Source organism: Dermacentor variabilis, chromosome 7 (genome assembly GCF_050947875.1).
Source record: "Dermacentor variabilis isolate Ectoservices chromosome 7, ASM5094787v1, whole genome shotgun sequence".
Taxonomy (NCBI): domain Eukaryota; kingdom Metazoa; phylum Arthropoda; class Arachnida; order Ixodida; family Ixodidae; genus Dermacentor; species Dermacentor variabilis.
In genome coordinates this window covers 117,845,457-117,917,545 of record NC_134574.1, presented here as the reverse complement: position 1 = coordinate 117,917,545, position 72,089 = coordinate 117,845,457, and the positions used below count along the sequence as shown (strand labels likewise).

General features: G+C 45.2%; 2 protein-coding genes and 1 long non-coding RNA gene across 3 annotated transcripts in view; 2 read left to right on the top strand and 1 right to left on the bottom strand.

Annotated features, from left to right (window-relative positions):
- Positions 1-8,435, bottom strand: part of LOC142587832 (uncharacterized) — a 13,590-nt gene extending 5,155 nt beyond the window's left edge. Inside the window, exons 1-2 of the mRNA XM_075699124.1 lie at positions 7,809-8,435; positions 1,827-2,075 (exon numbers count right to left, since the gene is read on the bottom strand). Coding sequence (XP_075555239.1) covers positions 1,827-2,075; positions 7,809-8,111 — 552 coding nt within the window. The 5' untranslated portion in view covers positions 8,112-8,435. The remainder of the gene's footprint in view (positions 1-1,826; positions 2,076-7,808) is intronic.
- Positions 8,436-17,912: 9,477 nt separating this feature from the next.
- LOC142587062 (uncharacterized) lies at positions 17,913-41,264 on the top strand. Its single transcript, XR_012829345.1, has 4 exons — positions 17,913-17,974; positions 31,922-31,983; positions 34,354-34,526; positions 41,087-41,264. It is a non-coding gene; the product is annotated as an uncharacterized LOC142587062 (long non-coding RNA).
- A 7,586-nt stretch (positions 41,265-48,850) lies between these two features.
- LOC142588815 (lipase member I-like) lies at positions 48,851-68,100 on the top strand. Its single transcript, XM_075700632.1, has 4 exons — positions 48,851-49,137; positions 58,081-58,333; positions 66,263-66,448; positions 67,985-68,100. The coding sequence occupies exons 1-4, from the start codon at positions 48,904-48,906 to the stop codon at positions 68,098-68,100; spliced, it is 789 nt and encodes a 262-aa protein (XP_075556747.1). The 5' UTR covers positions 48,851-48,903.
- Positions 68,101-72,089: the final 3,989 nt, after the last annotated feature.

Sequence of the window (72,089 nt, the reverse complement as noted above, 5' to 3'; positions counted from 1 at the left end):
ACAATGATGCATGTGTAATATTTTGGCAAATGCATAATTTATTTCTGTTACTGAAGTACGGCTCTCAGCTACGAGAGTTAAAAATTCATTTTAATCAATAGACCGTCCCAATCAATAAGATAGCAAGGGCAAATTTTCAACATATGAAAAATGCACAGCAGTTTAACCGTTACAGACTATGTTACAGATGTATAATTTATGCAGTTAGACCACCTGTAGAAATGGACAAAATGAACCTTTTCAAAGGTGGCTAGTGCTCGGTAACATGAAGCAACTAAATATAGCCTTGTCTTCAAGAACGGGGTTCAATGCACCTACTGAATTGTATATCAATTTCAGTAAAAGCACTTGAAGACTAAGTGTGAAAAGTTAACCGTCGAAATAAAAATGAAGCAACCAGCAACTTCTGTAAAATGCTAAGGAAATATCAAAGCGAGAAGAGTTTAGAAGGCCGTTGAAATGACTGACTGTCTGGGTTAAGAGAGCCGCTCTAACAGAGAACTGCGCTCATTTATATTATTGCACATGCGCACGCATCACAGGAGAAAATTGTGCGCAATACCTGTATATATAAGTACACACTAGCGCTCATTTATACCAGATTTGTATACTGATTTCATAAGCAGAAATACAGCAGAAGAGGTTATAGCCAGAAAATTAGCCCATAGGGGCCTAAACGCAGGTTAATGCAGCAAGGAATTCAATCAAACAAGGTAGGTTATTGCCAGGCAGGAATAGAATGAAGTTGGCTGTTGTACGGCAAGGATACCTGGATACAATTGAAAAGAAACCTTCACAGATCTTCAGACACATATCATTTAAGCTAAATTCTAATGGTGCAACCGCAATTCGAAAAAGCCTTAGGGACAGGCCAATTCTAGGTATTGCCAAGGTGTGCAGAACTATGCATTACGGGATCATATCATCAAGGTCCATTCCAATAAAGGTGCTGTACATTTGTGCATGCAGCCATCCCCTATTGTCACCCTCACTAATAACCTCCTTTTTCCCCTTTTCTCTCCCCCTGTACATGGCGACCGGCTAGAGCAAACTCTCATTTCTCTTAATAAAATCCCACGGCTAGTACGCAAGTATTCCTGCGATGCGTATTGAAATAACTGGTGGATTGAATTTTCGCTTTCATTTCATATGAAATGGAATAGTTTAGCCAGCATGAGTCCAACTATCCTACATTGTTTTAAGAATATAATTCACGTAGGTCACAAGAGTATTGTCAAATGTTAGGTGTTTATTACTCTTAATTTTGGACAACACATTTCGAAAAAGATGCACGTGATTGGCACAAGTGCTCCGTGCTTCACAGTAGGTTCTATGCATGAAATAACCTGCAATTTTCGTTAAGATACAGACGACGTAAATAGCAAAACTAGCTAAATAACAAGGCACATTCTAATAAACAATACTACTTTGTCTTTGGATATGACATTAGAGTCATGGCAACCTAAAGAGCTGCAAACAATACACCTCCTTCTGTGCCCGTCTTTCTGTTTAAGATTTCTTGCTGGCAAATGTTTTGTAGTTTTGCCGACTTGTCTATCTCATTTGTGCCCCATATCTGCTCACAATTTCTGACCAGTGCACTGAAATAATATCACAATAACAAAAAATAACACTGCTACGCTTCTCTTCAGAACGACAATACCCTACTCAGAAAGAGACTCCTTGTTGATTACGAGAATTAATTTATTAATGTAAGCAAATATGAAACATGGGACACTTCCATTATGTATTGTATTTGCATTTGAGGCCACAGGTCATAACCTAAGAAATGAGGAAACTGGACGCTGTGAGCCACATAAGCATACCTGTTGCGACACTTCGTTTACAGTCCCTGGACAGACTGGGCGATGTCTCGGGACAATGCTGTGATTATGCTGCAAACTCCCACGACTACAGTGGAGCTTCAGATGGTCGGTGACACTCCTGTGTGCCATGGCCAGCCCACACGCAGGACAGGAGACAGAATGGTAACCGCACTGTGAGCGGAAGTGCCTGATAATCTGGCACATGGGTCCAGCAGCCTTGCAACCATTCGATGCATTCCAGCAATGAATCTGCGAGCAGCATAAAGAGCCTTTGTGTTATTTGCAACCAATCATGACAATGACATTAGTGGCGCGATTCGAGATCATTGTTCGAAGCGCGCCACTGCGTGCGATTGGCTTAAGCCGAGCCGACTCAGCGCGGTTGACGAAGTCGGCGCGGCCTAGGCCCATCGCGTGAGGCGAAACTGAACACAAACGGAAAGCGTGTTTCGAACAATGATCTCCGATCGCGCCCCTGGCTGCCGTACTGGGCAGTAGCAGCTAAATGGTAAGCAAGAAAATATGGTTACTGTCCTTTGAACTAAACCATGACATTTTTCCCCAAGAGCCATCAACCATTTTGAGTTATACTAATGTCTCTAACATGAGAGCACTTAGAAATAAGTGCAGTACTTGTGGTAGTGAACTACTTGTGGCGGTCAACGCATCATTGACTACTGCAATATCTGCAAAATATCTCGAGATATTTTCTTGGACAAATTCACCAACGATTATGATGCTGCATGTCGGCGTACGCACAGCCAAAGCCTTATTCACATCGAAATGTGAATGCCAAGCATTTCTGCCCTCTAGATGTGTCTTCTTGCTTACGCTCTTCCGATAAACTTGCGTAATTTGTTTTTCCCTTGTGAGCAGCAATGGGCAGTAGCACACGGAGAGCTTTCAGCGGCGTTGACAATAAATGTTGTAGGTTTTGCCAAAGCAAATGGCAACACGGCTGCTCAGCGCCAGTTAGGCAGTTCTAGAAACAGCATGCAGCAATGGCGGGCAGAAACAGGAAAAGTGTAAGACACAGATAAAACTTTATTAACGGTCCTATACCAAATGTATGTTTTTCAGCTGTGCCTCTTAAAAAATTGCCTATAGCCGATAGCACAATTATAACCACTGAGCTAAATTACTCAAAGAGGCGGCCGTTATTTCTATAGAAATCAAAGCGGTTACATGGATAATTAACATAATCGGCCTGATTACCCTTTATTTACTACACAGCAAGCATTTAAATTACCTTATCTAACTTTAACTAATTGCCTTTTTAATTAATTACGTTAGACACATACTTTAATGTACGAACTGTAGCCGGTGACTTCGCAAGGCATATTCCCTTGGAACCAACCCTCAGGACTCTACCATTTTTTAGATATATTTAAATATGTCCAACTAAATATACTGGTATTCCGCTTACTTTTGTGGTTCAATGCTGAAACACCGTTGTCATAAAAAAAGTGAGCAGTGCATTTTTACTGCAACTTTGATCGCGCATATCGTGAAACAAGTGCCCTCCTTAGAATTCGTTCCAACGCGATATGCCTTCCACACTGACTAGCTACAATTCGTAGATTGAAAAAAGTGCCGTAAAAAATAAGAACTTAATTAGCGTAAATATGATAATTCAATTAAGCATTTTTATTTCTCGTAGATTTATTCGCCGCTTCATCAAGTTTTTAAGTTAAAGCGTTAGGATTACGCTATTTGCCACCGTTAACATTGAATAACGTTGGTGCAGCTGAAAGAACACCCTATACACGAACTCTGCTGAGATCAGCCCGCTTTTAATGGAACGCTAATGAAAAAAACAAGAGACTATTTGCATCAATACAACAATCTGTAAGCAGCATTTAGAAACTGGACACATTACCATAAAATCGTTAATGTTGGCAGGTATAGCACCCATGCGCGCGTGACACCCGAGGGTATAGTGCCTCGAAAGGTGATCGTAATACACGCTCCCTTGAACGCTAACGTAAAGGCAAAACTACATGTACGCTTGCCGGCACTGGCAAGTTCGCGCCGGCGCACCTACACAAGCGCAGATGGTGCAGGGACAGGTCGTACGCGGCTCAAGGCAGCGGGAGCACAGATCTGTTCCAGATATAGAGTTCTGGCTGCGTTGCGTATGATGTAGATGGAATGGGAAACTCGACCATATAGCAAAACCATGGGAGATAACACTACTGGACGGACACTGCGATCGAACGTTGTACATAGCGCGCAAAATTTAAATATGTTAGGCGAAACTTCCTGCACTGATAACGTTCAACATCTCGAAGCACAACTTAAGTTATTGCACTATCTTCGGGATCGGCCCACGTATGGGGAGTGCTTAACGCCTGCTTCCCCTCCACGGCGGGTCGGCCCGGCATCGCACAGTCTTCAGGATTGGCCCACGTAGGGGGAGTGTTAACGCCTGCTTCACCTCCGCAGCGAGTCGGCACGGCGTCTCAGTATCTTCGGGATCGGCCCACGTATAGGAGTGCTTAACGCCTGCTTCACAACCACCGTGGGTAGGGCCGGCATTGCACTATCTGCAGGATCGGCCCTAGCATGGAGAGTGCTTAACGCCCTTCTCATCTCCGCCGCGGGTCGGCCCGGCATTTCACTATCTCCAGGATCGGCCCACGAATGGGGAGTTTTTTAACGCGATAGCGTTAAGGAGCTCGTGTCGCAGAAAAGCCGGCGTCGTCGGCGTCGGGTGTCGGCGTCCGCGGCGTTGGCCGTGAGCGATAAATCATGGCAGGCACTTCATAAATAAAAAGCAACTTCCAAGATGGGTTGGGTGGGAATCGAACCAGGGTCTCCGGAGTGTGAGACGGAGACGCTACCACTCAGCCACGAGTTCGATGCTTGAAATCGGTACAAACGCGCTTTTAGTGAACGCGGTGTTGCCTTAAAAACGTGCCGTAGAATGTTATACTGCGGTGTATATCGGTAATTATGAGCACGTAACTTACAGAAGTCGCATTTACACGAATAGCGAAGTACGTTTCCGCTACATTTCTTCTGCGCTTACCACACACGCAGAGCCATCTTGCGGCAAACACAGAAGACCCCTCCTCTCAATGTACGGCGCTGCCCCGACAGGTGGCGCGCCATGCGCGCATTGGGGCTGTGCTGTGCGCGGACCGGTGCCAGGCGCGTTGCGGCCCCGACTCCCTCTCCCCTGGCGACGCTTCGCCGTGCTCCCACGCGGGTTGCAGAATCAAGCGCCGTTCCTTTCTTTAGATTACTATCTGTCTATCTCTCTGCCCGTGCCGATCACGACGTTTGGCTGGCGTAGATTGTTTCCCCCTCCGAGACACCGAGTTCTTTGGTTCGTTCCGTTTGCTCAGGCGCACGTTTCGTTGCTGCGCAGAACGCTGCGTTGCTCGACGCTTTCCGTGTGATAGGTGGACGCAAAGGCCGATGCGGGGCGCCTCGTAAGTGATCCCTGCGCCGTAGCGCTTTGTCTTACACCCCTTGGCGGGTCGATGGGAACGCTGTCGCGTTCCACTCTTGAAGGCGAAGCTTAAGCGTCCTCCAATTTTAACGCGACAGCGTTAAGGAGCTCGTGTCGCAGAAAAGCCGGTGTCGTCGGCGTCGGCGTCCGCGGCGTTGGCCGTGAGCGATAAATCACGGCAGGCACTTCATAAATAAAAGCAACTTCCAAGATGGACTGGGTGGGAATCGAACCAGGGTCTCCGGAGTGTGAGACGGAGACGCTACCACTCAGCCACGAGTTCGATGCTTCCAAGCGGTACAAACGCGCCTCTAGTGAATGCGGTGTTGCCTTCGAAACGAGCCGTGGAAAGTTATACTGCGGTGTATATCGGTAATTATGAACATGTAACTTACAGAAGTCGCAATTACACGAGTAGCGAAGTGCGTTTCCGCTGCATTTCTTCTGGGCTTTCCGCACACGCAGAGCCATCTTGCGGCAAACATAGAAGACCCCCTCCTCTCCATGTACGGCACCCGCCGTGGTTGCTCAGTGGCTATGGTGTTGGGCTGCTGAGCACGAGGTCGCGGGATCGAATCCCGGCCACGGCGGCCGCATTTCGATGGGGGCGAAATGCGAAAACACCCGTGTGCTTAGATTTAGGTGCACGTTAAAGAACCCCAGGTGGTCAAAATTTCCGGAGTCCTCCACTACGGCGTGCCTCATAATCAGAAAGTGGTTTTGGCACGTAAAACCCCAAATATTATTATTATCTCCATGTACGGCGCTGCCCGACAGATGGCGCGCCACGCGCGCATTGGAGCTGTACGAGGACCGGTGCGAGGCGGGTCGCGGCATGGACTGTCTCTCCCCTGACAACGCTTCACCTTGCTCCCTCTGCAGAATCATGCGGCCTTCCTTTCTTTAGATCACTATCTGTCTATCTTTCGGCCCGTGCCGATCACGACGTTTGGCTGGCGTGCATCATTTCCCCCTCCGAGATACCGAGTTCTTTGGTTCGTTCCGCTTGCTCAGGCGCACGTTTCGTTGCTGCGCCGAACGCTGCGTTGCTCGACCATATGGCTCGACGCTCACCGCGTCCGATGCGGGGCGCCTCGTAAGTGATGGCTGCCCTGTAGCCCATTGTCTTACACCCCTTGGCGGGTCGACAGGAACGCTGTCGCGTTCCACTCTTGAAGGCGAAGCTTAAGCGTCCTCCAATTTTTTTGCTTACCACGCCAACGATCCCAAAATTTCCTTGGACGGTAGAGGTATAAAGCTTCGCTGCAAAAACCACAACAAACAACCGGTGAACTCCACAGAGACATGCATGTCCTCTGTGACAGCCGTAACCGTTGATCATAGATGCCCTGTGCTGCACCGTTATGGCTCCGATCGCAAGCAATTATAATAACATGTAGCGACAGATGACGCTGCAGTTCACCAGAGTGCTCTAGCAGCCCACACCGTCATCGCAAAAAGTGCCATGTTTTGCCGCCGGACAATATACTGCCCTATTCCAGTACACCATAACTTGCGTTTGCAGCTACGGCGTGGTGCAATCAACGGTCATTGATGCCGATTTATCCATGGCGAAAACGAGCGCTTTCTTTACGTGTTGCACTGATCTAACGACTCTAAAGAAATCGGTTATCAATATTTTAACATTTTCAGGAGATGAAAGTCAAAACTTATATCGTGAAACGCAGCAAACGCATGACGCCTCGGCAAGCGAGAGTACTTTGGCCTTCAAACGCACGCGGCAGCTCGCGCCTGCGCGGCTTTATTGCCGCGTCTCGCGAGGAATTCCGATTTGAACCTACAAGACTCGTGCCTGCGTGCTCCCACATGGCTATTTTGGCTTGGCAGACATCGTTTCGTATTCTTGTGAAGCAGCCAGAGTACCGATGTTTCTCTGGAGAAGATATACCTGTACGTGCTCGCGCTGCGTTTCGACGCTTACCTGTCTCGCACGATCTACGGGCGCGCCGACAAGCGCGCGTATGGGTTGGTCATGTTGACCAAATTACACGTACGCTTACCTCAGCATGCAGCGTAATAGCGCTGGCGTATCGACGCCAGCAAACCCAATAGAGAACACTAAGCAACTTCGAACTGTTAACTGTAGGTCCAAAGTATGTGTAAGGTGCAAAAATGATTGTGCAAAAGCCATGGGCCCTGTTGCAAATGTAAGCGAATAGCCCCAACCAACCACCGAGCGAAAGAAAAAAAAAACGATGAACAAGCGAACGAACGAACGAATTGTTCTTTTTTTTTTTTTTTGCCGAGTGCACTTCAACGCCTACGCGCAACAGCTCCGACTAGGTTGCGGAAAAGCACAGTCACGCTTTCCCTCAGCGCCTTTGTATACCACACCCGACTAACAAGCCGACAAGGTGCTGCCCGCCGCCAACCACGAAAACGGGCGAAAGAGGCGAAGGCAGCTATTAGCTTAAAAACAAGAGCGGCAAGCGTTCGTACCAAATCGCCATTCCTGTCTCTTTTTGCATTGGAAAGCTGTGAAATTAAATCGTGAAACCACTCACCTTCCTTTGCTTCATACTGTCAAAAGAAAGCGTGATCCAGGTCGTCTCACTCGGCGAAAACTTGTTTCGATCCAGTGCACACATCGGTCCCATGCTGCGCAATCCGTCATAGCAACGCCAGCAGGCCAAGTGCACGCAGGGCAGCAAATAGAGACCGGGGCAGGCGATGGAACAGAACGAGCACGTTGCGCTGTTCGGTAGCAGCTCCACAAACCATGTTTTCCTCCAGTCCAACGCAGCACCAAAGCCCACAAGCGTGTACGCAGTCCCTGGCGCCGACGTCGCGTCCGAAGGAGTTGCCATTGCCGTATGCCCTCTTAGCTCCTACGGGTCGATTTCAAATGGCAGCCGAGTTTTCGACAAGGACGGAGTTTTACGCAACCACGTTACGCGTCCGTCCTATCGGGGTTCTCGTTGTAAGGAATGCAGGCGCACGTTCGCGTATGCGCGGTGAAAACTAGACGTCGAGAAGTTTGCAAACTGGCACAAGCTGACAAACAGCGCAATACCTGCGGTAACGCGCAACAAACGATAGTAGTAAACGGTCAACGGACCAACGACACAGTTTCAGGAACAAAGGGCGGCGGAAGCGTTCGTCTTCCCTGGGGTTGGTCGGTGTAGCCAATGGTGTAGCAGCTGCAACATGATTGGACGACGAAATGCCATTGTTGTCCAACTAGTAAGCAGCGGAGCTTATCTACAACGGAGAGTTTCGGTTTTGTTTTCATTGGCATTAAGCGCAGAAGTTGCTTGCGCTCACGGAGGAAGGAAGCTCTGGAGAGGCCCTGACGTCTCTCTCTGCGAAGCTTAAGTGAAGCCTGAAGTTGGCGTTGCTCATGGCGTTGCTCCGCTTATCGGGCCAGCTCTCCTCTCATGTTTACATTTTTCGCGAAACCACGCCGCGCTTCGCGCAACCGGGCAGGTCGGGGCGCGCTCCGCAGCAATACTAAACAATCGCGATGTCTCATTGCATTGCCGTTGCCGAAGTCATGGTAAAAGTAGTTCATAATGAACTTCGCAAATTGGGCCATAAGGTCAAATCGGCTGCTTCTACCGGCTTTTATGAAAATAAACATGCCTTATAAGGCCAGCGAACTGTTGTTATCAGCCGCAGGTACCGGCCGCTGCCCAGTTCTTGGGTGTTTTTAAACAAAGGTCACCTTTTGCTGCCTTCTACGTGCTTTTCTTTGCTTAGGCATCCTGGGGCACTCGGACGGACTTGCGAGCTAGACGTGTGGCGATACTAAAAGAAAAATTTACCCATTATCACTGCACTGCAAGAATGCACTGGAGACACGTACGAGACACCGACCCGTTTGCGATCTATTTGGACTTTATGAGCACAAACACATTCTCGCTTGAGGAATCGTCATGCTTTATTGAACAAAATTCGGGTGGCCGCGCATCACTACGACAGCTTCACGGAACCAAAGTTTAGCCGGCGCACGGCACAGAACAGCACGCGCGTAGAACCGGCCTACGTGCGACCACGGAACGGCCCTTTGATGTGTTCGCAGGCGTACGTTCTGTGGAACCTTGTCGACTCTTTCGGCGCATCCGCTAACCTTCACTTCCCTGCGCTTCTCGCGCGCACAGATAAGATACGCCTGCGCTAGGGAGGGTTCGTTCCTTAAGTCAAAGCAGCCGCTTCTTTCCCATCTTCCAGGATGAAGCGTCGGCTGGCAGGCGCACGGTGCCGAGGGCAGAAAAATGCACATATTCTGCGTAACGCTCTATCAGCACATGTACTGAGGTACACCTGTGCAGGTGTCCATGAACCTCGAACGCGCTCTGCTTAAAAGACTTCGTGCTGTCGCGTGTACTGCGAGGAACAAGCCACAATTAAGCAACATGTGTTTTAATATGCACAAAAGCAAGTTGTTACTGAACACGAACTATGCATTCATAACGTACGTTCTACGCGCCGCAAGTGCACCATATGCGCTGTGAAAAGGAGGAATTACTGGCCTGCAAGGCGTTCATTGTACAGATTCTGAAACGCATCGGTTTCGGCCTGCGATGGCACGTTGGCATGATTCCGCCAAAGAGGGCAAAATTTCCCGCGGATATTCCTTCGTCCGTTGCAATTGCCGTGGCGCGGTACATTACGGACAGCGTTGCATGCGCGTTCATTTCGCGAACTTTAGTTCCTCCTGTCCCACATGGCCACAGCAACACCCAGGAGAGCACGGTACAGATAACACAGGGCAACAAAACACGGAGGCCAAAGCAAACCTGCTCGCACAGCGCCTTTGCCACGGTACAAAACCTAGGGAGCAACACGTGTGAGCGCACAGAAGCATAACAAAGCCGCCATTGTGGCCCGAAAGGCGTGGCCGCTACAGCAAAGAAATAAAAAACAGCATAAAAAGAGAGAACCCACTACGTCATTTCCTCCACACTTTTCCCCTAGCGCGCGGAGGAGGTAGTGCCCTTCCTCAGCTCGCGCTGCTTCCGGAGATCGGCCTCAAGTTGAAAAAAAAAAAAAACTGATGCGCCATTTCTTCGTTTCTAAATAAGAGCCAAAGAACGATCGCAAATAGAGGACATTAAGTACGAAGCTCCGCGCAGAACAAGTACTATAACTTTAATTATTACGACAGGACCGTAAAAACACAAGTGCAAGAACACACGCACAAGTAGCGGAGGAGAAGGATCTAGTTAAAGACGCGGATATTTACGATCAGAAAAACAGCGGTTGTCTTGTCCACCTGTTTCTGTACTTCTGTGACGTCCAACTTTATTCTGCTTTCAATAGAAAAATGGCTTGTCAGGTGTTTGGTAAGCACATCAATGAAATTATATTGTGCAAAAGAGTAATAAAGCATGACCCCCGAACGGAAGTGTTATCGTTTTGCTGGATTTCCCTGGGGACCAATGTAAGCTCGGTCAGTAATACTAGATGATTGTCTTGTCACTCTTTGAGCTCCGATTGGAAAAGATTTTGCGATCGCAAGGAAACTCGAAGAAAACAGGATATTTCCGTCCATGCATAAATGTAGATTATATTTGATTCGCAATATTTTTATCTATTTACACGGAATCACTTTTGTCAAATTAAATATCATTTGCAATAGTTATTTCCACCCCCTTAAACAAATAAGTATTTATTATTTGCCAGTAGGTCCACCTGCGCAGAGCGGGATTAGAAATTAAACATTCCTTTGATGCAGGGTTGCTGGTTTATTGAACTACGAGCACTTTCGTAAATTTGTCTTCAAGCGAATAGCTTTCCTTGCATCTTTCGCTCGTTTTCCTGGTTGGTGGCCGGGCTTTGACCACCTAGCTCTCCAAAGGCGCCGGTGGAAAAAGTGCGTTCTTCCGTACGTAAAACCCATGCATTTGCGCGCGACGCTTGTCGCCGAAATGAGCTATTTGAGATACATACATTATCGTATTAGAGCCTTGGGGCCTCAGAAGGTCTACATGATGGACTAGGGAAACACGGCGGTTCCCTCTGTCCACGGACTTCTGCCAGAGGAGGACGCTAGTCTCCATTTACGCCGGCCCTCCAAACAGCCAGAGAGAACACACATAGGACGAACTGGCCTATATGTATATAGCCTCCTATACTATCGCTACAGGTGCATTACTTAACGACTCTTTTTCTTTATGGAATTACGCAAGGAATAAAAAAACGTGATGCAAATACTGTTACCGTAATAGATGCACGCCTTCAAGCGCACTTTCCATTAGTGAAGCAATCCGAGTTCTGGAAAAGTTTGGATGTTCGCATACATTGAAAATCATCGTCGACAGCTTCTGCATAATTTTATATGAATTCATCAATGTTTCCAAACACAGTGATAACTACGCCAAACTCGGCCGTTTTACAGTAACAAGCACTGGAAAACGCTGTGTGCCAGTGTTCTGAGTTTCCTGTAAAAGAAATATATGCTCACGAAGATCAAGTAGTGTTAAAGCTATGGGATTTGCGAAGGGAGATATCTAGATAAATTGTAAATTGTGTGCATGAATTATAAGGTTATATAGCCGTTTTCCGTAAGTTTGGAAGTGTACAAAACGCTTACAAAGTATACCCGGTGTCAAGAGGACCAATGGCAGAAATTTTACATATAGAGAACATAGGGGCCATCGTATGGGTGACGTCCATCGAAAGGTTTAGGGAAGCCAATTAATTTTACAATTCAAAAATATTTATTTATATTTGTTTCGTTCTGTGTTTTTGTTCATAATTTTCATGCGTTAAAAGGGGTGTATCGTTTTTCTTTTTCTTTGCCGGCTCGGTGAACTATCCAGGTCAAACTGTTTACATTTCATTGAGGTATAAGAAATATGTGTTGAGCTACGTAAGCACCAAGTACAATTTGTGTAGGTTATTACAGACTTTGCATAAAATTTCTTATTGAAGTGATTTAGGGTCTACTTATCTGCAAAGCTTGGCGAAGTCCTAAAAGAGCTCTAAAAGATACCGGATGAGCATTTGTAGAAAATTGGAAGCTTTGACTTCTGATGTGTGGTGAACATAAATATGTCTTGCTTAATCAGGTACCCTGTAAATAGTTACTGAACTACTCCGACGTTCAGAACCTTTATTCGCTATAGCGGGTCGCTTGCTAAATAATAAAAAACGCATCTACCGAGAACATCTATTATTATCGCTTAAATATTTATAACCGCACTACCCACGTGCCTTACTTTGATATGGTTATATAAGGGGAAGAAGTAATTATCCGATCACATATGTGCCGCGTGCTTAGATGACGCATTTTTTGCGCTACGCCTCCCCCCCCCCCCATGAAGCAATGAGGTCTAAATAAAACCTCGCACGGATCGTTCAGAGAGGCGTACGTAGCTCGGCAGCTCGTTTGCCGATCCGAGTGGGAGTGGTCACATTGGGGACAGCTCACTACGCCACAGCACCTATAATTAATCGAACTCAATACGGGGCTCATAGAGAAACTATAAGGCTTACAAGTGTGTAAATTGATGCAGACACTTGCGGTTCCTCTGCTATGGCACCCTCGCACGGGACACGTGGAGGCCACAAATGGCGCGACACGCCTGGGGCAGCAAGACTTCAGAAGAACTCCAATCCTCACTCACCTCCTTTGACCACGGCGGGACGTGTAAGATTTAAAAGGGGACGCAAGCGTAGGAGACTAAGGCATGCGCAGGAAGCCCAACCGTCAACGAGTGCGGCGGGGTCGAGCGAAGCAGGGCAAGCTTCGGGCGCAACCAGACGAAACATCTCCGATTGCTGGGGAGGTAGCCAACGAGACCAGCTCATCAGCCTGCACCAGGAGCATCCAGGGTACACCAAGTAACCCGAGTGGAAGCGCACAGTCAGATCAGATTAGGCATGAGGGCGCGCATACCGCACGCACTGACAGTTGGCCATACAGTGAGGTTCAAATCCGGCTTTCATCAACAACGAGTTCAGTCATACGTGCGATGCGTGTAACCAGTTGTAGTTGCAGAAATATTTGAGGCCAGCAACTGCAACCACGGCGCGGGTTCTACAGGGGCCACTTACAGGAGAGGGTGCAGCCAAATGTGACCTTCGCTGCGGCTACTTGAACACGTACACACACATGAATGAGTGCCACAAGAGCAACGGGTGCCGATACCGTCCGTACCGTACCCATTTCACCAAGCTCGGCCCAGTCGAGGTGAGGATAGTGTCCCTAGAGTTGCTGTACATGAAGATACGACGGTTGCGGCATGCAGGGCTACTTGTAGGGCCTCATGGGGCAAGTGAGTGATGTAAACAAGGTTCATGTAACGTACAGCGTTAAACTATTCCATTTTGATTTCATTCCAATCGCCTGACGTCATATTCACGTAACGGCGGAAGCAAGCATCGGGTGGTTGCCAGAAGCGTTTTTCAAACGCCCCACCAAACGCTCACCTCGTTTATAGATCATGTTCTTGTTTGACTTCAACGGGAACAGCATTACCTACCTTTACAGGTTATTCTTACCTAATAAGCTTACAAGAGGCTAGGAGCGCGGAGAAGTGGACAGCGTTTAGGTGAAGTCGAGCTAGAGTCGTTAAAGTACATAAGAAGGTGAAGAGATCAGACGCGAAGCACAAAGTTCGTAAGTTAATTTTAGCGTTTGCATTAAATTACGTATCCAAGCACGCCGCAGTGTTGTAGGTGTTTTACGAATGGCGCAAAATTTAGCCTTCTGAAACGAGAGCACTGTAACTGCGACCAAGGTTACATTTGGTGAAAGTTGTGGTAACGGTATGGAAAATGATCATGCGAAGTTACAGGTGTGTTCTTAAGTAATAGCAATAATAAAAATTGATTCACTAGGTGCCTAAAGCGTGAGTAAGGCGTCATTCGCTGCTCAAGAGTCATAGGATAATTGCACATGACCCCAAGATTACATTTAATTGGAGCGGGCCTCATAAATTACGCGGGATGCGGCAAAAATGTTTCTTGCCTAAGTACAATCGTTGGAAGTAATTACTTAATACTGGATCATTTTCCGACTATTTTCATGCGTTTTACGAGGCACGATATCTTTAACTGATGCCCTCGGTGAGCCAAACGACGGACATGTTTTGCGTTTAGTGAAAAAAAGGGGGTCACGTGCAGGCAAGCTTGAGAGTGTGTGGGTGAGCTGCTGCCTTTCGGGTGTATACCATATGCCAGTGCTCCGGAAGAGTACAAGTGTGTTACGAACGGCGGCTGAATTCCGCCTTGCCATAACTGCCATAGAGACGCAAATTGTTAAAACAGGAGGAAACGGAGGAACATCATAGCCGACCTGCATGCACATTGAAATATGTGCTCACGAACTGCAGCGTTCGTAATTACAGCCAATGCAATTCATCGAGCGCTCAAATGCGTTATGCGGCTGTTATTCACTGTGTTTCCCGTTATCGTGAGAAGATTGCGCCATACTGTGTATGTATTTGGGGAAAAGTATGGGCGCCTCATGTGCAATGTGTGGGGAAACGTTAATGTTTCTAGAATAATTAGGACGTTTGTAAATAATTGCGGAATAGTTGTTTTCCCTCTAATGTCATGTAGTATAGCAGACGCCTGCGGTGTCTACTATAACAAATGGTATTTAAATGTGCGTGGCTGTGTTACAACCTTGGCTAAATAATTCCTTAGCAAACGTAAGAACAGTGAGTCGAGATGGTGCTGTAACATGAATAAACAGGTCTAAAGACGAACGCAAAGAGAAGAAACAAATGTACTTCAGTGCTCGAAGGCGTTGTAAGCGGGCAGCAGGGCAGACGCGTGAGTCCTATTTAGGCAACGTTTTAAAGTTGATGTGAACTCGACGAACCTGTGAGAATAGGGTATTCACCCCTACAAGGGGGAATGTCCCATTCCTGGATTACCATAATGCTAATTCGAGAATAGGACATTCGCCTTATTTTCAGGGTGAATGTTCCTATAGAATTAGAATTGTGGCTCCAGGGGAACTAGCAATATACCGCTACGCGTCCTAATGCACGAAAAAGATCATTATTCGAAACACAATATACTTCCTCCTGACACAGGCACCTTCAACTATAATTTTTAGGAGCCTCTTTGGTGGTAAAGCATGCAAGACTTTTTAGTATCGTACTGGCCGTTCGGATGTAAGCTGCCATCTGTGGTGTCTGGCTGAAAGAGCCGGGAGGGCGAAATTAGCACAACGCTGAAAGCGAAGAAAAAGCAACCAGCGCTTCTTTGTCTGACTGCCGCAGAATGCACGAGGGGTCATTTTTCCCCTCCTTAACCATGACCAAGAGCAGTGCTGCATCTACATTAAGCAGTCGTCCACTTTACAGGGAAGCTTCGCCAAACAATCTTATCATACGTTGCTTATGTGTAGCATATTAATATTGTCTCGGATTTCAGCCACAACTTATGCACCCTAATCGATGCACGTTGGCGTGCTTTCATTACGCTTTCATTCCTATCAGGTTCGAGAGCACACAGAATAAAGCAGGCAACTTGATACGCCGCTCTTGCCTAATTCATTGTTGATAGTACACCCACTGGTGCAAAAAAAAGCAAGAAAAGCATTTCTAACTGCCCAGCTTTTCCTCGCCTGCCGGGTAAATATCCCAGACAGCACAAAGCCAGTTTCAGCTTTTATTAAATCCCGCCATCATTACACCCTCCGCCAATGTCCCTTACTCACTGCAAAAGCCAGCGTAACCTATGCATTTCCTTTCGAGAGAATCCCGTGACTATTGGGATCACGAACGTGTATCTCTTCAGACTGCCATGAAGAACCAACCGCAAATCATTTCGTTGCACAGTGAAACAGCCTATAAAAAACCGCAGTTACGTCTTCATCACAAAGCAACATTTATGTACGTCGAAAGCTTTTCCATGTAGTCAGCTAACGAGCCACCTGCTAGGACATGCAAAAAAGAAATCTAATACTATTACCACATGTAGCTTTGCAACCGTACTGCCCTCAAGCCTTACTTTGTTATTGTGTAGAAGAAGAAAAAGCCGTTGCTGAATCAAGCACGTGTCGCGTGCACAGAGGGCGGCGTTGTTACGCCACCTAACGCAGTAGGAGCTAAATTTGCGCTAAGAGAGGCTCTGCGTTAAGAGAGGCATAGCTCAGCAGTAACTTTGTCGGTCCAACACGAAATAGTCACGTTTGAGAGAACGCAATCAGCTGTAGCAGGTATAATTCATCAAACTCAAATCTATGCTCAGTAGGAGCGATAAGGCTTGTAAGTGCGCTATTTGTTGCATGCATTTGACGGTTACCCGACGATGGCGTCCCCGTGTTCGACACGTTGGGTCCAGAGTTGGCCCCCAAGAAATTCGGGCAGCAATACAGAGAGATGCCAATTGGCGCACACAATCTTGTATTACGGCGGGCTACCACGAATAAGGAGCGGGCACTATTGCAAGATTAAACCGAATGACCTTCAATAGCTATATCGTAAGCTAAACATGCGAGCTTTTCAATGCGTCAATAAGTGTCACAAGCCTTACAGTGGCGGCATCGCGTAGAGGAATAAAGCCATTATTTTATGTGCCACATGCACAGAGGTGCCATTGTCGCGCCACGCACGACGCAATCGGAGCTAAATATAGCCTTTAGCTTGGCATTCAGAGAGGCAAGGCGCGGCAGTGCGTTTGTGGATCCGCGTGGGTTAAGAGATGTTTAAGAGAGCTCATTCTTGCGTATTGCAGCGAAGCTGTTAGACTCTCGGTGATCTGCATTTTCCGAGGCCGTCCGCCAACAAACTTTATCATCATTAGCAATGACTTATACCCCCCTAAGCAAGCAAAAAAATGCAATGGCTCATCCCCGTCGTAATTCAGAGGCTCCAAGCATTCAGGAATGTGAAGCGATCAATGCATACAATATTTGGAATTGCGCGTGCTACGTGCAGAACGGCGTATGTTTCAATAAAGAACAAGCTCAAAGCACGCATCTATCATAATCAGCAATGGCTCATACATCCAGTAAGGCAGGGGCTACAATGGCTCAGGAAAATGAAGTGAGCTGTGCATACATTCGTTGAAACCACCCATACAACAGACAGGATAGCATACGTTTCAATAAAGAACAAACTATAAACACACATCCGAACCCTCAAAATCTGAGTCACTTTAGCATAGGCTAATGAGGATGAAGGCGAAAACCTGCGCGCTCACGAGACAGTCATTAAATTACTTGGCATTCTCATTCGAATGCGTTGGCCCTTCCTATTACTCATTTTCTACCACCAGATGTCGTGCTTTCGAAATTAGCTGGGCCTTAATTAACTTCGCCTTATAGTAAAACCAAAAGTCGTGGGTGCGACTCCCATCAAAGCTCGTGGGTGCGAGTGCTTAATTACCTCAATGTTGATTGACCGAGCCTTAATTCGCCTTAATTAACTTGAAAAAGTCCATAATCGACTTGGAGTTGACTTGCAGACGCTCCACTCTTCAGCGTGCTTTGGAAACGTCAACCTCAACAGTTTATATGACAGAACGTCGTCCTGCCCAGAAGGTTACCAAGATTGATTTTGCATAGCTATTTTTCTTTTGTTCGAACGCTGTGCCATTGACAGTTACCTTTTGCGACGGCAACGCACCCATTTTCAGCAATACGTCAGTGCTGTTTTTGCTTATATATACTTTTGGAAAACACGCAGGGCGGCCACATTCTGCAGGAATAGCGCTCTCCTGAAGACATCTGAGAACTTTCAAGACCCCTTGCGCATCTTGAATTGTAAGTAACATCGACATTTTCAATCCTTTGAGTCATCTGTTGCATTTTTGAGGCACTGCACGTCAACCTTCTTTAAATCATGTATTGTTTGAAGGCTGAGCAAATTGTAGTTTCGGCTGTCTATGTGCACAATGAAGGTAATTTTGTCGTATTCTTGTTGGTTCACCAAGGGCTTGTGTATCACACCGAAGGTACCAGATTGTTTGTACATGGTCTATTGCCAGTCTTTGAATGCGGACTAGCTCCTATTGAACAACTGCACTGGACCAAAGGAAATATGTGCGTGGACAAAGTTTTTTATCTGTGTGTCAAAGGCAAATTATATTATATCCGTGCTATATATGTCTTTAATGTACCATGCGAGAGTGGCTAGCATTAGCAAAGCACGCATAGCTGCCAAAGTGCAGCTTTCTATTTGTGAATGCAACTCGATGAGGCGGGGATCGCCATGATTCAACCTTGCAAACATTATACTGAAACAAACCGCGTAAATGTGATTGCACAACACCCTCCTATTTACACAAACATCTTCCATTCTTCAGCTCAAGATCTGCAAAACGATTTTTACCTGGGTAAATACGAGTCACTTGCGAGTTAATTACTGGGAATATGAGGTGCTGTTTAGTTACTCAAAAGAAATTATAATCAATAAAAAATTGAGAAGCCACAGAAAAAAACTCTCATTTACAGAAATTTCACTTTTAAAGAAGGAAAGAAGCACCATTTTACACAGATTGGTTTGGTTTAGTTAGTGCGGTGAAATTATTTCTACTAGAACGGACTAATTAAGGAGGACAGCATTCTTATCGACGTACTTAGTCCTAATTTACATGTGTCAGTTGCAGCTTATAAGTGTCGCATTTTCTGGAAGCCCTCAGCTGAGCCTCAATAGTTATGTGCCCTATAAAAATCAAAGTAATTGGCCTCCCCGAGCGCCTCATCGCCATCGAGGGAGTGCATCACGCAATATACGCGGACGACGTTACGATCTGGGTGTCCGAGCGAAGCGACGGAGAAATCGAACAGTGATTACAGACCGCGGTCAAGGTGGTGGAAGAGTACCTCGTCGGAACCGGTCTCGTCTGCTCGCCAGAAAAATCGGAACTCCTCCTCTACCGCCCGACGCTTAGAGGAAGACCCCCCAAGGCTTACATCCAGCATGCTGCATACGAAGAAATTTGCATACCCACCAAAGACGGACAAGAAATACCCAGGGTGAAGCAGATTAAGGTGCTCGGACTCATCATAGAATCGAACGGCAACAACGGAGAAACGGTCAGGCATTTGGAGACTAAGATCACGAACACGATGAGGCTCATCAGAAGAATCACGAACAGACATCAGGGTATGAGGGAGGCCAACATCGTCAGACTCATACACTCCTTCGTTATTAGCCACATTACCTATGTGGTCGCCTACCACAACTGGTACGCGGCCGAATATGCCAAACTGAACACCCTCATTAGAAGAGCACACAAGATGTCGCATGCATAACAAAAGAACGTCATCGTAATTTGTCGTTCCTTAGGTGATAAATCAGGGATTCTTCTTAACATAAGAATCACTACTTTATTTCGTGATAGTATACTTTTTTTAAATTCAACATGGTTTGTTTGGTACACACCAACCAAACAGGAAGTTCTTGTGGCATTGAGTATTATTTGTAGCCTCGTGAAAGATTGAATCATAGATCTCTAGGCTTTCCTTGTAGGTACCCAATGGTAACTCTAGAGGCTGCCCTCACACACGTGGCGAATTCCCTACAAGATGGCCGTCTAGAGTAGGGCAAGTAGTGCCCAGACGCCATGCTTGGGATTTTATAGGGCCCTTTTAGAGCGCGGCTCTTAGGCCCTCGTTCTTGCGATGAGCGTCGGCGTCGTACCTCGTAACCGAGCAAACCAGCACGTAACAGCGAAGGATAAGCGTCAACGCAGAGCGCAGCGGGAGATGAAAAACTGTGATAGCACAGACAGCACGAGGAGTAAAGCGGAGGAGGAGGGTATTGCGAAAGCGTGAGAAGGAAAGGGCAGTGCCACGCAACTTGGACTCTGCGGCCATGATCGAGACGGCGCATGAGTAGCGCGCGTCGTCTGTTCACCAGAGTGCTGCATCAATGGAGGCCTGTCTGCGGCGGCGCCTTCACCACCACTACCACCCTCACGCGTCATCCACGCGCTGCCTGTCGCGGTATCCCGATTAGCGATGCAGTCGAGCCGCAGTGCGCTCCCTTGGGAAAGTGGGGCACGAGACAGATTGTCCGCGCCAGCCAATATATCGCGAAATGAAAACTCCTACAAAGCACCGCTCAAATTTCGCATTACACAGTCTTGTATTCGTCGGTTAATTTTTTTAGAGATGAGAATCCACCTAAACAGTCTAGCACAAGACCGGGGGACATTTGTACGCTTAAGAAATATTGATCGATTTCATAAGGTACCGTAATTCTGAAGCAGTACTTTCCGCACGCGAAGCACGTATTCACGTAAAAAGGCACTGCTACGGTCACCGAAATTTTTCGACTACTAAGGCAGAATGGCTGATGGATAGGAATTTTTTTAAACGGCTCACTAGAACGAATGTCAGCATACGTAATTTCTTCGTATAAATAGCAAGCTAAGGACAGTGGTATATATCCCCTAAGCCGGATATATTAGGCAAAGAAATTCTAAATTAACGTATTTATTGAGTCGCTTCTCGGTGCACATTTTCTTTATTTCTTAAAAACGTCAGTATTGCAACTGAGCGATAATTTTCAATGCACCTATGGTCCCTCTTCTGACTGTGTTAGAATTCTTAGGGCACTTCCGGCCCTTTTTGGGGGCTAGCTATGTATGTATGTATGTATGTATGTATGTATGTATGTATGTATGTATGTATGTATGTATGTATGTATGTATGTATGTATGTATGTAAGTATGTATCGATTAGTTTTTCAGTCTATCTAGGTGAATAGGTACTTCATCGTCGAATGGGTAATGGATCAGGCTGCTGTGCGGAGCAAATACAATTATAAAGCAATCGTTCCACCAACTTGGGTCAATAATCATGCGGCAACGCATACATATGTGGCGTTCTTCAACGAGCCTTTTATTGCGACAGCATTAAGGAGCTCGTGTCCCAGAAAAGCCGGTGTCGGCGGCGTTGGTCGTGAGCGAAAAATACCGGCAGGCAATTCATAAATATAAACAACTTGCAAGATGGGCTGGGTGGGAATCGAACCAGGGTCTCTGGAGTGTGAGACAAAGACGCTACCATTCAGCCATGATGGTTCAAAGCGGGACAAAAGCGCCTCTAGTGAATGCGGTGTTGCCTTACAAACGTGCCGTAAAAGTTATGCTGCGGTGTATATCGGTAATTATGAGCATGTAAATTACAGAAGTCAGAGTTTAAATGAGTACCGAAGTACGTTTCCGCTACATTTCTTCTGCGCTTGGCGCACACGCAGAGCCATCTTGCGGCCGACACAGAAGACCCCCTCCTCGCAATGTACGGCGCTGCCCCAACAGGTGGCGCGCCACTCGCCCGCTTCTACCCTTCGTCTCGTTTGAGCGCATTGGGGCCGTGCGGGGACCGGTGCGACGATGTCCCAATACCCTTGCGTTTAAAAAGTTTTCTCGCTCTCTCCCCTTCGAACTTCCAGCGTGCGTAACTCGGACCCTCGTGTTTAGGTGACGCGGTTCTTCTTTCCTCTAACAGCGCGATTTTTAGGTTCAGCGTCCGATGCGGGACGCCTCTGACGTGATCGTTGCGCCGTAGGGCGTCTGGTGGGAAAGCGTCCCCTGCGATGTGTGCCGTGCTGCTGGCGAGGAGTCATGCGTCTGCGTGGTGCTCCCAAGCGAGATAGAGGACGATCCCATCGAGGCGTCAGACCCGTGATTGCGTCCGCCTTCATGGCGCGTCGCGGCCCGGATGTCCGTGCTGATCACGGCGTTCGACTCGCGTAGATCGTTTCTCCCTCCGAGACACCGACTTATTTGGTTCATTCCGCTTGCTGAGGCACACGTTTCGTCTTTGTGTGCCTCACGAGCATGCTGAGCGAATGAGTGGGTGGTGCGAATAAGCTTCGCCTTTCACTCTTGAAGGCGAAGCTTAAGCGTCCTCCAAATTTTTTTCCCGGTGACATGGGTCACTAAGATATACGATTATGATTATATATAGGGAACACTGAAAAGGTAATAGGAGTAATTAAGGATACTAAGAGTAATTGTCAGGTTACTTACGAGTATGTTATTTCTCCGAATAGTATTGGTTCAGGCTAAGTAGGTTCATCAAAAAAAGGTATTTTGGACACACCTGGCCCTTGCGCCATTAAACATCAAATATTCATTCATCAAAAAGGTAATTACAGCAGGTCATGGCAGCAATTGCAGCAGATATAGCGTCATGCTTGACACCGCGAGCCGCGGTGTGCGCATCTCAGCCACTATTTCAATCATTCGTTGCATGAGTGCAATTTGAGCGACCGGAATTATGGCGTACCCATTATATGACAAGTCCTACTAGCGAGCTTCTGTACTACATGTTGGTTTCAGTTGATAATTTTTGTGTTTATTACTTTGCACATCAAGCATAATTATATAAAGGAAACTATTTACCCTGCTACACCAAGACCATACTTAGCCATTGACTGATAAAACTTAGCACAAACATCACAGTGATACGACGAATGGGCATCATGGTCGCTCATGTCCAACACACAATAAGTAAAGAAGTACAAAATGTAAACCGTTAAAATAACGCAGCCAAAAAAATAGCACTCCACAATAACGTTATACACAAAATGTCAGTTCATAAACCACGTCCCACAGTCTTCGTGCGTGTAGTACGGGAAATCCTCACGCTTTTACCAAGGAACACCGACATTGCACTTATAGAAAGCTCGTCGCAACACGGCATGGAGACGGCCTGTAAGATCGGCGGCTAGAGAGGTCGACTTTATGATATTTCAGGGAATTATCCATATATCGTGGCCATTAACTTCTATGCCGTATAATTGCTTAGTGGCCCTGAGAAGCCTTGTAAATGTTCTTCTGGGGTTTGCTGAGTCTTCGATTTACACAAGGCTTCCTTCATTCCGCGTATACGTAGCGCACGAGCAAAAAGGTCAACAAAGATCACCGACGATTACGATACTCCCTAATGTGAAATTTGAGCGCAGCTGTACATGCGTTTTCATTTCGCGATATACTGAGATATCGCACCGATCACGGCGCCGACTGAGAGAGCGGCGACGCCCGGCGCTTTATGTAAGCTGGCCACACCGGTCCCGCTTCCCGGCAACCACAGCTTATCAGTCAAGATGATGATGATGATGATGTATAGGGTTTTGTGGCGCAAGGGCCAGTCATGGCCAAAGAGCGCCAAGCAATGGTGTTATGTACTCGGTGAGAAAAGTAACAACAAAGGGTATGGTGGCTGTCTATGGCGAGATAGCGTGGCTGTATAGAGGCATAAGACAAGAAGCAGGGTATAAACATGTTAACATAATGACAATGGCTCGTGAGGTTTGCTCTTAACCTAAAAGTTATACCGTGAAGGTGTGAGGTACTAAAATGCATATATGTCAGTAGCACTACTGCCTCAACAAGGTCCTTAACTGAAAGGGCCCAGAGGCAAGTGCTATACAAAGCGCTGCTTTCGCAGCAGGAGCCTCTGATTAGAGGCCGTGCTACGAAACTTGTGGGCCTAGTATTTGTAATGCGTCAACATCCTGTAAAAAGTTAAAAACTGTTTTTGGGTTAGAAAGCGGGTCAGCACCAAGGAACATACATGGGTGTAAAGGGATCTGCTGTCGGTACGCTAGAGGGAAGTGCTTTTTTCTTTGAGATTCCGCTTCCCGACACTCCAGCAGGACATGGAGGACGGTCAGTGTTTCGCCACATTTACAACAGGTTGGAACTTCGCTACCGGTCAATAGATAAGAGTGTGTGCCATAGGTATGGCCTATCCTAAGGCGACAGAAAATGACTTCAGTTCGCCTTGTTTTTGTTATTGGTGCGTAATTTCCTAAGTGTGGCTTAATTAAATGGAGTTTATTGGAAGTTTCGCTATCCCACATCTGTTGCCAATGCCTTCTAAGTTTTTTGCGCAAAAATAGCTTTAGGTCTGAAGGTGCGATACCTATGGAAGGGTTGCCAGCTTTTTTTGTAATGGATTTGGCAATTTCATCAGCGAACGTGTTGCCCTCGATGCCCCTGTGCCCAGGCACCCAACATACTATGACCTGTTTATTACACGAATATAATTTGCACAGGAGTGAATGTAGATTAATGAGTACGGGATTCTTGAGGTTCTTGAGTGATATCAGAGATTTTACGACAGATAGGGAGTCTGTAAATACAATGGCTTTCTGTAGCTTTGTTTTCTTGATTTGTTAGACAGCAGACAGTATTTCGTAAGCCTCTGCGGTGAAGATGCTCGTTTCCGGGTGCATAACGTTGTATTCGGAGAACGATGGGCCGACAGCTGCATAGGAAACGCCAGCGTGCGACTTCGAAGCGTCAGTGTAAAATTCTGTGTACGGGTACTTGTGCTGGAGTTCTAAGGAATGCATTCTTATGTGTGCCTCTGGAGCGTGTTTTGTAACCTCTATGAAGGATGTATCGCATGCTATGTGCTGCCACTGCCACGGCGGCAGTGGCTTTACTGGGGCCATAAGGTTTTGCTCAAGAGCCGGAACTTCCATTTCCTCAGAAAGTTTTCTAACGCGCAGAGAAAATGGTTCTCTAGCTGCAGGTCGATTATCAAACAGCGTTGCAGATGTAAGGTTGTTTATGGTTTCGTAGCACGGATGGTCGCGGTTCGCGTTAACTTTCAGAAAGTAAAGGAAACTGCAGTACGACCTCTGAAGATGAAGCGACCACTCGTTGGCTTCAACGTAGAGACTCTCCACAGGACTCGTCCTGAAGGCACCGGTAGCCAGGCGGATGCCTAAGTGATGAATAGGGTCAAGAATCTTTAAGGCGCTTGGGGTGGCAGACTGGTAAACCACGGCCCCATAGTCTAGGCGTGTACGTATAAGGCTTTTGTAGACATTCATGAGGCATTTCCTGTCACTGCCCCATGTTGCATGCGACAAGATTTTTAGAATGTTCATTGTTTTTAGGCATTTGTGCTTAAGATATCTTAGGTGCGGAATGAAAGTTAATTTTTTATCCAGAATAATGCCCAGAAATTTGTGGTCTGTGTTTACAGGTATGCGCTGTCCATTTAAGTCTATATTGGGATCTGCGGTCAGTCCTCTCTTTCGTGTGAATAACACACATGAGCTTTTATTGGCATTGATTTTAAAGCCATTTTCTCTGGCCCATTTAGACACTTTGTTCAGTCCAATCTGGATGTGTCGTTCACAGATTGCGAGGTTACACGACTTGAAACCGATCTGTATATCATCTACATATAGGGAGTAGAACACGCCGGGTGGTATTGCTGAACGTAAGGAGTTCATTTTTATGATGAAAAGCGTACAGCTGAGTACGCCTCCCTGCGGCACCCCAGTTTCCTGTGTATATGGTCTGGACAGAGCATTCCCAACTCTAACGCGGAACGTGCGATTTGTTAAGTAGCTTTCTATTATGTTGAGCATATTCCCGCGGATACCAATTTCTGAAAGATCTCGTAATATTCCAAACCGCCACGTTGTATCATAAGCTTTTTCCATGTCGAGGAAGACAGACAGAAAAAACTGTTTGTGTATAAAAGCTTCGCGGATGTTTGCTTCTATGCGAACAAGGCTATCTGTTGTAGAAAGGCCTTCTCTAAAGCCGCACTGATAAGGATCGAGCGAGCAGTTTGTTTTCTTCAAAGAATTGTAAGAGCCTGCGGTTTATCATTTTTTCATAAAATTTGCAAAGACAACTTGTTAAAGCAATGGGACGGTAACTTTCCACTGAGGATGCATCTTTACCTTGTTTTAGAATGGGTACTACGATGGCTTCTCTCCATGCCAGTGGAAGGAACCCAGTTGCCCAAACAGTGTTAAAGAGGGACAGCAGAGCCATTTGAGCGCTAGAGTCCAGATGCTTTATCATCTCATACATAATACGGTCGGCTCCGGGAGCAGAGCTTTGACAAGTGTTTAATGATGCTCTGAATTCCATAACACTGAAGGGACTGTTGTAAGGTTCGTTTTCTCGACACTTTCTATTGAACGGCTTGCTTTCTGCAGATTTTTTTAGTTTGTGGAAAAGCTCCGAATAATGTTCGGCGCTGGACACATGTTCAAAATGCTGTCCAAGGGCGTTAGCCTGGTCTTCAAGGTTATTACCTTGGACATCGACCAAAGGCAGGAGGTAAGGTTGGTGGCCTACTAATTTTTTCAGCCGACTCCATACTTTTCCTTCTTGTTTGTAGGAGTTAATACCGGAGATGTATTTTTCCCAGCTTTCCCTTTTAGCCGTGCGCCGTGTTCGTCTTCCTTGGGACTTTATGTGTTTGAAGTTAACAAGGTTCTCAGTTGTTGGAGAGCGGCGCAGCATGTCCCAGGCCTTATTCTGTTTTTTCCGTGAATTCCTGCAATCCTCGTTCCACCAGGGCACACGCCTTTTCGTCGGGGTCCCGTTTGTTTGTGGGATGCACTCCAATGCGGCGTCAATCATAAAAGCGGTAAAATAAGCAACAGCGTCGTTTATATTAAAATCGTTAAGAGTGTTTTGAGGCATATACGTAAGAGTTCTAAATTTTTCCCAGTCTGCAGATGCAATCTTCCGTTGAGGGGCGTATGGGAGAGGATCATGTTCTTTTGTAGATTGGAGGATCACAGGAAAATGGTCACTGCCATAAGGGTTCTGAATAACTTTCCAATCTAAACGGGGCACTAAGGTGGGGGATACTATGCTTAAGTCTATGTAACTGTATGTGTTATGTGCAAGACTGTAAAATGTTGGTTGTTTATTATTTAGCACGCAGGCGCCTGAAGAAAACAGGATTTGTTCTATTATTCGACCTCTGGCATCGCATCGGGAATCCCCCCAAAGAGTGTTGTGTGCATTGAAATCCCCAACCAGTATGTGTGGGTCTGGCAGGGCATCTATAATTCCCTCGAGTTCTATTCGATGGAGCCGAAAGTTAGGTGGTATGTAGATAGAAGAAATGCTAATTAATTTTCCAAACAGTAAGGCCCGAACCGCAACTGCCTCAAGAGGTGTTTGAAGTTCCAGAGCACGGCATGCAACGGACTTATCAGCTATTATTGCTACACCACCGGAAGAGGTGTTGGCATCCTCACGGTCCTTGCGAAAAATGGCGAATTGCGTCAGAAAGCCTGACTGTGTTGGTTTTAGATGTGTTTCTTGTACACACAGCACCTTGGGATTATATTTATGTGCGAGTTCTTTGACGCCGTCGAGGTTGTGGAGGAGACCTCTAACGTTCCAATGTAATATTGGTGTATCCATGTTGTTATTGATATGTGCTGTGTGTTTAGGAGAGAGAAGCTACTTTAGCCCACAGGGCTCTTTCCAGGCCCTGTGATGCGGGTTTTGTTCTTTTTGGCGCGCTCCTGAGAACTGCGCCGAGCCTTCGGCGTCTGGGACGCCGACGCACTTTGTGATGTATTCATCGCCTCCGCCGAGGCGTTGGATGTCCGCTCGCGGTGTCTGCTCGCGGGTGTTTCGGGCTTCTCTACGCGTGCAGAGGCCCTTAAAGAACTAGAGACAGCAGACCCTGAGGGCTGCTGGATCTTGCTGGGCGGCAAGCCAGCACTAGCTGGTCCCGCAGTGGGGGCAAGTGGCGATGCCGCCGGTCCACTCTGGGTGGTCCTAAGCACCGCCGAATACCGTTTTGGCCGTGCCCCCAGCGGTGCCACTTCGGAAAATGTAGGTCCCTGTGCAATAGAAAGACGCTTGCGCGCTTCTTTGAATGAGATATTTTCTTTTACTTTGTGTGTTATGATTTCTTTTTCCTTCTTCCATGAAGGACAGGAGCGAGAATAGGCGGCGTGTTCACCGTCACCGTTTGCACAGTGAAGTGGGTCATTGCAGTTGTCCGCAGGGTGGTCATGGGACGCGCACTTTGCACAGGTGGTACGGCCTCGGCAGCTCTGAGAGCCGTGGCCGAATCTTTGGCATTTGAAACATCGTCGTGGATTTGGTATGTACGGTCTGACAGTAATTTTCATATAGCCTGTTTCGATGCTTTCAGGGAGAGTGCTGGTACAAAAGGTAAGGATGAGGTGTTTTGTGGGTATTTCCTTGTCATCTCGGCGGATTTTGATTCGTTGCACACTAGTGACATGCTGCTCCTTCCAGCCCTCTAGGAGCTCTGCCTCAGTCAGTTCTAGAAGGTCCTGCTCTGAAACTGCACCTCTTGTGCTGTTGAGGGAACGGTGAGGGGTTATTGAAATTGGGGTTTCACCAAATGAAACAAGGTTTGTCAATTTGTCGTGTTGTATTTTGTCACGAACTTCAAGGAGAAGGTCGCCACTGGCCATTTAAGTAATTTTGTATCCAGGGCCCAGTGTGTCTGTGAGGCACTTCGCAACAACAAATGGAGAAAGCGTTCTTACAGTCCTTTGGTTCGTTTCGGTATGGATCACGTGAAAATGTGGGAAAATATCTTTGCTCTTGGCGAAAAAGTTGAAGGGTTCATCGGTGCGGCCTCTTTTCAAAAGAGGTCGATCAGGTAGCTTGGGGAATGAGCTAAAAGCCATAGAAATTACTGAAATTTCGGCAGCTGTGCCAGCCACCCGCCATGGAGCCCAACACGGGGACGTGACAAGATTCTGTATAAATGCAGCCTGCCAGCGCCAGCAGTACACAGCCACTATAACCTAATGTATATACCCAAGATTGGATACATTACACACGGTTAACCCTTGCCGCCAGGAAATACGGAAGCAAAAGAAGTGAAGAGAAGACAGGAAAGATGCAAAAGTGGGAGAGAAAGACGAAGATTGGAGAGGAGGACAGGAAAAGGCGACTGCCGATTTTCCCCGGGTGGGTCAGCCCGAGGGTGCCGTCTGTGTGAAGCCGAGGCCGAAGAGGTGTGTTGCCTCCGCCGGGGGGCCTTAAAGGTCCAAACACCCAGCGTCGGCTCAACCCCCAGGATCCCCTTTTCCCCAGACACGGCTAAGCCGCGCACGGCTACACGCGGGAGGGTCCAACCTTCGTGTGCTCGGGTCCGTGGTGTCGCAACACACCAAACGCCTGCTGACGCAGACGCCCCTGCGGGGTATCAGTCAAGCTCAATGTACCTTTGGCAGGCCTTATAAATGTAATATGTTCTCTAGAAATAATAAATTACTGTTATTATTAATAATATTACGCAAACGTAATCTTTATCGGGAAACACTTGCGGGAACGCTGTGCAATAAGGCGAGCTTTCTGCTTTTATTTTTTCGTTCCCGCGGACCGCCAGTGCTGCCGCTGCCGCAAGGATGGATGGATCGATGTTATGAGCGTCCCCTTTGAACGGGGCGGTGAGCTGCGCTACCAAGCTATTGCTATTATACTGCCTAATGTCCTACCTAGATTAAACAGTAAACAAAGACGAAAAACACACACGATGAACTACCATACCGAAAGTTTCTGATCCCCTATTTCGAACTGTGCTTTTGTACGTCTCCATCTTTTGTCGTTTCCCTACTTTTCTTCGACCAGTCTTCCAATCGCCTCTTACTAATGCCTATTGCGGACATGTTTACTTTTCCACTGCTCTCGCTGAACCCAAAGGCTTCAAGGAGGTCAGTGGTGCCTAAATCGACTGCTGGGTAGACGTCTTCACATTCTAATAAAACAGGCTCCATAGTCTCCCTAGCTTTACCGCAGCAAGCACATGCTTCTTCTTCCTTCTTATATCTCGCTTTATAGGTGCGTGTTCTAAGGCATCTCGATCTCGCTTCGAAAAGTAATCAGCTTCCCTTTGAGTTATCATAAATTGTTTCTTTCCTTATTTGTTTTTTCCTCTTAAGTAGTTACTCATGGCAGGTTTCTTTTCCATTGCCGCCGCCCATGAGCTTGCAAATGCGAGGGCGTTAGCGTCATCTGGTAGGGCTTCAAGGTGGCTTCCTCGGCTTTCCTCCTCGCATTCTCTTCGCTATCGCAGTCACCTGCTTTTCTCCTCATCATTTCGCCATACTCTCCTCCTCCGCTTTCGGAGCCACGTTTGCACGGTAGCCTCTTCCTCCGTTTCCTCCTCGCGCGTTCTTTGCTATCCCTTTCTTTCGTTCCTCGCTATGCTCCACGTTCGTTCGGTTACGCCGAGGGAGCACGACGCACGCCGAGGCTCAACGCAGGAAGGGGCGCCTAAGAGCTGCGCTGTAAAAAAGAAAAGCTAAGATAAAAATACACGAAACACATCTTATGAAGACTAGAGAGCAATGCATTAACAATTGAATCAGCATAGCTCAACAACGTGTTGCCACCGTCGAAACGACTTACGTATCGGTCGTTTATGGAAGTGACACTGCTCTTTCACGCTTCCCCAAGAACGCTCGGCACCATCTACCGCCGCCACCACACTGCCTGCGCTTCGCCTCCGACATGAATTGCGTGCCGATGATTGCGAAAGCTGAGAGTCGCGTCATGCTGCAGCCGGCCTCCTCCCTCGAGCGTCTTGGTAGACAAGCTGCACCATGCAGTGGCCCTTTTTCAAGAATCTAGGCGTGGCCTCCGAGACGAGAATTTTGATCGTTCACCGGTGCTTGCGAAAAATCATAATCATCTATCGACTTGCTGCAAACTCAGTGGCACATGCTCAATGACTAATGATGTCGAGAGGTTCTTTGAAGAGTAGCACAGATCCGGTGCATCAATGGCGCATCTCGGTAACGCGATGGCGAGAAATGCGTTCTATAAAAAGTCTTTCAGACGCCTTTCAATCTTTCAATAGAGGTGCGTTGAAGAGCCGTACGTACAGGCGCCCAAATCTTTAACTGGCGTGCGCGAGCGGCGACTTTTCCGTGCGTCAGCGCCGTATGACGGGGCGAGGCTGGAACCAGTCGGAGGCTAAGCGCATGCGGACAAAGCGCGCTCAGCTGGGCCCATGCGTCATACGTGCGTCATGTGTCTTCCGTGAGTCATACGGCGCTGACTCACGGAGAAGTCGCCACTCGCGCACGCCAGTTAAAAGATTTGGGCGCTTGTACGTACACACTGTCACATACTCGGTAACCCAGTACATTTAAGAGCTGGTCTCAAACCCTGATACCTCAGCACATCAACCAAATGCGCTAGCCTTTCGACCACTGAATACCCAGTGAATGTGGAATAGGGTTATGTGACAAGATTTGATTAGATTAGATAGATAGATAGATAGATAGATAGATAGATAGATAGATAGAATGATAGATAGATAGATAGATAGATAGATAGATAGATAGATAGATAGATAGATAGATAGATAGATAGATAGATAGATAGATAGATAGATAGATAGATAGATAGATAGATAGATAGATAGATAGATAGATAGAAAAAGCGCGTGAAGTACTCTAAAATTACCAACGCATTAAATAAATGCCGGGTGATATATTGAAAGACTGCATTCCGGAATCTCAATTATAGCGTTCTCTAGAAATATCAATTTACATTCTGGTTGTCCGGGGCAATACATTGTTCGGATACCTTTTTTTTAATTTGAAATGGTAGCCTCTTCTTAGTACAGATATTTTTTTTCTTTTATTAAGAGAAAACAGTGGTACATACACTGATATGCCTGAAAGCTCGCCCCACTCCCTTCCATTCTTTTCCACACAGCCCACTAATGTCGTTAATATTATCGTGAAGGCACTGCCACTGAATTATGATAAGGCATTCATAGTGAAATATTTAGAGCGCAAAATGGACAAGAACACAGTGAAGGGGGAGACACGAACATCCCCTTCAGTGTGTCCTTGTCAATTGTGCGCACTAAATATTTCACTATGAATTCGTACCAACTCGCCCAACTATCAGTTCTGCTGCATAATAAGGCATGTTAACTACTAATTGTAACGTGGTTTATTTTCAGAAAGATCTGACAAATCCAAGATTGAAGAATGATTGCTGCAAAGCCAATGATTTATATTTCTGGTATGTACGAAACTTATTTCCATAGGGAGCATAATGAGCGTCGTCATTGTTTCTTATTTTCTTCTTTACTTTAGTAAATGGCGGAGGGTACGGTTCGGCTGACTATTGTAAGAAAGTCATTTACATGCACATACTCCACTTGATAGTTTCACGCAATATTTAAACGTTCACGTAAAGTAACGGCACAAAATAGGCCCGAAATCATTTATTACGCTTCAGTCCAAATTGACTCAATAGGGAGGCTATATCATTGGGATGTTAAACAAATTTAGGTGATCCGCGTAATTTGTTCAGAGTATCTAAACACCTTAAGGAAAACAGAATGCAGCGGCACACGCCCTGCGTTTGCAACCTTCTCCTCCAATTCTAAGCTGATTTAATGACTACGGTCCCTCGGGTAATCGGGTAAACTATATCGTTTGTTTCTAACGTGACGTCATCGTCAACACCTAGAGCGGGTTGCTGTTGAGCTTCATTTTTGTAGTAAATGTATGCGAATTATTTGTGCAACGGCAGAAATATAAAGAAGAATGCAAGAAATGTAGACGGTTACTCAAAGCAATGATTGCACGTCCGCCTTAGGGTAGGGATTGTCTGTTACAGTTGTTGCCTGCACACTGGTATCTGCAAACGCATATACCGAGCGAAGGAGTCGAATAAAGAGTTCCTTCAGAAAATTTCGGCTCTGTTGTAGAAGTGTGATGCGAGAATTTAGAAAGATTAAGGAGAAATTTCATTTCATATTTTTACCTCAAGGACTCCTCTAGGGGTTGTTACATAAGAAATGGATATGCAGGAAAATTTTTGTTTGACAAAGGTAACTACATGTTCATTCCGCGACAGGTAGTCTGTTACATTTAGAAGGAATATTGTCGGGCAGGTGATTGCGGCAGCGCTATCGGAAAGGTCATTCCAATCGGATGCTTTGCGGGGGAAGAAGGGAGGCAGAGAATGTAGCCATGTGGCTGCGTGGCCGGGCGACTTGAAGGGCACGGCCGGTGCGATGAGATATGCGGGCTGGTGAGATGATAAAGCTTGGACGGGCACGGATGCTGTAATAAAACTTATGGAGCAGGGCTAAAGATACGATGCGGCGACGAAGTGCGAGAGACAATATAGATGATTCTGCTTTTAATGGGGACAGTAGTGCAGTGGCGGACGCAGCTAGCTGGATGCGGAGGGGTATATATGGAAATAAAAATTCGAATTGTACCACTCAATTCAGTTCAATTCAAATTTTCTTTACAAAATGTAGTGTTGCGTTGAAAGCCCCTCTGGAAAGAACGCTGCAAGAATGCATCTTGGTGGAGGCCAGGGGGCTGCTAATTGGTAGCAGTGCCAATAAGGATTGTGCTTGACATTTTGAATGACATCGTACTTGTCATCTTCAAGAACAGGTTGTCAGAACGAGTTGCTGATTGAGTGGTGAATTTTTATTGCATCACGTTGTTTAGCATGGAAGTAGAAGCGCGCTCATCCAATAACTTACATGCATAATGCAGCACTTCACATTAATATTGTCGAATGCACAAAAAATTGTCATCCAACCTAGTGAAGCTTGAAGTTACAAGCAAAACCCAAGCAAGTTTTCCTCAAAGAAGACTTCGCACTTGAAAACGCTTTTCGATGGTTGTCTCTCTACCACCTGCACTAACGAGGAGGCTAGCAAATCGCATAGTGAAGCCGAATTAATCGGCAAGTCGAAGCACAATGACACATGATATGGCAACTGATTCCTGCGGATGACAGCAACTTGCAGGGAGAATCATGAAAGTGAAAGTTGTCATGCATCCGAATGTAGTTTGAAGCTAAAAAGGAAAAGGGAAGCCCAAACGGATATCAGAGAAAAAACGCTTCGCAGTTCGAGAAATCATTGTCGTGGTCTTGGGATTCAGCCTGGGACCGAATGTTTTTTTCAGAGTGATCGCTCTACCAGCTCAGCTGACAAGAAACTACCAGACAGTAACGCGAGGCAGAATGACAAAATGATTTGTCACGTTTTAAATATGAAATAAATAAATAATTTGCTTGACTTGCGCGTGAATCTTTTCTGCTTTTCCCGTCCCTTTCCCATTTGCCAGGCATCATGCTTCCCCTTGCTATTGACATGCCTTTAATTAATTTCGAGAGATTATCTCAGTACTCAATTTCGCAAGATTGTGCCAGAGGAACGAAATATATAGCAAGTATAACGCAGGACAGTGTGCTCGTGTATTACCATGTCTCATTTTTTTGCGCTCTCTAAAAAGGAATTCTAATCAAACCGGCCAAATCTCTATTTCGTTGTCTAAATACAACCGTAAAATAATATGTGACTCTTAGAAGCAACAATATTAACCTTGAAATCGAGGTTGCATGTCTTCTTTTCAGTAATCTTCGCCAGCGGATCCTGCACAATTGCTGAAGATGCTGCAGACGTAGTAAATACAGCACTAGCAGAAACTGAGAAGCCTTCAGTCAAATGGACAGCAGAACAATATAGCCACAAGGGATGGAGCGAAGACTTGGTGAAAGACAATATATTTGCACTAGAAGTCATAGAGGTAAGATTTTACTTGTTTGCTATGAATTTCTCATGATGCGTAGCAAAGAAAGGCAGAGGAAGACTTCATGGCGACAATGAGGTTGCTATTCTGTCGTGAAGTCTCCGACGTGGCAGTGCTGAAGTGTACTTACAGTGATCTAGCAGATCGATAATTACTGTAATGTTTTCCCATGACGAAGTTAAGAGTATATAGATCGCGTTAGCACAAAAAGACTGTTTTTCTGATACAACTTAGCAAGAGAAATTGTGCGCGTGTACATCACTATGGCTTTCGGAGCATTTGCTGTTAGTCATTTAAAGCAAAAAGAAAGGTGCTCTGCCCTAGTGCTCATTTGTGATGGTAAACAGTTCACTTTGTTTAATGGAGCTATTGACTTCTGGGAACATATGCTTCGGCTAAGCATACTTTGTAGGCAGAACGACTCAATCAATTCTATCATTCCGGTTAACTCCCATCGTGATCGGTTATATTATCAATAGATGCCACTTTTCATTTTTCTTTTTTTGCAGATTGGTCTCTTTAGAGCGACTTAGTTATTCGGGAGCACGATTTCACATAATTGAAGTATATGAGGGAATGAATAATACCAGCAAGGAAGCCGCAATCTACAGAAAAAGCACCACAGAAGACTAAAAATTAGGAAGTCCTGAAGATCAATTTCATGTAATTTATTCACGAAAGCGTGTAAAACAAAACTCCTGAGCAGGAGGCAAAACAATCACTTCATTGCAACGTGTGAACGATTTGTAATTGAAAACATTAGGTTGTTAACAATCAGCGAATTTTTACGTTTCATTTAAAGATTTTAATTGGCGAATAACGGTACTCTGAAAACCAGGAGTTGGATATTCACTGTGTGGTAGATGGGACATTTACAACAGCAACTATAGGACACTGCGCAGGGAGATCACTCGCAAAGAGCTGCTTGCAAATGATTGCTTTGACAAAAAAGTCACCGTTTGTCCCATTGTACTGGGCTGCATTTATAAGCACTATTAGCCAGTCATTATAAATTTTCCCTACCGGGTATGTTTGTAGCCTCTTATGGAGATCCGGGAGACAGTTCCGCATAAGAAGTGTCCCGATACGTGTACAGATTGTTTCATAGATGATACGGCGGTCTCTGGGGCATGTGCCCCAGGAACAACTGGTCACCCTGATGTGGCGGGTATACTTCTATGTATAATACATATAAACATTATAGCTAAGTTACTGGACGGGAAGATTTACATATAAGACCCCTAGTGCCGCTGCCGCATGCTTTGCCGATTAGGCCGCTGGAGCATTCCTCAGTAGGCGGAATATAACCTTATTCGTAATAATAAGGTTAATAATAATAAGGTATTATTACGAATAAGGTTAATTTATTACGAATACGAACATGCCAGCGCATTGAGGCTTACGGTGCATTTTCTGACTACTCCAGGGAGTCTTTCGCGGTCGTAAGTCATTAGACATAAAAAAATAGGTTTCTTTAGTTTTAAATCGTCTTCTGAAAAACATTGCTGACATTAACTACAAGATTTCACTTTGCGCCGGACTTTTAACGTCATACGGCGAAATATGTGTAGGCGGGTTTGTGTTCCAATTGCAACAACTGTTTCAGAGAAGAAGCTGTATTGGAAGACATCTGATTGGACAGCTCTGCTTGCCGGAAGAAACTGTGACAAAGCCTCAGGACACTATACACACCATGCATACCCTGACGGCGTGTGCCATCCTTTCTCTACACGTAGTAGCCATGGTAGGGTGACAAAAATAGTACCTGCCGGTGTGTGGTTTCTGCAGCGAAGCGTGGCATCCCTCACATTTCGTAAACACGCCGTCGCGTGTTGCCAGGATGCCATTCGAGGAGCTCCAGCGAAACGCAAATCGCACTGATACAAAGCGGGCCTGCATAAGAGTAAAAACCTCTCCGCTGGTCCTGATAAAGAGAAACAACATGGGGCACACTAAAGTGCAGTTCACATCGATTTAAAACGGAGTATTGTCGATGTTATTGCCTCATGAACATTGTGTTTATATACGAAAGTGCAGTTTTCTAGGGATAAATCATTTATTATTATTTGTTTTTCGCAGGATACTGCCGGGATTAGTCTTAGGCCTTGGGCAGGAGTGGACAGCGCGATACGCAGATGAACAAAAAAAAATGAACAGGAAAAATCATTACAAGAATTCAATGCATTGCAATAGACATATTCCCTGATCCGCACGAACCATGCAGAGCATTCCAACAAAAAAGCTTTACAAAATTTCAATATATTTCAGAATACAGATATTCGCTGAACCACAGGAGCCGTACAGAGCATATTGATAACAACGCCATATTGATAACAAGGAGTCTCATTCGTACTGGTATGCTGAAAGACATCGCGAATGCTCGGTTGGTCGAGCAGCAAACATCTACAAGTAATAATGACAAGCAAGCGAAAGGACCACTTGTGTATAATGTAAATAAAAACAAGAAAAATTGAATATATATATATATATATATATATATATATATATATATATATATATATATATATATATATATATATATATTTAATATCACGTCTAAATGCTATTCAGCATGTTGCACAATGATTGGACGGTCGAGCATTCCACTGAAATAGCAGATAGCGCATTCCACTCACCTATCATCCGAGGAAAACACGTCTTTTTATATACGTTTGTTTTGCTAGAAAATTCCTTTGTTTTTTTCGGACGATTAGATCGTGTTGCACGCCTGGTAACTAAAGTAATCTACATATCCTCATCTATCCCCAGCACATCATGGTTAAGTAAATATTAAATAATAAAGAACAACACATTGTACGAAGAAGTAATTTTTATTTTAAGTGAATTACTGACAGGCTGGGTATTATATACATATACTGGGAAACTTCTTTATTCTCGAAGATTCCGCGCTACGATGACAAAGAAGTCACAACTCTGATGATGATATCTGCAGATGAGGAAGATGAGATGCGAATACTTTGCTCACACTAAAAATCCTATTTAGGTAGTTATTCTTTTTCGACCCACTGCCGCCCGATTCATGGCCATTCCCCCGTAGTGGTTTGTGCTATAACTACAGGCACCAAACCAAACCACACCAAGCTAATTTCCCCCTCTAGCGGAAGCGGCCAGTTTGGCCGCAGAAGTGTGCTACGAAACGCGCCGTAGATAAGGTTTCAAACGAGACACGTGCACAATCTCGGTCCCGCGATAAACGACCGTCAAGAGGAAATACAAAGACGCGAAAGGCGGTAATTAACAGGTGAAGTTCGGTCAAGAATTCGGTAGAGTCTAAGAAAACGACTGTGAAATTTGTCGGGGGCACGTGCAGGCGTATAGAGTAGTACTTCGTCGCCAGGGCAGAAAATCGCACTGCGGCCAGTGGAGCCGTAACGGTGCTTGCGAGCACCTTGGGAGATGTCGGTGTTAATGCGGGCGAGGTTGCGGCAGTGGGCGAGGCGGGAAACAAATTGTTTGGCAAAAGGCATTGCCGATGAGACAGGGGCCGAGAAGAAAGATGACGAAGAAGAAACCGGCCGTAGACAAGGAAGAATTCGGCAAAACAGATCAAGACAATCAGAAGTAGCAATCCCGAGATTACGCTGCCGTGTCCCTCCATTAAACCTATATTTACACAGGACTGGTCTGACGCTATCACCTCTGTGTCCATACTGCCAAGAAACAGAATCACTAGATCATTATTTTTTGGTATGTCGACGATACAAATTGTTAAGAAAAAGACATCTAGAACTTCCGTTCGCAAAATTAGGGTTAATGTTATCACCAGAAATTATACTTTCTTTCGGTGCGTCAGTTATAGGGGGCAGCCACAGGGACGTTTTTGATGCCGTTTGCAGTTACATCCAGTCAACTAAACGAATAACTTTTTTAACTTTGTCTTGTATTTTGTTTGTTTTTGTATGTTTTCTTATCTCTCTTTCGTTAAATTTTTTTTTCTCATCAAATAAGTGGCACTTCAAAAGAATAGGTGAACGTTTCAGCACCCAATTCTTGGCCAATCCCCCAGTGTGGGTATGAGCCATAACATGAGGCCATCATCATCATCATCATCAGCTGGTACGTTGAGGTGCAGCGTTATAGGCAAAATTCACAAACGGGAGGCTTGCATCCCAGTTTGCCTGGCCCGGGCTGATGCATATTGAGATCATGTCTGACAGTGTAAGATGGAAATGCTCGGTCAAATCATTGGTCTGTGGATGGTAGCTAGGAATTGTCTTTTGAACAGTACTGGTAGCTCGTAGAACTTCGGCAAGAATGGAAGACAGGAACACCTTGCCGCGGTTGCTGGGGAGAACGCGTGTTGCTCCAAGGCGTAAAAAGATGCTTCGCAGGAAAAAGTATGAAACTTCAGAAGCTACACCAGAATGTATAAGAGAAGCTGTCTCAGCATAACGAGCGAGATGATGAACAGCTGTCACGATTCATCGATTACAGTTAGTGGTCATGGGAAGAGGCCCGCACAAGTCAATTCCGACGATCTCATAGGGAGACACAGGAGAAGGGTGGGGTTGCAGGGGTCTAGCAGGTGCAAATGTAGGGCGTTTGCGGCGTTCACAAGGCGCGCAAGAACGCGATATACTTGGCCACGGCGGAAGAGAGGCCAGGCCAAGAGAGGCGGCTTCGGATCCGGTCGTACGTCTTTTGATATCCAAGGTGCCCTGCCGTTGGATCGTCGTGGAGCGGGGAATGACGGGGACCCATTTGTTGCTATCTGGGGGACAAATGTAGCGGCGTATATAGGGCGTCGTTGTGCAACTGGCATTAGTCAAGTTGTCGACGCAGACGGGAGTTTTGGGCAAAGAGGAACCGCCAAGGCGTGAAGAATTGTCCGACAGTACGGGTCTGCATGCTGATGCGCCGATAAGAACGTGACGACAGTCAGTGCCTTACCAGTCCAGTGTTGCTATTTGTAAAGGGGATGAAGATGGCTCACGAGATGGACTATATTGTGAAGGCGCGGTTGGGTGATGCGAGAGCGGAAGCGGGCAACGGGAAAGAGCGTCAGCGTATCGGTGCTTCTTTCCATACCTGTACGTTATGTTGAAGTCGTACTCCTGTGAGCGAATCACCCAGCGCCCAGCACGACCCGATACGTTCTTCAGCGAGGAGCGCCAGCACAACGCCTGATGATCTGTAACGGCCGTGAAACGACGGCCGTGTAAAGGCGGGTAGAATTTTTACACTGCCCAAACAACCGCGAGACATTCCAGTTCAGTAATTGCATAATGTTTCTGTGCTATGGACAGGCAACGACTTGCATAGGCAATGACTCCCTCACGAGAGGCATGGTCACGTTGTAATGGAACAGCGCCTATGCCATGTCGCCATGTCCACACAACCAGTTTCCCGAGTTGTTTACTGAGCAAGGCAACAGTACCTCGGGTACGCAAGCAGGGCGAAGAAGGCACAAAAATTTTCCGGTGATTACGATGCTCCATCATGCGAATTTCGAGTGCAGCTGTTAAGGTGTTTTGAATTCGCGACATCCTGTCGGAAAGAATTTGATTCTGAACGACAGGGTCTTCTCGGTGGCTGCGCTGAGCCTCTGCTCGGGCAGTTCGTTTAGCAGCAGCGGCAGACGAAGCATTGTCACCGGTTGAGTAGCTCATTGTTTAGAAAGAAAGCGTGAACACGGGAACGCGTGGCTCCCACGGTGCGCGTTCTCGAGCGGCGGCGGTGAAGTAGCGCATGCGCAACGGGCCCGACGCCCACTCCAGCGCTTTGCTTCCGCGCGCGCCGCATGCCTAGTCACGCCGGCATTGCGCTTTCCTCATGACCATTTCGCCATACTCTCCTCCTCCGCTTTCCTCCTCGCGCTCCCTTCACCATCGCCGTCTTTAATCCCCCGCTGCGCACAGCGTTCGCTGTTTCTTTCTTCACTGTGCCCCTTTGCTCGGCTACGCTGAGGGACGCTGACGTTCAACGCAGGAATGGGCGCATAAGAGCTGCGCTGTAATAGTTTCGCCTTAAAAAGAAAGTATGCGTCTTCAGGGTGTGCTGACAACACAGTTTCAGTTGCGCATAGAAGGCTACTCTTGCTTTTTTTTTTACCTTGATGCGAGGTATCTTGGACCCCTTCTAAACAGATGCCGAACTCCTTTCGCATCGTCATTTGAAGACCGTGTGCTGCCATCTGAGCGACAGTTTTTTGGATCACTCACGAGAAATTTCCGACTACGTAAAAGCGTGCTTGAGGAGGTTTCCGCTGGGTTCAAAGGCAGCTGCTCTTTGTAAGCAGTATGGGCCTCTTGCCGTTATTAAATGATACTGCGGAAGAAAAATGATAAACAATCGAGGATATTTTCTTATTTGTCCTAAGTTTCTCCTTTCGAGTTTATTTCTGCATGCGCATTTGGAGCACACCAATCAATCACTGAAGTTTGACATTTCAATTCCATTCAATTTTACTGATAAGTAAATTTGTACAAAGACATTTGTCTACAGGGGACTCAAAGTAAAAAAGAAACTGCAGGCGGGGCCCCTTATGATGTTACTGCTTCTAAACCTAGTGTGAGCCAATTGTGATCTCATTGCAGGAGCTGCTTCGACTTTCTCCAGAAGATATCGCTCGTTTGTATGAAATAAATAAAAAAAACAAGGGCGACCTGGAGCTTACCATGAAGAGCCTTCGACGTAAGAAACGATCCAACGGAATTCGAAGTTTTTTTGAGTGGCTCGGAAAAGCCGTATTAAGAATTTTGAAGGCTGCGATTTTCGATTTCGTAAGTCCTACGTGCTTCTCAATCGTCGTACTTGAGGAAGGATGCCGTACGACGCTTTCTGAGTTACTAAATTGTAAGAAACGCATCTGGAGAGAGCGAATGTAAATTTTGCATACAGCTTCTCGGATTCACTAAGGACTACTTGCCCTTACTTCGTTTGTGTGCGAGTTTCGCACGCCTGTGATCTTACCAAGCGCGATTGGATATGTTTACACTGCATTCCGCATATTCGGCAAGTACTACCTACTCCTATTTAAAACCAAAAGGATAAGGTCACCTCCGTGCCTTGAGTACAATGAACAGGAAAAGCTAGCCTATTCCCTAATCTGCGCTTGCAGGCTATTTACAATGAAGATTATCGCCTCAATATCCGTAATGAACATCCATTGCCATGAACACTGTCATCCCGTGAGGTAAGACACTATGAGGTAACATTGTATCTGAATTTCGTAAGCAGTGAGGGACCCTTAAATCTTCCTCGGTGACACAGGCATCAGTGGGATACCTTAATTTGTTGAATGCTGTGGTGTACTTTTTGTACGTCGTTCGTCTGTCGCACACTGCGCATAACGTTTTATTTTACAGCGAAGCTGTGGATGCGACCACAGAAGCGCTTGAAAAGAAGTATAGCCAGTTTGTACCGTTTTAAGCAAAAGCAATACAACTCACGAAGTTGATGTTATGGGAAATCTTGTACACAAATATTAAAGTATGTGTGTCATTTTGGGTTTAATTAAGTTTTTCTAACCCTCGTCTTCAAGCAGTTGTTAGGCAATACATGAAAAGCTTCAAAAGTTTCAACGCATATCTGAAATGACCTAAAACGGCAGAGATCTTATATGTTCCGGAAATTGGGGCCGCGCTATAGCTGACACGCACCAAAGGTATCAATTGTGTGTGTTAATAAAGGGCTTTGAATATAACTACTGAAAAGCCGTCTTCATCTTAACTTCATACGTTGCTCAAGACATGTTTTTGCTGTTTGCAAGTCTCGCGGGTCAAATATGTGAGGCACGGTGCTTATATTTCATTAAAGTAGGAAACTTGTTGTGCGTGATGAACAAATTTTAAATTTCCGATGCTCATACACAGCCTTTTGCAGAAAGTTACTTATTCATGCGTTTCCGATTGTCACGCTGCCGTTATCAACGATGTTTTCCAAGGTCATAAAACAAAGGCACAAGTCAACAACTTGTTGTTCAATGAAAATCGTGGAAACGTTAAAAGTACTCTGTGGTGAAAATACCATGTTTCTCGTTTGTCTAATAGCATTGTAAGTAATGATTGAACCCCCTTTATTTTATGCGTGATATGAATATAGTTGGTATCTGTGGTGTTATTTGTGAACTATACAAGTCACCTTATCCACATTTAAATAAATTAGAAAGATTTAGAAAGATTCATTTCTGCTGTACCTCTGCAGAAATAGTGAAAAGAGCAAAAAGCATCGAGGCCAGACAGAGGCTCCGTTAAAATTTTGCCAACAGCGAATACATTAGACGTAGCACAAAAGTAAATGCAACATCGTCGTATTAAGATATAACAGAAAAAAAGCATTGTCAACTAGCATATTAAAATGATCAATAACTATTAGAACCGAAGTTATTCGTTGTTTTAGGATAAGTGATATACAGTTACTATAATACATACACTCAATACAAATATATAAAAATAATTTACAAATTGTCAATATAATATCCATCATGAAATTAATACTAAGTAATATTATACAGATTTCAGCCCCCTTAAACAGCGTAAAGAGCTTATATAAGATATCAGAGGTATCAAGCAATAGCAATTAACAACTGAGTTTTTAGACCACACTTTGAATATATAATGGGAAGTAAAAATATTCGGTTATATTCGATTTCATTTTTAAATAACAGAAACTTGAAAGATTCCTTAATAAACATATTGCATTTCGCAGTTCCTAAACCATTCAACAATGCAGAGATTTGTTAAGTTACATGTCTGCCATAATTGGTTCTTGTCCACGTAACTCGAATAGCTTTCCTACGTAGTAGGTACTGATTTTGCGATTGTGACTCTCTACATTAAAAAATTCATTAGCTGTTATATATTGTAACAACTTGTAATAAAAATTAGGGAGGCCTTTAGTAGTTCATATTGGCTAAACAAAGGCTCTGTGCTCAAGTGTTGCGGTCTTTCTCGATAATTTTGAAAACTCTCAGCACTCTCTTTTGTAATATATTAGGTTCTTGTAATTCCGCGTACATGTAGTGCCCACTAGTAACATACAATGGGAAAGCCTAGAGTTAAATAGTGAATAATATATGAACTTTTTCATCAAAACAGGTATAATGTTACTAATTTTAACGAAACAACTTGCAACTGTGCTAAGCTCAGCTGTAAGGTACATGGGTATTCCATAAGTCCTCTCTCAACCACACACCCAGAAACTTGAGAGCTTGTACCTGTTCCAGTTAAGCCCCACGGAATTTAACTGTGATATTATAATGACGCGGCTTCTTAATTGGCACAAATATTAGGCACTTCGTTTTGTAAACATTTAACTGTAGCTAATTGATATGGAACAAATTCGATAGTCGATATAAATAAGTATTATTTGAACTTTGCAACTCAATCTATCCGCAAAGAACATATTAGTAATAATGGCTTACATTATTATTCTTTGGGAAAGTGGAATTAAAGCAAATGATTAACATAAAGGCTAAACAATAGCAGACCTAATATGGACCCTTGGGGTACACCATATTGAATATTGAATTTCGGTGACTTTACCGTATTGGGGGAAATATATTGGTATCTATTTGTAAGGTACCTTTTCGATAATTTTAGTGCAATACCGCGTATTCCGCAATCATGTAGCTTATCTAAAAGCACGTCCCGATTCACTGAATCAAAAACTTTTCTTAAATATACGAATAGCCCAATAGTGTATAGCCTTTATTCAAAGCCGTCTATGATGGCATCTTTAGCATTCAGTATTCGCAGCACAAAAGATATTCCTTTCCTAAAAGCGTATTGCGCGACATACATGGTATTGTATTTAGCCATGAAGGCTGCAACGCGGATATTTACGACTGTTTCAAAAACATGCGACAACAAAGAAAGTACTCAAAGTGTGGTGGAGAACTATTGGCACTGTGATCTGTTCCTCCTTTATGAATTGGGCATACTCTAGCTATCTTAAGCGCATCAGGAAATATACTACACTGAAACATTGAGTGAGCAATGTGACCTATAACAATATGAATTATGTCTGCTCCATGTTTGACTGGAACTGAGAGGATATAGCTTCTCAGTTCCAGTCATATCTGGAATTTCTGGTACTGACGATATATCATCAGTACCAGAAGCAGTATAATTTTTTTTTAGATTTCTGATTATTTTGACTAGTTCACGAATTGTTGTAGGCAATAAAACAAGTGAATTTAGAAGTTTCATTCTTTCCGTGTTCGCAGTGTTTGCTTGATTAACCGGTAATATATGTTCTCCACTATGTATAAATTGAGCATTTAGAACTGTAGCGGCTTCTTCGTCACTACGAGTACCCTCAGTTGTCGTCACATTTATGGTGTCAATTTTTTTCCTATCAGTTATATCATTTACAGCCTGCCAGACCTTCCTAGAATTATGTGAAATCCAAGTAAACAAATTTCCATAATACTGTAGTTTAGCACGTTTTAAACCAGTATTAAACTTATTTCGATAGTTTTTAGATTCAGCAAGTTAAGTCAGATATCTACATTCAACGAAGATGGGGTATAATTTGTTTTTCGTCTTGATTCTGTTCAAAATTTAACAATAACCCATGGTTTCCTTTTTTTTTGTTACGATTCCTACCGTATTTGAATTATTATTGCTGTATATTATAAGCTTATTATTATTCACATCACCACTAATTAGAAACATAGCACCACTATTACTTAAGCAATTTGAGAAATATTCTGCAAAATTAAGAAAACTTCTTTTGCTGCCACAGGGCGGCCTTTAGATATCATAGAAGTACCTGCATTTTGTACGAATAACAAAACATTCTACATATTCATTCATGACGGTATATTCACGTAATACTTCATGCTGGATGCACCTTTTGGCATACATGGAAATACCGCCGCCACGACTACACTTTATTATTGGTCCTTCATACGTATATCCATCAAATTGTGGTGAACGATGCCGTTCTTTAAACCACGCTTCTGAGAAACAGAGAATGTCAAATGTGCATTTGATGTTTTCAAGCGCCTCTTGCACTTTTTGCCGCTTATTTCTCGCACTTCGTGCATACAGTGAAACATGGATATCCATTTTTTATAAGGTGTGTCACCATAATATGCTATAAAAGAGTCAAAATTATGATAAGAGCAGATATTATGGCTAAGTCCCATCATTTTTGCCATCATGTTTGCCCATCGTGCCATTTCACACGCTATGGTACATGCGCATCCCGTAGCGGTGATGCGTACAAACTTGGTATTGCAGCTCCCGCGATTCTATCAGGTGTCCCGATATGTAGCAGTTGCATGTGGGAATTGAATGCTGCATGTAGCTCGACCTGGTTAACTCAAGCAGGCTAGGTGACTGTCACTGTTCGTTTCAAAGTGAATGCTACTGTCATCATCATCATCATCATCATCGCTGGCATCGCATCGTGCAATTTGACATACGACGTGACATGCGCTTCGTGCTGCGTCCACAAGTATAAAAGTTCACATTGCAGTTCTGTTGTGTTCCAACGGATATACCGACATGGTAGCAGTTGCATATAGCAGATTCGTGCTGCATGTAGCTGAACGTGGCTAACTCAAGCAGGTGAGCTCACTATTCGTCATCACCCCGTTCGAAGGGGATGCCAATGAACCACCATTATCATTATCAAGAGCAACGTACAGTGCCATGGGTCAAGGGATGTGGAATGTGCGCCACGTAGTCTGGGTACCTGTGTTTACTCTTCGGTTATGGCACCTCCTCACAAGATGCGAAGCGCTGCTGAAGAAGCGAGTCGTGGAGCTATGCGCGCCCCTGCAACCAGGCAACATCCGGTTCAGCCGACCGCTGTGCACATAGCACGACAAGTCGCAGCTCGCCGTCAACGCCAGGTGGACAGTTCAGATCATTCTCGTGAAAACGATGCGAGAAGACCGCCGCGAAGACCCTGTAGTGCGTGTTGCCGGAAAACGGAGCTCCCGCGGAGCCGCTCCTCCCGCGTGCGCTGCGACTGTGCCTCCAAACTCCGACCTCCAATTGAAATAAAGAAAACGCCCCTTCTTGAGCAAATCAGCTGTTGCAACAGTGGTAGCCATTCTGCGAGCACGGAATAGCATAAATTTAAGGTGAAACTGACACATATGTAGCTTTAAATTCAAAAACAGAGAAATAGCGTTCATTAGGAACACAGTTTTGGTTTCTTTAGCAAAATTTGATGATTTATTAGGCGCTTCCTTAAAAATCGGCTTTGCGCTGCGGCGTCTCTATGGAAAAAATAAAACTGAAGATACATCGAAAATGATTATCTAAATAAACGAACTGTTGTTATCTATCTGAATGGCTTGTGGATCCCGAAAATGCAATGCATGTTTTAGGACGAGTCCGAATGTTTTAGAATGAATATTTTAGAATGAGTCCGAATGAATTACCATCCTCATTCATCAGCCCTTTCCCTACCCGTCCCTTTTCCCCAGAGTAGAGTAGCAGGCCAGAGCAAGTTATAGCTCAGGCCGACCTCTCTGCCTTTCTGTAAATAAATTTCTCTCTCTAAGCCATCTTGCCCAAGGTTTTAAGAAGTTGTTGATTGCAAATGCTTGAGTTTGTTGTGTAATGTTTGGCGAGTAAATACAGATGTTTTTAGGGAGGAATCAGTGATGTTGACTGAAATTTTCTTAGATTTTTATTCTGACTGTCGGACAGGAACCGCGGCCGATCTGGCACACCACGTCTAAATAGGCACTACCGAAGTGTTTCTCGTAGTAACGGTTACCATCAGTCAGGCATGGGTGCTGACATTGCGAGCATTGAGCGCTGAACTTTCTCATATAGTCTAGAGGTTGAGGTGGTAAAGCACTCCTCTTGGCAATATAACCTTGCCCAACCTATTCGTCACGTTGACGACGTCGCTCTACCAACTCTAATTCTGTGTAAGCTGTCTCGGCGGCATTTTACCCCCCGTTTCACGCCGCCGTGAATGTCGGGGAACCACCGAAATTGAAGGAAATACCAGCAGACCAGCAGAGACGCCAGCAGAGCTCTGCACACTCCTGCTTCTCGTGTGTCACGCCGGCCTGATTTGTCGCTACACGGATCACTCCGAAGCACTTGTGAAACCCTCCTCGCCCCCGTGATGCACTTTTGCTCCACATTCTCGGCCCTACTAAAGCCCTCACCACTTTTGCGCACTCTTAGCCTCTCCTTCGCCGGTGAGATAAGAAATACGTGTAAGAGCAAGTAATATTCTTTTTTGGACCAAACAAGTTCGACCTGCTACAAAAAGGAGTGACATCAATGGGAATGTTCAGGAAGCATTGCGGCTCTACGCTCCCTGGTTACATAAACTTCACGTCAGGAGAATGGTATAAAATCAAAATGAAATTGGCTTTGCGTTATAGCGCCTCTGGTGTAACTCAGCGTAGGCATGGTCACCGGCCAAAACCAGCTAGAAGCGTTGCACTGCCGACAAACCAGAACAAGCGTCACGTGTCTTCGTACTCGTCTTTGTTGGAACCGCACAGTTACCCCTCTACACCAGTCATTTTTCGTGGTCTCGCCGAGCATGGCGATTGCATTGGCTGTTTGCACCGAAAAGATTGGGTCATACTGGGGGCCGTCAAATTCCAGTAGTTACAAGACAGCGGGTGATAATATACCCGCAGGCGGGAAACCAGACGCTACCGGGAAGGCGTAATCAAGTTGCTGCGCCAACAGCTAAGTCGCTTGCACGATCTGCGTCAGGCTGCTTGGTGACCTGCGTTAGGAGGCACGGATTGCGTCCGCGGTCAATTCTTGGTCGTTGTACTTATGACAGTGCAAACTATGGCGAAGAAAACGTGAACGGCATACCTTGGCAGGTCATAGGTCGTTGGAGCCCTGCAAAGATGTCTAGGGAAGACAAGAATCGGACGGCGTTCTATAGCGCTAGGAGTGACCCTGGACGGCAAAAAAATACTCACGATGACCTTAAGCCTCGGTTTTCGTAGACTGCACCAGTGTAATTAGGATGCAAATGTTGTCCATGTCAATGCCTGTTTACTTTTTCACCTCTTCCTCTACGTATCATTCTACTCATTATCGCGCTGCCGAGAGAGATATCGAGAGACAGATAGAATTTGCGTAAGACACAGACACGAACTGGCGTCAGTGTCATAACTATTTCAATGAGTAAAGGAGCGTATGCTAGGTGTAACTACGATGTATCAGGTTGAGGTGGGATATTTAGTCTCAAATTGCATAGGTGAAGCCAAAACGGTTACATTGCCTAACAATGATTACTGGTTAGTGTGCCATGTATAAAAGTGGTTGTTTTCGATATATGTACTACATATTTCCCTTGATTTTTATCCCGACATAACATCTAGGTGCTGGAACTTATATATGGGAAGCAAAATAATCCAAGCTGCTACGAGGGCATCGGTTGCTTTCGTCATTCGCATAGGATGGCGTTACAACTTGGTGGGCCCGCCCGTCCTCAAGATGTGCAAACAAAAATTTTTCTCTTCTCCAGAGCGTTAAGTTATTCAATCGCCGTAAACGATAGGATATGGAAGGCGAAGTATGTAGTTAATTACAAGATTGACTTGCAAAAGCCGCTTATTGCGTTACTACACGGGTTCAATATTAATAACAACGTGAGCTGGATGTATACAATGAAGGATGCTCTGCTTGAAAGTGTAAGTAAACTCTGAACTTGGCATATCTTTGATTATTCACCAGTTTCTAACCATATACAAATAAAGGCACCTGTAATGCTTGGCAGTTTTAATGTGAGCACGAAATTATAGATTCAAAGGTAGTTGGTACCTTAACATTGGTGGTCGAACTTTAATATTTACAGCGCGGCTTCCTCAGTTAGAGCGGAATATCTATTCCTTTTCGTTTAATCATCGACATGGGAGCTCCTTGAATACCATCCTAGTTATCTATTTTCTCGTATAAAATTTTAATTCTGTAACAACGCACTCATTAATTGTCACACTTCTCACATAATTACAACGAATGCAAAATACATTGAAATTTTATGTGCCTAATCATATGCACCATTATTGCGTTTTTGGCTTCGTGCCCAAGTTAAAAATTGTATTAAATTTGGTTTACTGTATGTCGAAACTTCTTTGTCATAGTTTAAGCAGATGGTCACCTATGATGATGGCGATGGCTCATCACGAGCTTCTTCTACGCGCTAGGGCTGCGGCAGCTCGCCCGTCGATAGATGAGCGTTTTGCGCCGTTCGTTCCACTGCGAGTTGTCTTTTGCCTGTGATCACAACGTATTAGCCGGTGGCGGCAGAGGTTCACCAGATAATGCCAAAACCTTTCCATGGTACCAAACAGGTTCACTACGTGGGACCTTCGCAATGACGTCAACGTCACCAACGCACCGAATCACTCCACGTATCTTGCGTTTTGACGAAGAAATCCCGCACGCCAAATGAAATGGCTACTCGTACGACACCAAAGGTTCCACTCGCAATATGACTGCATTATAACCGTAGTCGAAGGCTGTTGCAACAAGACTTCTAGACATCCGCGACGAGTGTCCTTCAAGGTTGAATCTAGACGAATAGATAACGAAACTTGACGAGAGCTATTGACGGGACCCGGACAATTTCCTCGACAGTCAGGCTTTAGATGCCATGAAATACGGTGACAAGGTTCTGACAAAGATATAGAAGCTACGTTTTGAACTATAGGATGTACGATCATCACAAGATTCAAGCCAGACTAGCAAGCAGACATGCTTGAAGGACAAGCTCTCTGAGCTCGAGTTCATGAAGTCGGACAGAAACCTCAAGAATTAGCAGCGCTACTTGATGTAGTTTTCTACAGCCATACATAATAAGCACGAGCTCAGCACTGCATACAGATTTATATAGTGTAGCCCCCTAGTCTCAACAGCAGCAGCTTCAGCCATTTCAGGTCTGCAGGTCTACCTAAGTGTGTTACAAGGACGTGCTTGACATCCTGAATGATTCGACAAGGAGAGAATCCTAGCATAAGATCACATCCGAAGTGAACTGTATTTCACGTTCATGTCACCATCGTCGAACATAGGCCAACCTACCGAGCTTTATGACGAAGTTCACCTGCATGTATTAGGCCTCAGGACGCTTGGTACTGGCTTACCAAAATATTGGGCCATGCTGCATACTGTTCTCTGAAAAGCTCTGCCATGGCAATTGGTTCTGATGTATGGTGTGCTTGAAAAAGCAGCGAAAACATCAGTAGCTGCAGATTTCACGAGAGTAACGGACGTCACCGGGCACAAAATCACACTAGCACAGAAGTAACTGCAATGACTGCTTGAATTCTTAAACCACCAATCACAGTGCCGAACCGCCATGGCTGAAACAATCACGTCTAAAAGCACTGAAGCTGTAAAAGTACAGACAAAAGCCTCTAGATTGTCCCGGCAGTACATCGTGCCTAATGTCATGGCTCTACAAGACACCGTAGACAGCCTTAAACAGTGCCTGTTCTGCTAATCCATTGATCGTCGAACCAAGGCCTGTGACTTCGAAGAAATGAGAGCGGCAAGTGAGCGGAAAGATACTTCTCAGTACCCCAAGCTGTCTCACATGGTCAGAAATTGTAACGGAATACAAAGATGCAGAAAGGGTTTCGCAACGCACGCCACATCTACATGCGCCTCACACATGTGGAAAAGCAAAAACGTGACATCTGCGCCAGTCAGCCTTCTATCGCAAAAAACAGGGCCCATAGTTTTGCTAAACGCTTTGACATCCGCGACAGGGGGTGAAGAAGTGCCGAAACCATGCACAATTTTTTTTCAATAGTGGAAGCAAGTGAAGGTTTATAACTTCACACACGTACCGAACATTAGGCTGCAAATTCCTGCAAAAGGAAACGTTGAAGGAAGCAGTATTTTGAGGTCAAATAAGAAGGAGCACGTTGATAAGAATGCGCGTGCGGATCTTTACAGAGAGGTCAATTCAGTCGATTACAGTTGAAGCTTTGAAAAGGACTGCCACATGCAGCAACCATGTCCCGACGCCAAATGAAGGACTGATCAACATGAAGAAAAAAATGGGATTGTACTCTTTCGCGCTCTTTAGTTACAAAGAGATTGTGCCTCCGCTACACTCATCCCAAGATCAGATTACTAATTTATCTTCATTGCCAGCAATGGGAAAACATTACGTGAAAACGTCAAGGTCGTTTTAACTGTCGCCTTATTAGGTGAGTATTAACTAGATTAAGCTCGATTCAAGTGCTACACAAGAAATCACGAGATAACATAAATTACCGAATTTATACTATATTGTGAAGCTCTCAGTTGTAATACTGTTGTGCATCTGTTCAGCGGACTCAATGACTTTTGAGAATTTGTTGCAAGTACCTTGATTCAGCAATTACCATAAAATAAAATGGTGCCTCAATTGTCGTGTTGTAGTAGCGAAGCAGCAATTTGACTGGATTGTTCAAAGTCCCCTAGCTGTTCCAGCTGACTCACTGCACCAGAGTTACCGTACTGAGAGCTTCGCAGAGTCTCGTATATCCAGTGTTAAGAGTACTTTCTAAAAATGTCAGAGTGTCGGCAACAGTATGTCGTTAAAGCAGAATTTGTAGAAAAGAACTCTAGTCTCAACCGGTTCACAACCCAGCTATGCTACTTTTAAGAAACGCGGACCAGTAGCAGTCATCCTAAGGACAACAGCACAAGATAGGTTTGTGGCACATGAGCATGGGAAATATAAATATGAATTATTCGTTCCTCACCATACTATAGGAAATCTACCCGTTATACCGAGAGCATTTCGGCGTGTTCGTAAACATTATATCGGACTTTTTCCGTGAGCTATATGAACACCGTATGAGAGGTAGACTCTATTCTAATTTTTCTCTGATTTGAAAACGTTCGACACATCGTAGAGTCTCAAGAAAAAACTATCCAGTACTGCTCGCGAGGAAGCAATTCTCTAATGCGAAATGTACGCTTTCAATATATCAGCCATACATTATTCAAATGACTGTAGTGAAGACGGGAGCAGTTCCCGAGTTTTCTAAGGGTGGCCAAATTTTCTGTTCCGAAGTCAAATCTGCTTCAATGATGCTTAAGATATCGGGTAACGCTCAACAGTTAACCCTATAATGAATATGAAGAACAAATATTATAATGTATAACTTTACATTTTCGCGCAGTAGGGTGTCTTTATCCATGCTATTAGTTATTTTAGGTAGAACTAATTAGTAGAAATTCCATTCAGTGTGTGCAGTTTTCACCACACAAAAGTGCACTGTTAATTTCAGACCAACTTCTCGCAGCAGTTTGACCATAAATTTGACTTCTGACTTTTTATTGTCCTTACTTTTGGTTGACAATACTGCAATTACTGCAGTGTATTGTGGAAGTGCTGTACAAAACACGTAATGGCTCTAGCTTGAGTTCAAATTGCCCCCTTCCTTCTCCCCCATGACTGGGTGAAACTACTTATGGGATGACGCTGATGTGGCATAATAATTCAGCCTTGAAATAGCAAACAAAACAACGAAATTATTAATTTTTCTATCACTGTGGAAAAAACACGAGAAACTGCGTAATCACCGAAAAACAAGAATGGCGTGTGGCACATTGTTTAGCAGTAGGGTACCGGCACTGTGTAGTAAAATAGAAGTTGGCTTCCCCCAAGCCAGATATTTTTTCGCTTCAAATTCATCCTAGCAGCTCATTATATGCGACCCTTAGGTGCATATCTTATTTGCTCCACGTCACGTGTGATAACATTATAGTCAGAGCTCTTGCACCAGTCTGTCTCTTCTGGCAGTGCTTTGAAAATGCAGCGAGTCGCGTTAGAATGTTCTTCATCATCCTGCGTTCCAGCTCTTAACCAACAAATGACGCTTTCTACCAGTCATTCAATGGTGGCTGAAGACATTTGACCAGAAATTTGTACTGACATCTTAAACGCAGCGACTTAATTTTTGCGTATATTGCCAGTAGGCAACATTCGTCCATAAAGAGTTAAGTATGGCGAGGTTAGTTGATGGTTGCCAACCTGGCATCCATTACTCCAACACCCCAAAGAAAGCATACGGATAGTAATCGGCGACTTAGTGCAAAGGACCAAAGAAATATTGTATGCACAATAGCTAAAGAGTGGATGTTTCATATAGAAGAGGCTTCGTAATGGGTAACTGTGGTACAGGTTTTCTTAGGTTTTAAACGGATAACTGAGGCAGACCCTCAGATCTCGCAAAGACTGAAATGCCATTTCCTTACGGTGACAAAAGCAAGATAATTAATGCACACAAACACCTCCCCTTTGACGTAATCCAGTTACCATTTGACATTTATACAAGATATTAGCAACTACAGAGAACAACAGCAAGAGAAAATATATAATCGGCAGTATGCGCTAATGAAAACGGGAGCGTGATATTCAGTGAAATCACCAAAATTCAACGTTACATGATCGGCCGGGCAAGATGATCAGGAAAGCGGCGACCAGCTCACCAAGAAGGGTTCAGCGGCGAATTAATTTTGGCGCGAGATTAGTTCTTCCGCGTGGCTGTGAGGAAGCAGGCTTCGTACCGGAAGCTTTCAAGAGGAAGCGGTAGGAGATAGACGTCCTGGCCAGGTGGCCGAACGCATGCACGAGCCCGCTTCCTGAATGCTCACGCTCTGGCAACGGGCCCGGGCGTCCACAGGCATCGGGACTTCCACATCAGGTCTGTGTACGCCCGAGCCCGACGAAATCACGAAGCGTAGGAAGGCCTTGCGCGACCCTTGAGTTCTGAACCCTGATGGTTTGTCCCCGTAGCTCGTGTTGAGAAGCCGATGGCACATTTTTAGATCCCGCTTTGGTGGCCGATCTTCTTTCTGCGTCGGTTCCCGTAACTCCCCTCTTGAGTAACATGCTTCCCATTTCGTTTCTTTTCTTGGCCGAATGTTTCCCCACAAGTTGCCTCCTTGGGGACTCTGCGTTTCTCCGTGAGCCCTTTGCTACAGCTCCTGGGATTGGCTCCTCTTTCGTTGCTTTCTTGAGCCACGCACCTTCGTGCGCGACTCTTCTTCCGTCATCTCTTCCAAAGCGCTGCACCTGCGTCCGCGCATGTATCCTTGGCTGTCATTTTCCGTCTCACCCTGGCATCAGTTATTATTACGAAAACATGAAATGGCTCATGAGGCGTAAAATCCGCTGTTAACGGCGTGACCACCCGATGGTACAAAAAGGCCGGTCAAGTTCTGGGTTGGGTTGTCCCCTGTATTCTAGGAATTCCATGTGGACACGTCCTGCATGGCCGTCTCACAGGAACTAGCTTGTGGCTGCCTTAAGCGTATATTATTCCGTGCCTGGAAGCTGTGGATGAGTCTTCTTACGTGTTGGCGTGCGACCGTCTTTGCTTCCGTCTTAGCCAGCAGCGATCAGATTATGGTCCATGACTTCTTGCTGCTTAAGGTGCCTTGTAATCTTGTGCATACTTCATTCCAATCCTGCCTGCCCAATGTATCGGCGTATACTTCGGCTTCCTTCGTAATCTGAGCCATCCTAATTTTGAGTTTCCTATTACATTTTTGCTTCTTTTCTGATGAGCTTCCCACAAATGTAACAAGTGTGCATCGACAGCCGAGATGTGATTCGTTAGCTGTATGATCTTTGTGTGTTTGGCTACCTTCAGAACGATGCTTTTGGCCCACTCTTCAACATATTCTGTACTCGCAGTGATCTTGTCCCTGCGGAAAGCGTCCCAATCCATCATTTTCGCCTGTCCCACCTTCAGGGACGTCCTGTGATGTGTCAATAGGGACTGTGTAATGTAATGGTCACTAGCAAAGGTTTCATCTAATCCTAACCACTCTTATGTTCTTGATTCCTATCGAAATGGTCTGATCCGGACTGGTGCCTCGTGACACTGTTGCCGATCCGCGTTGGTATGTGCAGGTCGTTCCAAAAAGTTGAGATGCTGGTGGGCCGCATTGCGAACCTCTTGCCCTTTCTTTCTTATACAGCCTTCCGAGTGGAACACTACATGATTTCGACCATTTCCTGCGAGACGTAAAGAAAATCACCAAGGGACATTAAAGGTTCGCTGTGGGGAGGGGGGGGGGGCTTCAATGCCGCTCATGTCGCATAGAGTTGAAAATATACACAAAAGATAGGTGGGGGAATAAATTAGAAAATTTGCAGGCGCAAGTTTGAATTAGCTAGAGCAAGACAGGGGTAATTGGAGATCGCTCGGAGAAGCCTTCGTCCTGCAATGTACATAAAAATAGGCTGTGATGAAAATTATGAAGCGCTGCAGCTCCTGCAATGTTTTGTGGTGGGTTCCGCATAGTTAGAGTAGTCAAGAGGGTATTGCGGTGGCACCTAGGGAGCTGCCAGGCTCCTCTCATGTACCAAGGCGCTGTAAACCCTCTCCAATCCCGGCCCGTAAACAGCGACAGAAGCAGCAGCAGAAAATTCGAAGAATGTTTCACTCTAAGACCTACAAGGTGTATCGTGCGATGAGCACGCAATGCATTCGAATCTCTATCGCCATGTTCAGCCCGCACGGATGCAACCGTAAATACGTGTTTCCATTGCGTGAACGCCAATATCCTTGCGCATGTGGCGAGGAAGAAGCATGCACTTACGCACCTCGCGCCAACATGCGCGGGCATCTCATGCCTTGCTGTGTTCCGGTTTGCCTATCTCTGTGCTCGTACATAGATATATATGAAAACGTTGAAACTCTAAGAATGCCGGAAACGTAACGTGTGCCTTAAGATTTGACTAAATACTGCCACGTGGTAGAGACGGGGAAGAAAGCAAAATGGTGAATGGCGAAACTAGCTTTTTATTGGGCGAATTTGTGCCCACAAAAGAAAGTTTGACTCAAAGGAGAGCCGTAGAGGCGAACACGATCGGCGGTCGTCGAAATCTGATCAGCGGATCACGCGCGTCGGCTTTTATGCATCAGCCGTCGAATGTTCCAGAGTAATCGCTGGTATCCGCGTGTCTTCCACAAAGTTCCACCTTATTCGCGTCGTGCACACATGCAATCAGATTTCACAAGGTTCGGTCACAGATAGCGGATGGAACCATCGATAACATTCCAGAAACGTCCAATACATGCCGGCGCGTCCTGCGCTGTGTGATAACATTTGTTAGGCGGTGAAACGTGGTCGCCCGATAAAGATAAACAAGTACACGTGTCAATAAAAAACAAGTACCATTTAACGGACGGGAATAGATAGTCATACACATTCTATTACGGCATCAAGGATTACACTTTCGTATTCCACTGTGCTCATAGTTCTAGCATCATCTTGTCTATTAACGCAATCTCAAATAAATAAGAAAAATTAATCATCAAGCTTCGTCAATTTCTGCGCTTCTTTACAAATTAAAACTCATATTAGCATCATGACACGACCGTCATTGAGATTTTATACTTGTGTAAGATGATCATGAGTGCAGCATACTTGAAGAAAAAAAATGTGGAAAAGAAAAATGAAAACACAAAAATTATTTCCGAAACACGAAAGGTAACCGAAATAAGAAAAGAAAACAATAAAAAATGGGAGAAAACGTTCAGCGAATAAAAAAAATTATAGGGTTTTACGTGCCAAAACCAATTTCGGATTATGAGGCACGCCGTAGTGGGGGACTCCGGAAATTTCTACCACCCGGGATTCTTTAACATGCACCTAAATCTAAGTACCACGGGTGTTTCCGCATTTTGCCGCCATCGAAATGAGGCCGCCATGGCCGGGATTCGATGCCGCGACCTCGTGCTTAGCAGCCCCACACCATAGCCACTAAGCAACCACGGCAGGTAGTGAATAAAATGAAAACATAATTATGAGAACAAAAAAGAAAAAGAAACACGTTAGCTATATATGTTGGAAAAAAGAAGAAAAAAGAACACGTGGAAATAAAAACAATAAACAACCGCTCAAGCGAAAGGAAATGAAGATCAACAAATAAAAATTTTTTTTCGATGATCGTATCGAAATTTTGATGCGAATATATCTTAAGTCATGATACATAACAGTGTAAAAGCATCTGCAGCCTATGGAAACTGGATGAATCGAAAAATTAATCGAATTCTCGAGCTGTAAAAATGGGAGAGCATATTGCTCGAAGAAAGAAGACATCACAAAGCAAGGCAGAAGACATCAATAACCGAAGACAGATACGACAGAAGACAACAGACAAGAGAGCAGAGACACCCTCAGCAAAAAGCTTCAGCACCGAATAATGTGCGTCAAGGAAACTTCACCTTCAAGATAACTGCCATTGTCTAACTCTGCATAAAAAAGAAAAAAAGAGAATAAAACCTGTACGTCAGTACAATGTCGCCATATTATGTATTAGTCTAATATATATACAACATTTCAATAAATTTCGCAGCTACCCGTTCTCCTGGCCCTGGTCTCGCAGAAGATAGAAGATTCCTTTTCTCTTTTTTTACAACACACAATATTATTTGGCTACGGTCCTTCTTATTTCTTTTTATTTATTTTTGCGACTTGGCAGCCTGCAATACTTAGGTGCAGCAGGCGGAGCTTAGTTTATAATTTTGGTTATTTTACTTTATTTTATGTATAATGCCCAACACAATCCTTGTGTTCATTATGGGCAATCTAACACAAATGCTTCCTATTTATAGGTTGACTGCAACGTTCTTATTGTGGAGTGGCTGAAAGGAGCGGAATTTCCTTATTATGCAGCAGCAGCGGCGAATAGCCCTATGCCCGGTGTGCTACTTTCAAAATTGCTGCAAGACATGGTGGAAACATCACAGGGAAAATTAGAGCCAAAAGATATACATATCATTGGGTTTAGCTTGGGTGCACATGCTGCTGGCTTCTGCGGACGCCATTTCCATAACGCCACAAACAAGAAGGTTGGGCGCATAACAGGTAATTTTTTTACAAAATAAGTAGGGTTATATAGAATGCAAATGAGTAGGGCAAGCGGAAATCACAAAACTGACGCAGTAGCAACAACCAAACGCGAAGGGACCACGCGGGCTGGCGAGGAAATCCCGTCTTCGATAACCATGTGAGCACTGGCGCACTTTTATTCGGTCCGTGTCTCTACAGCGTTCTTATCACTTTCTTCTCTCGGTCTACTTTTTCTATCGCACTGTATATCATCGGGGCAACTCCAAATACAGCGTCCCACCACGTCGCGTTATCCCTTCGCCTCACACTCTTGTGCCATGCATTGCACTCAGCGAAAAGAATGGCGGAACGAAGGGGAGCACAATTGCCTCGTTTCCGTTTTAGTGCAGCACATGCTTTTCTTTTCTTTCGTTTTACCGACTTCCGCGCGCTTTATCAGAAACCATCGCAACTGACACAAGCCCCCTATTTTTTTTGGGGGGGGGCGCCAGGCTGTCGGGCGACTTTCGATTTCTTCGACCACGTCGTGCACTTTGCCAAATTCGGCAATCCATAGCACTTCGTCCTTAAGCACGCTTCTTCGTGTGAACTTTTCAGCCTTCCGCTTGCAACGCGTGCTGACCAGTACCCTAGTCGGCCTCGATTGCTGTTTCACGTGCACACTGTGGTTGATTAGCGTTTAAGGCGTCCCTGTATTTGCTACTACGATAGGAATTTAGCATAAGTGAGTTCAGAACGGGTGCTACTTAAATTGAGGACGACGCAACGAGCTATGGGAAGAAGAATGATGGGTGTAACGTTAAGGGATAAGAAAAGAGCAGATTGGTGAAGGAACAAACGCGAGTTAATGACATCTTAGTTGAAATCAAGAAAAAGAAATGGGCATAGGCAGGACATGTAATGAGGAGGGAAGATAACCGATGGTCATTAAGGGTTACGGACTGGATCACAAGAGAAGGGAAGCGTAGCAGGGGGCGGCAGAAAGTTAGATTGGTGGATGAGATTAAGAAATCTGCAGGGAAAACATGGCCACAATTAGCAGACGACCGCGGTAGTCGGAGAAGTATGGGAGAGGCCTTTGCCCTGCATTGGGCGTAACCAGGTTGACGATGATGACGATGATGGTGATGAGTTCAGAACGAGGCAATTCTGTTCCTTTCAGCTACGCAGCACGCATTATCAAGGCGTGTGCACTCATAGTGCTCACAGCTCAGACTGTCCTTGAGCTCACAGATCTTACCCACTCTACACCAGTGCACCTGTCTGTTAGGTCAGTATGACTTTGAATATGATTAACGAGAGCTAGCCTCGCGGTGCACGCCGAGACAACTGCGCCAAGTCCTCCAGAGCTGGCATAGCTGTCTCTAGACCGCCTGTACTGCTTCGTCGGCACAGCATCACAATTAGCTCATCCCTGCCTCACAAAACGGTCTAGCTGAATCCTGCCGCAATAGCGGCATCTGTGACAGAAGCTCTCAGGCCCCTTAGAAAGACGATGGTCACCCGAAAAACAATAGCATACATGCAAAGTTCGCAAAGTGTTTCCCTAAGTTTACGAATTTGGGCTCATTCTACAATTTTACGTATGCATGCGCCATGTTTTACGAAAAATATATACTGTTTTCGAAAAAGGACGCAAGCCAGGTGCACACGCTACTGCTATATCCAAAATTGCCGTGGTAGAACGCGGTTAAACCAAGGTTGTCGAGAGATAGCAAGGTTTTGCTTGCTTTGGGAAAGGACACAAGACGCTGCTCGGCGCCGTCAGCAAGTACCACATCTACAATCGCACCACTAGACAGCACACGGACGCTGCTCTGCGCGGCAGCAGCAGCGAGCGAATTGATCATAATGCTGAGTCTTCTTTCAATGCGAATTAAGTGTCAAAAGCACAGCGCATACAAAGATATGACTACTCGGCGCGCTTTGTACACATCGCAGATCGCTTCCAAGATATAGGCGGCCACGCGGCGTACGCAACAGCAGCCGGTAGTGACAGGCTAAGTCCCAGTTTGACCTTGGCTGGACTTCAAGATCAGATTTACAAAACCAGGCGTTTTCTGGGTTTGTACCTGGAGTAGCAGAACTATCGCTCTCAAATAATTAAAGGTGTTGATGGATTTCGGGGACGAAAAATTTTTTTAAGATGCATGAAGCAGAGGCATAATTTGGTACTGGCGTCGCCTTCTTGCGGCAACGCAAACTGTACATTAGTAGGCTACTTGGTATGAGCTAGTTTATTGAATACATTTTATGAGTAAAGCGAAACAACATAGAGTGAAGTCGCTGAAAAAGTCAATGTGATCGAAAGACAACGCGTTGCTTGGCAGTCCCTGCTGCTTCGAATGCACTCTTACAAGTAGGTGCCCCCCCCCCCCGTCTGAACCCAAATAAAAAGTAAAGCACGCGCCTGTCGGATAGGCGGGAGTTGTGTTGGGGCAAATTTCTTAAGATTGCATTCTATAATTCCACGTGCCTCCTTCGTGTTCGTGTATTAATGTTTATTCTTAAAGCTTGTCCTTTGTGACGGCTCCCGACTAGCCATACTCCGGACTTCGCATCTTACACCGGTTTAGTCTACAGATGCAGGAAACTGTTGTGCCTTTCGTTCAATCTTCCGTTCCATCCATTCAATCTCTAGTTCCAATGTTGTTCCTTTCCTAATGTTTACCTCTTTCTGCCTTCTTAGCATTACGTCAGCGAAATTGTCCTTGCCTCTACAATGATTGTCCCTTAAGAGAAAAATCCGCGAATTTGGGCTTGTGTCATATTGTTCCCTCCCTATACACGGATCTATTTAAGCAACTCCAACTACTTAGTAATCGTAATAATTCAAAATTCATGATCACTCCTTTACGCGTTGGCTTAGCTGTTGCATTAAATTGTTGCAATACCTACTCTCATCGCTAGAAAATTAAAGAATCTTCCGTAGTTTCAATCTATATTGGAAAGAAATTTCAGCCTTAATAAGAAATCTGCCAACAGAAACCAAACGAATAAAATGCGAACACTACCGTACCACCAAGTATTTCTCCACGACACCCAGACAATTGCAAAATGCGGTCAACCTTGACTTGCCTGCAGTTGACTGAAAATCCGCTTCCTCATCCGATCTTAAGGTCGATCCCAGCAATCACATCTACTTGTAGAATTGGTGACAGTGGTTTGAACTCAGGTGTCGCTATGCCAGTTGATAATCTACACCATTGGCGTGTCTCGAAAACAGATGGTTTACACTTCCAGAGTGTCAAACAGAGGATGAGTAGGCACACTTCATCGGTCAGTAGACGTTGTGAACCCTCGACGACGCCTTCTACTTCTGCGGTTGTTTCGGCACTGACGCAAACAATGTCGCTGGACCGAGGCTGGATGCTGACTTGAACTTCAAGCACATATATGACACGGCAACTGAGCGGTTTCTGCATTGACATTGACTTTGACTTTAGGCAGATCAATGCGCAGTGTTGCCACGCAAAAACCATGTCAGGGATGACCTTGTGTTTGGAGTGTTACAGCATAATAAACGTCGCAGTCACAATCTGGTTATGAACTGTAACTCGGCTGCGAAAGATGGAACTGTAGACGGAGTAAAGGGCTCCCGAGTCTGCTAGAGCGGTAACATGTAGTGGCAATCACGTCGACGACGGTGGTTCTTTATCTTGTACTGCTCCTAGGTCGCGGTGCCAAATCACGATTGCATCGCATTGTCTCGCTGTTGGTACTATCAGGGTCAAATGAAACGTGAACAGCGGAGCGCGTGGCCCAAGCATAAGTGAAGGTGCAGCGCGCGCCATCCAGTCGTCACCATTGACAGGCGCGCACATCCGATTCGGCCGCATTGCACAAGCTTGCTGATCGAAAGAATGAATGTGGCGACCAAGCGGCAAACATCATGAACGAATGGTGACGGTGCAAACCGCACCACGCACACCGCTGTTCGCATTTCATTTGACGCCAATATCACTTATGTTTGGGGCGAACTGTGCGACAGTACTCGCCATAAACTGCGATATTTTGTCTTCTGTTCTGTAATATTTAATCTTGTCGCTTCCAAATATAAGCACCGGAATGCCATACTCTAAAGAAAGTTTACACCCTTGAGGGCTTATCTTGTCCCCAAACAATAATCGTCATCTGCCTTGCTTGCGTTTCCTCCCTTGAACACTCGCGGCCCACTACTTTTTTGTGGAGAATGATCAGTCAAGGTGACAACGCGCAAGCCGTTCGTAACTAGAATGTACCGGGTTCGCAGCGTTAAAGAAGGGAAATGCGGGAAAGAAAGATGACCATTATTGCTTTTGGGGACAAGGTAAACACTAAAGGGTGTAAACTTCCTTTAGAGTGCAGCGAACATATCTCACTGTACACTCTTAAACAAAATTACACCCTTGGGGTAGTATCTTGCCACACAAGAATAATCCTGATCTGCTTTGTCCGCATTTTCTTTCTTTAACGCTCGAGCTCGATACATCCAAGTCACGAATGGCATACGCGTTATCAGCATGACAGAGCGTTCTTGATAGGAGAGTAGCGAGCGCAGAGTTTTTAAGAAAGGAAACGCAAGCAAGACGAATGACGAATACTATTGTGTGGGAAGATACAACCCAAAGGGTGTATATTTGTTCAGGAGTGTACACTCTTAAACAAAATTACACCCTTTGGGTCGCATCTTGACATAGAACAATAATCGTCGTCTGTCTTGTCTGCATTTTCTTTCTTTAACGCTGCGAGCCCGGCACTTCCAAGCCACAAACGACATGCGCGTTATCAGCATGACAGATCATTCTCGACAGCGCAGCGTTTTCAAGAAGGGAAACGCAAGCGAGACAGATGATTATTGTTGTGTGGCATATATACACCCCAAAGGGGGTATATTTGTTCAAGAGTGTACGACCCAGAGGGTGTAATTTTGTTTAAGAGTGTATAGGTGGATCATGCAGTGCGGCCAAGCCGGATGTGCGCGCCTGTCAATGGTGATGACTGAACGGCGCGCGCTATACCTTCCCTTATGCTTGGACCACGCGGTCATCTGTTGATGTTTCATTTTACGCTGACAGTACGTCCAGTCGACACGTCAGGCATCGGCGGTGTTTTCTACGCTTTGAGTCTTGGTATGGGTGGTGGCATCTTACTGCTGTGTCGAGAAGGTTCTTGCAGCGTTGTCGTCATTGGCAAAGAATCTTTGACATTTAGATGTACAGCAAACGCACCTATGTCGGTTCCCGTTTCAGAATTTGTGAATAATAGATAAGGGCCGGCCATGGGTTGCGCCAGTGTGCGTTAGATCTTCGCTGAAGGATGGCATCCACGTGATGGTGAACGGCAACGCCGCGGCACTCTCCACTGAGTTGCTGCAAGTTATGCGGCAATTCCACGTGGTCGTCCCCCTTGCTTTGGACGCAGCGAGTTAATCACTAAATAATCTCGTGGTATGGACATCCTGGGCACACGTCACCAGCTTTTCCGCTAAGAGAGCACAGCGGGTGGCGGTCGATCTCACGCCAAAACGTCTGTCTTATATGGCACATTACACGAACGACTAGGCCGGCGCACTCGTGGCGGTGGTGGACGGTGGAAATGCGGCGCTACGAAGCTGTGCCGCGGGTGTGTCGGGGGAGCCTGACGGCAGGTGATGGAGGAGTAACTCATCGCTTCCGGCAGGAACGTTTGACCCACGCGCGGCAGGCGTTAGCTAATACGTGGTAGCTCGACTACAGAGCTGCACGTATCGCGATTTCAGAGCCCAGCCCGGGCTTGACGCTAGCACAAAGGGGAAAGCCCGGCCCGATGATGAACCAAGGCGGCAAGGCATACCCACTTGAAGGTACGTGTGTTGAATGACACCATTTACGAGGTGCCAGCCGTCAAAGTTGCGGTAAAAATTCACTGTCGCTCTACTAACTTTCTCAAAGAAACGTTTTTTCATGTATTGAAGCAAAAGAGTAACTGGAACGACGATGCATTTCTCCTCAAAGATTGGCAATTAATACATCAAGACTGCTGTCATCCTGCCTTTCAAGTGGATCAACCTTGCGAACTCCCCAGATAGAGTTTCTTAATTGTAATATGTTCCATAAGGTAATAGTTTAAACATAACTAGTAAACTTTTGTTAATTAGTCTATGATGCATTTCAATTTTTTCCGTGTAAAGTCCGCCTCTTCGAGTAGAACAGCTGATTGACTAGAATTGTGCTTTTTGCTACAGGCAACCTCAAAAGAAGATTTAGAAAGTGTTCGCTGAAACATCCGGTATGTCAGGCATCAATATAGCTTGTAATTTATTTTTTCTTAAAAACAATTCTAGCTACCGAAGTTCTTGTGAATACGCTCAGCCTGAGATTCAGTTCACAACGTCAGGTCAGGCCATGGACAAAGGCAGGCGCAGCAAGCTGAGCTCTCCATGTTTGCTCTGTTCATCCGAGTGGCGTGGCTCTAGTTTCGATGTGTTACATGTTCCCTAACAATAATAAACAAGGGTCATGCACTATGTCCTGATCTAGTCTTAAGACAGCAAGCAGCGTGTGTGTGAAGAGAAGACGTGTATGTTTACCAGCCACCTTTCTCGAAAAAAAGAGCATCGTACGATGTCCAGGTAAATTGATAAAATGGTTGGCGATCCTAATCTTGGACTTTGGTGTCTGTTAGTGGCACTTGCACCTCGGTGTTGGTGTTTTTTAGGTTAAGTGAGCGAACGTCTTTCCCCAGGCACAACATGCGGGCTAGGAGCGAGAGAGGGCGAGGAGGAAGCGCATCGTGCGCGCCACCTTGTGGGGCGTAGCCCCCTAGCGCCCGGCGCACGAAGCGCATCTTATGAGCCCTCGCTAGCAGCTGTTGCGAGCAAGCGAGCGAGCAGGTGAGCGCCAGGAGAGGAGATGTGAGAGAGGATGAGTGACGTCACATCCGCTCTTCTAGGCAGATGTTAAGCCTATCCCAGGCAACTATTTTCTATTAATTAGCCGGTTAAATATCATGCCGCCTTCTTGCGTGTGACGTGATTAGTGACGTAATTATTTCCGATTTCTACTTCCGGCTATCTAGGAGCTCCGTCAAAGTCGTTCTCATGTGGCGAGTCTCTAAAGTCTGCGATTGTGGGTATTGGTGTGCGGTAATTACTGATTTCTAAATATTCGTAATTATTTCTAATTATTTGCACACTTCAGTAGCTCACCTTGCAACTAAATTTATGCTCTGATATATTTATGATGAAACCCGCGAATTTTGCACTGTACTATTTTTTCTTCTAATTTGTTTTGAACTTCGTCCCCATTCGTCTCAGGTGATGAAGTGGAAGTGCTGCACATCAAACAAGAGTGTCACTCGATGCTCGTGCCATTAAATTTGCACCTTCGCGAGCTTCCAGGCGTTTTTTAGCCGCTGTAACGCCTATGCATACAGCGGTAAATAGAAGCTGACTTTTTTTTTTTCACGACGTATACAGGTTGGCTTCACTAGTGGCCACTCTCACCCTCTCTCTGGTGGCTAGAAGGGCACTGTGTTTCCGATTCCAAACTGTATGTAAATTGTATGTTCTGTGGTGCGGTAAGAATGCGGCACCCCACTGTCGCATTCATGTAAACGCTGCTATTGTTGACAGTTCCGGTTATCCTTTGTTTCGGGTAATCTGGGCGCGTCGAGTGAAAATTTACAAATGTTATCATCAGGTGAAATCAAATGCGCTTAAATATTGAGACAGCGAAGCATGGCAATATCCGTGAAACATGCATGCCTTCCCTCCTTGAAGTTCCACGCCGTTAGACGTGATCGTTTTTTGTGTGCACATGTTTTGAACTTGAACAGAAAAATATATTGCCACCTACGGTGGAGCACTTGCTATGCTCGGGTGTCTACTGAAATCATGTTTTTTCAGTGGTATTGCACATATTGTTAACGTGAACACCTTGTTTCTTGTGAACCTTGTGAACAACGTGTGACCTTGTTTTCTAGGTCTAGATCCGGCTGGTCCTTTGTTTGAAAACACGATTGTGGCGTTGTCGAGGACGGACGCGGAATTCGTTGATATTATACACACCGACTCGGGTATTCTCGGCCAACTAAAACTAGGAATCAAGGCCCCCATTGGGCATGTGGACTTCTACCCAAATGGTGGACATGATCAGCCAGGCTGCGAGGGTAAGCAATATTTTATTACTACCAGAAGGCAGACAAATTGACTGCAGAGTCAAATCAGCCGCCTTCATCATTATTCATCAGTGCAGGCAAGCACATGCTTAAGCATGTGCGACTTGTCCCGTTGGGGACACCCAGTGACACTGCCGCAGTGCCCCACACTATTATTGCACCAGTGCGTCGCTGGGAACTGGGACACTGGATGCTGGAATGCGCCATATTGGTGCACTGGTTAGTGGCCGAAAAGGAGCGTTTAAATAATTCTATACAATAGAAATCACGCACAGCTTTTAAGAATGACTCAGCCGCAAATACTTCGACAAAATAAAGAGAAAGCAGCACCAAAAGAAATACACCTTAGGAGGATTTAAAACATCCTGTTAAATTTGAAGTCCGACGCACTACCACGGCGACGGGCAATGCTCACTTTTTTTCAAGTACCAACTAGTTTCGTATAGGCGTGTGGCGAGTTTCTGGTATTGGAACACAAGTAAGACTAGCGTAGTGCGTGGTTCAAGCGAATCATGGCTAATCTGTGTTTTTAGAATGCGCTAACCAGAATAAAAACTTCCCTCTGGCAGTAAAGATAGAGAGAGGGAGAATCGCCACACTTCGTGGATACAAAATGGCTCCAACTCGAAAATGTTTATTCCCTTCTATATCCAAATGAATTTTACTTGTGAACTGCTCGCGAAAAAGTTCAGTATTTGCCATCTAACCATAAGAACGAAGTACTACGCCAAACCAACCATTTACGTTTAGCGTTCTACTTCCTGCTGCGCGACGTCCGTTACAAAGGATAGAAGAATTGTTTTATCAATTGAGTAACTGTTCGAGCGCAGTTAGGATACTTAATTAAAGTAATGTCATATTTACTTCTTTAAGTGCTCGCGTAAGAAGCGGGAAACACCTAAACAGAGCTCTAGGGTGTAACTATCCTTCACCGAGAATGTAGGTACCTGGTAACTCACCTAGGTACTTTTCAGTGTAATGGGCACACACGGAAGGAAGAACTGCTAGGGCAACTTTTTGGTGGTCATCAAGGGGGACGTTGACAGCGCTTTGTGTTTTGAATGGTAAGTTGATGCTGCTATGTAAATGAAACATGGGAGAGCAAAGAGAGGAAAGGCAGGGAGGTCAACCTGACGAGCGTCCGGTTTGCTACCCTTTCACGATGTAGTGCTGACATCAAAACACTGTTGAGAAAGTGCGCACTCCCTAAAATAGCGTCTAGAGTATGCTTCTCACCTAACAATATTCTATGGTATGCACTAACACTATTTGTGTCATTAGCATGTGGGGGGGGGGGGGGGGTCGAGGGCAGGCTATTGAATTCAATAACATACGCGCGCTATCACAACGCAGTAACGCGCTACCGAAGTGATACATGTTTTTTACCATGCTATCACGTTACGATAGGCACAATTTCTGTGTTTTTTTTTTCTAGGCTGCAAAAATGTACGATCCCAGACAAGCTAGCTTTATAGATATGTAGCGAATTGAATTTCAAGTGCTGACACTGTAACCAGTGCTGACCAGTGTTTCCGGCGCAATCCGACTCAAACCAGTACCTAGTCCAGTGCGTCACTGTGAATGCCAGTGGCACAACCTCACAGTGCGATCGCAGCCAGTGCCCACCCAGCGTGCCACAGTGAGCTGCCAGTGCTGCCAGTAAATAGAAGAAAATGAACAGTACGATGGAAACTACTGGAAAACGTGACTTTTGGTCTCCCCACAGAGGAGGGGCATGGTTTTGGCTTTAGGAAGACGTAAACTTTATGGAATCATCGGCAATTGTTTTACCACATCGCTGCCTTTCAGCAGACTATAGGAAACCAAGAATTCATACCTACCATATAGCTTTCATACATGCGCTGTTATACTGTATTCGTAAAGGTCACACTAAATAGAGTGTTTCTTTAGGGCGAGCATATTCAATAAAAAGAAGCCTGTAAGGTTCATTGGAATAACATCACTACACACATAAACGACTTGAACAGGAGGACATCAGCTGTACCAAAAACCAGAACAAACTATTACGCAGTGAAAGTAATGCAATTAATTATTTAAAAACAAACTTTAGAAAGCGCGGTTGTTAAGAAACGTTGACAGACGATATAATAAAAGTCTGCTTACAGGTTTATAAATTTCAAAAGCCTCATGTACACCCAAATAACTGGCGTCTCATTCTTCGTACAGTATGCCTCATTATGCACGCGGCACTAAGAGGTGTGACTCTCGCTTGAATTCATGAGGAGCGCAGAGACAGGGAGTAAAAAGAAAGTAACGTCGCGCTTCCCTCTTCCGATAAGCGGAATGCGATTGGCACTTTAGCTCCTCCCCATTGACCCACATTCTATGCAGCAGCAGCGGCTAGACAGACCACTTTATTGCGCCGTATCGCGAAACCTGAATTCACGTCACCTTACTTGCTCACGGAGGGTGTTGCACCACGATGCGCATTGCACAGTGCTCAACAAATAATTTCACGCCAAGGTTTTCGGTGCACGTGGCCTTTCACAGTGGAGCTGTTAGAACCTCGTTGGGTTTCTCTTGACGTCCGCAGCTTTGCCGAGCTGGGGCAGAGGGAGCTGAGTGACAGTGAAAGCAGAGTAAAAAATAGCCTCGCGCAGCGTTGCGACGCGGCGAGGGCGGGTGGACCCTAGCGGAGGAGAAGGAGCGGCGCGGCGGGGACACATGTGGTGTGACATCATCGCTCTCCGATAAATACCCACGCGCACGCTTCGGAGTATTTAGCTACCAGGTACACGGCGTCGGAGCTAGCATGCATCAGAGCTAAGGCGCAGCGGTGTTCCTGGTGTCACGTCGGTACAGCGTCTGGCACAGGACACCGACGCATATTGGGTTTCAACAAATCGCTTCTGTTGCGGCGGGCGCCTCAAATGGCGAGCCGTCCCAACCGAAACACCTCACAGAGGAAGACGGCCTAGATTTTTTTGAAGCTTTAACTTCCCTCAGCTCCGCTGGTCTCTGGTGTTTGCAACAGCAGAGCCATGCATGATTTTTTCATATGTAGAAAGTTTTTGCCACACTATTGTATCGACTACCTTTAACTATTCATTTTAAAGATCTGTCGTAAAGTTGGTAATTGGGAAGTTCTAAGATATAATTATATGTAGTAAAGAAATTGCCATTCATTTTTCTTGCAGATGATGTTCGTTGGGCCGATAATTCAGTTGTAGTGACATAAATGGGGTCAATTTTGTACGCTGGAGAGAAAATGTTCCACATAAAGAAATCCACCCGATATACATGTACTTCTGTGATCAATACTACCAACCTTCACGTATATTTCGACATTGAAGAATCTTTTTTATTCAGACATAATTCATTTTGTAATCATTTTACCAATAACTTTACTGTACACTAAAACAGAATCGATGATCCCACTTACATCACTGTGTTACTAATGTTGCTGCTCTGTTTTGTTGAATAGTTCCGGGGCTAGGTATGAGAAGTGCCGAAACGGTCTAAAAAACGGCCACGAATAATAAGAGAAACGCAACCAAGTGAATAAAAATTGTCGAATACCATTTACCGGGGCGCTATTACGTAATGCTATTCCAAACATTTCTATTCCAATTCTGCAATCAGCGCTCCGCGATTATTCAAAAACGTTTTTGGACCACCCATGCTTCGCCTGTGTGTCACGCGACGTCACTAAAACCGTGTTAGCTCCTAATGTGACATAACGTGCACGCACTGATTATGCATCATTCGACTGAACGAAAGAAAATTAATTATTTCTGATTCGATGCCATTTCGCCGTTAAACCTCTGCTGTTAAAGATACCTTAATATACCGAACTAAACTGGATCTTTTTTCTGAATAGCCGGAGACTGGCTACTCGCACTTGCCGGAGAGCATGGGTTTATTTGCGTATAGTAAAAGATTTTGCGCGGCCGTATAACTTTATCGAGCCTTTTCGGCACGTATAGGATGCCATTCTGCCAGCTCTTCTTTGCTGACGATCCGTTTTGGCGGCATTTTTACCTGGCCGTTGCACGCCGCCGCGATTTTAGACAACACACCGCAAGCTAAGTAAGGGAAAGCGGACGAATCGCAGGCGCCGGCACCTCCCTTTTCATTTGGTTATCTATTTCAGCGCTGGCTCGGCCTCTTCGATACCCTCTCCACTTGAGCGTGCTCCTTGCCCCTTGTCAGCCAATTAGATAAGAAAAACCACGCAATATAGGTCATATTATCCGTTTTGAAAGCAAACAAAAGTGACCTCCTTTAAACTAGGAGATCGTTTGATTGGGCTGTTAGGCAACGCTGCTGGTCACCGGCCGATGCTTACGTCGGCGGTTACGGAAATTTGAAGTCAGGAGATTGTAATAAAAACATATTAGAATAGCTTTAAGTTGTAGGGTCCCTGTGCTACGTTACTGTGCTACATTTACTGAATAATGTGTACTATACCATAACGATAGCACTTGTAAACGACCAGTAACGCTTACCAAAACACTAAATACTGCCGAAGAGCACTGATTCAAGACTTGCTAGGTTCACCGTTCAGACAGTTGGACAGCAACCTAAATTAAAATGGATGTGAGTACAGAGGCCGAGGTCAAATGCAGGAAAAATTAGCTACAGATACGGTTCCAACATGTCGAAGACGTAAACAGTTGCCTGTTACTTTAGAAAGGCTATCAGTATCCTGAATAGGATTTGAGGAATCAAACTTCCCGTTGCGAGGTTGTTATTCGAACTGCAGCCATCGGCTACAGTCGGATAACGCAAGACATGAATTATTGGTAATCTGGAGGAGGTCTGTTTCCAATAATGAATGTTAAAAAATGTAATGACGAATTTGCAGGACATTACGTGGTGAATGTTAAAAACTAGTTACACAGTTGTTAGCGACTGCTAAATGTAATCTTCCAAGGATTATTTTGTGAGGACATGGCAACATTTATCTGTTTTTCAAACACGCTACGAATATGACTCGTCCTTCTCGCCTTCAGTAAGGAGGAGCAGCATTTGAATTGCGATATCTGGCTGTTGCATGTATCCCTAGCGCGTTATTCGCCAGCTAGAGGCACAAATTACTGCGTTGCCGGATAGATCTGATACCATTACGTGCATGTCAATTCGCCAGTGAAGACCGGCGTATTAATATTGCATATTTTGAAATGCATTTTGAGAGTGATAGTAATGCTTCGCTGTAATCTGAGACAACATATGTGTATATATTCTTTTATATTCAGGTATTCTGAACATTGGCTGCAGTCATGCAAGGGCACGAAGTTTATTTCTGGAATCAATAACGAATTCCCACTGCAAATTCATATCGTATCCCTGTGGTATTAATGTGAGTGCACTCGCCGCACCAGAGAATGTGATTACCGCATGCGAGGGGGAAATGGGCTTTCAGAGCGTACATAAATTGGGAAGAGGGCACCAGTATTTGGCAACGAAAGCAAAATCACCATACTGCATTTCAAAGGTACGTAAAATATTAGAAAATGTAATTTTAGTTATTGAAAGCGTAGAGCCTGGTTAGAATCGTCTCTCATTTAGCGTGTCTGCCATGCAGCACACAGCGTCAGTTAGTATACTGAAAGAAATTACGTGACCTGAAATTCAGTAGTAAAGGATACTAGGAAAATGGGACACATAT

Excerpts from the sequence above, each read along its gene's own strand:
- LOC142588815 (XM_075700632.1), top strand. The coding sequence starts at position 48,904 with ATGGCGTTACAACTTGGTGGGCCCGCCCGTCCTCAAGATGTGCAAACA. Across the intron at positions 49,138-58,080 it reads AGGATGCTCTGCTTGAAAGT|GTTGACTGCAACGTTCTTAT; the intron begins GTAAGTAAACTC and ends TCCTATTTATAG. Across the intron at positions 66,449-67,984 it reads TGATCAGCCAGGCTGCGAGG|TGTTTCCGGCGCAATCCGAC; the intron begins GTAAGCAATATT and ends AGTGCTGACCAG.